Source organism: Polyodon spathula, unplaced genomic scaffold (assembly GCF_017654505.1).
Source record: "Polyodon spathula isolate WHYD16114869_AA unplaced genomic scaffold, ASM1765450v1 scaffolds_1585, whole genome shotgun sequence".
Classification (NCBI taxonomy): Eukaryota; Metazoa; Chordata; class Actinopteri; order Acipenseriformes; family Polyodontidae; genus Polyodon; species Polyodon spathula.
Window position 1 is genome coordinate 126200 of NW_024473062.1, and position 71673 is coordinate 197872.

At 42.0% G+C, this 71673-nt stretch overlaps 4 protein-coding genes and 1 pseudogene across 6 annotated transcripts; 2 read left to right on the plus strand and 3 right to left on the minus strand.

Annotated features, from left to right (window-relative positions):
• Positions 1 to 10300: 10300 nt before the first annotated feature.
• On the minus strand, positions 10301 to 17981 carry polr3glb (RNA polymerase III subunit GL b). Of its 2 annotated transcripts, XM_041243138.1 has the most exons (9): positions 17912 to 17981; positions 15934 to 15991; positions 15228 to 15381; positions 14710 to 14839; positions 14363 to 14431; positions 13066 to 13122; positions 12273 to 12346; positions 11775 to 11900; positions 10301 to 11348 (listed from the first exon to the last, which is right to left on the minus strand). In XM_041243138.1, exons 1-9 carry the CDS (start codon positions 17964 to 17966, stop codon positions 11262 to 11264), a joined length of 810 nt encoding a protein of 269 aa, XP_041099072.1. In that variant the 5' UTR covers positions 17967 to 17981; the 3' UTR covers positions 10301 to 11261. The 2 variants fall into 2 exon arrangements, with proteins under 2 accessions (XP_041099072.1, XP_041099074.1); XM_041243140.1 differs by lacking the exon at positions 15934 to 15991 and having other exon boundaries at positions 17912 to 17972.
• A 3734-nt stretch (positions 17982 to 21715) lies between these two features.
• On the plus strand, positions 21716 to 38560 carry LOC121309942 (ankyrin repeat domain-containing protein 34A). 2 transcript variants are annotated; one of them, XR_005948714.1, is made up of 2 exons: positions 21716 to 22172; positions 38215 to 38560. XR_005948714.1 is itself a non-coding variant. In XM_041243137.1 (2 exons), exon 2 carries the CDS (start codon positions 27437 to 27439, stop codon positions 29003 to 29005), a length of 1569 nt encoding a protein of 522 aa, XP_041099071.1. In that variant the 5' UTR covers positions 21782 to 22172; positions 27362 to 27436; the 3' UTR covers positions 29006 to 31331. The 2 variants fall into 2 exon arrangements, 1 of the variants encoding a protein (XP_041099071.1); XM_041243137.1 differs by lacking the exon at positions 38215 to 38560 and adding an exon at positions 27362 to 31331 and having other exon boundaries at positions 21782 to 22172.
• Positions 38561 to 42061: 3501 nt separating this feature from the next.
• On the plus strand, positions 42062 to 47832 carry LOC121309940 (membrane-spanning 4-domains subfamily A member 5-like). The gene is made up of 7 exons (XM_041243131.1): positions 42062 to 42209; positions 42555 to 42753; positions 43989 to 44087; positions 44937 to 44993; positions 45970 to 46146; positions 46802 to 46921; positions 47505 to 47832. The coding sequence occupies exons 2-7, from the start codon at positions 42577 to 42579 to the stop codon at positions 47580 to 47582; spliced, it is 708 nt and encodes a 235-aa protein (XP_041099065.1). The 5' UTR covers positions 42062 to 42209; positions 42555 to 42576; the 3' UTR covers positions 47583 to 47832.
• A 2950-nt stretch (positions 47833 to 50782) lies between these two features.
• On the minus strand, positions 50783 to 58630 carry si:dkey-266f7.9 (uncharacterized protein LOC100006223 homolog). Its single transcript, XM_041243129.1, has 4 exons — positions 58386 to 58630; positions 53597 to 53671; positions 52821 to 52932; positions 50783 to 52015 (listed from the first exon to the last, which is right to left on the minus strand). The coding sequence occupies exons 3-4, from the start codon at positions 52883 to 52885 to the stop codon at positions 51175 to 51177; spliced, it is 906 nt and encodes a 301-aa protein (XP_041099063.1). The 5' UTR covers positions 52886 to 52932; positions 53597 to 53671; positions 58386 to 58630; the 3' UTR covers positions 50783 to 51174.
• On the minus strand, positions 55900 to 57523 carry LOC121309935 (annotated as a pseudogene).
• Positions 58631 to 71673: the final 13043 nt, after the last annotated feature.

A 71673-nucleotide genomic window follows, 5' to 3' on the forward strand; every position in this document is an offset into this window, starting at 1 on the left:
TGGAGAAGAGAATTATCTGGGCTTGTCCACGGGCAGCTATCTCAGGCCTCTTGTAGATTAAAACTGCTCTCAACAAACTAATTACTGACACGCAGAGTGCGTGCAAGCTGTGGAAAAAGGGTTTGCTTTTCATCACACTTGCTATGGTCTACTAAATGTCATCTCTTAGCTGCCTGGCACTTCCATTCACTATATAGGGTTGAATGCATTTTCTTTTTAACATTATCTGGTGTTATACTGGGTTAAGACAGTTCCCATTCTTTGCTATCAAGAGTTCTCGTCCTCTCGGAAGTGTCTTGGGGGTCAAGGCAGGTTACTGGCTGCAGGGCAGGTCAGTCAAAAGGGGAGCTTGCTGTTTACTGACCTGTAGGGGAGGGGCAATTCCACTCTCTACAGGAAATGACCAAGACAGTTCAAGACAGTCTGAAAGCCAGGCTTGCAAACAGAGCTGTCTTCAACTAGTACCAAACACAGGGCCATATTTTCAAAGTGTCTACTCTTTTAGAATTTTTTAAATTTTTTTAAAAAAAAGAGAAAATTCCATTTCATTGGTTTGGTTCTAGTTTTGTAAAATTGGCACTCATTTTTTTTCTTATTTAAAAAAAAAAAAAAAACAGGAGTTAAATAAAGACGCTATAAAAGATACAGTCCATTGTGTTTAAAATGAAAATACATGTTTGCAAAGCTAGCAGTCCCAACAGGGTCAATGGAAGAACAGATCTGCCTCCATCATTAGTCCCTGACACAGAACTAAGACGAGATTTGCTTTCTACAGCAGAACAGACAGGAAGCTGAAACAATGCGTTGTGCTAACATTTTGCTGATCTGCGCCATAAACGAAAGTCTTGTGGGAGTCACAGGACACTGGGTCAGCGCTGTAAAAAACGCCTTGGCTTCAGACAGAGCCCACAATGTGTTCATTGCTTGTGTTTCCCACATTGCACTGCTGAAACTTCCCTATCAGTTAAACAGCCCAGTATGAAGAGGCGAGAGGTCATGTTTGCAAAGCGTTGACTCCAGTCTTTAACTAACGAGGTAAAACACTAGTTAATTTTACAAAACTAGAATCAAAGAACTAATTAATTAAACCTGTCACTGAACCTCCTTGCGCTGCGTCTTTGGGGTGAGACGTTGTTGTAAGTGACTCTGCAGCTGATGCATGGTTCACACGCCCTAGTCTCGTATCTTGTAAAGCGCTTTGTGATGGAGGTCCACTATGAAAGGCGCTATATAAAAATACAGATTATTATTCTCGTTCTGTAACCTTAACATATACGACACAGGTGGCATGTTACAGAAAGTGTCATCATAATGCCATTAGGTGAACTTGCTAAATTCATCAAATTGTGTAAAATGGAACCCAAAAGTGTTGCTATATTTACACTGAATGATAGAGTCATATACTAATCACTGGGCTTCACAACACGGTCACAGTGTTTCTAATGAAGTTTGAGAAGAATGCAGGGAGAAACAGTTGTCTTTGGAAGATGCTAGAGTCAAATTATGTAACAAATTATGTACATAAAAAGAAAACCTGAAGCTACCAACCTCCTTTGCTACATTTTAGACATCATTTTAGTTTCAATAACCCATTTACAGTTACAGTATTTTATTCAGTTGGTGTTTGTGATTCATTTTGTCCGTCAGCATGGTTAATTTAGCCTGACGTGTTGGGTCGCTCTGTATTGCAGAGCGTGCCGGCCTGCACAGAGCAGGAGGTCCAGGCCAGCAGTCGTGTATAGTGAGGCCCTTGACGAGATCTGCTGTTTGTGTGCTGGAGTGAGGAGGGGGCGGGGAGCAGGCAGGTCTGGCAGAACGTGCTGCTCGTGAGTTCCTGTTTACAGCCATGAAGAAAGGAACATGAAGGCAGAGCTACTGTTCATGCAAAGAGTCAGCTGTTCATGTCGTGCGGGAAATAATCATTATTTTTAATATCGCGCCTTTCACAACAAACATTTTCACAGGAATAAAAAAAAAAAAAACATCGACAAATATTAATAAGAGAAAGCAAAAAAAGAAAAATAACACACAGAACAGCAAAACAAGGCAGAGAATAAAAAGAGCATCATTGTAGCACACAAACATTATAACAGCGTGTTTTTAATCTTGTTTTAAAAGCAACGACACTTGGCGCTTCCCTTACAGCGCTAGGCTGATCATGCCACCGTTTTAGGGTCCTGTAACTGAATGCTCAGAGGGAGAGAAAGCGACCTGGTATTCTGTGATCTGAGTGGGCGTCTAGGATTAAAAGATCATTTAAATGCGATGGTGCAAGGCCATCTAATGCCTTGTAAGTTAAAAGCAACACCTTAAAAATCTATCCAGAATCGGACCGGAAGCCAGTGCAGAGATTCTAGCACAGGAGTAATGTGATCTCTGAGTCCCGGTTAAAATTCTAGCGGCAGCATTTTGTAGAAGTTGCAGTCGAGATAAAACATGGCTGCCAGAGAATAGGGCATTACAATAATCAATTCTAGAAGATGCAAAAGCATGCCTCAGTCTGTCAGTATCCGAGTGGGAAAGAATACTTCTCAATTTGTCAATATTTCTTAGACGTACAAATACATTTTAGCAATATTCCTGAGGTGTGTCTCAAAAGAAGGATTTGGGTCGAAGATCACTCCAAAATTTCTCCTTTCGTCTGCAAGTTCATAAGCGAAGCCTTCAAGGAGTAAATCAGATGTATTACTTTATTGCTTCCGAGATCTCAGAATCATCACTTCTGTTTTATGTGAGTTTAGCATTAAAAATTTTAGCAAGACAGGTGCTCAAAATTTTTACAGCCGAGGTGTCACCCTGTTTCAGGGATAAATATAGCTGAGTATCATCAGTGTAACAATGAAAATGAACCCCATAGCCACTGATAATACAACCCAATATTACTAAAATGCTTCCCTATGCTATACCAGACCTCTCTGTGCTTTACAATGCTTCCCTATGCTATACCATACCTCTCTCTGCTTTACAATGCTTTCCTATGCTTTACCAGACCTCTCTGTGCTTTACAATGCTTCCCTATGCTTTACCAGACCTCTCTGTGCTTTACAATGCTTCCCTATGCTTTACCAGACCTCTCTGTGCTTTACAATGCTTCCCTATGCTTTACCAGACCTCTCTGTGCTTTACAATGCTTCCCTATGCTTTACCAGACCTCTCTGTGCTTTACAATGCTTCCCTATGCTTTACCACACCTCTGTGCGCTTTATGCACTTCACTAGCACTGCAAAATCAACAAGCATGAGTTTTTTGAACAACAGTGTGCTACTCTGTGAACAGTGTCACTATCCAGATTTCCCCTGTTAAACTTGCATTAGAGTGAAATCAGCCCTTCCTCGAGAAACGAACGCAGGCTTAAAGAACTGTGTGCTTTTCCTAATGCTCTGCAATCTTGGACACAAAGGAGGAATCAAAATAAGACTGACACCCAGTGGACAGCAACAGGAAGTTCAGATTATAAAGTCTCTCTTTTCTGGTGCAGTTTGTTACAAACTCGTTTCCTGCAGTTCTTGAGCACGTGAAATGCAAAATGACTCAGTCTCTGTACATAGTGTTCCCATTAAAAAAAACAAAAACGCATCAGTTTATTTTTAGCTGCAATGTCCAGCAATCATCGGTTTTATACCAAACTATGACTTCTTGACTTTGTAAGCCAGCACGTTCTCTCATAGCTGTCCATTCTGCACACCCTTCAAATACTCAGAGCTCCAGCTGCAGGCAAAACATGCTCCCAGTCTGCCGATATCTCTTCACCTCTGATTGCAGCTGGGTGAGGAATATCACTCGCAAAACATCGACAAAGTTAAAAATGGTACGCCTTCATTACATTTGGAAAAAAAATCACAAATATCATTGAAACGTGCTCCAAACATGCTTCTCAGTGGCATGCTTGGAAAGTTCCACTTGCTGATGCTCCCGTCTGCTAGACAGAGAAGCCCGTGTATTTCAGAGCATGCTCTCAGCCAGTGTCGTAGACTCAGAAGACACTGCTGGGGTGAAGTGATCTACTGGGTGCCAGTGCAAACAGATAACCTAAGAATAATTTACAGAAACAGAGAGCTTCCTTTAACCTACAGTAATACCAAATGTGTTATAATGGAAATACACGTGTAGCCAATGGAAGCAAACGGCAAAGAATGAAGGATTTTCATCTGCAATTACTTTAAGGGACCCTAAACTGCACTGCTGTTTGAGTTGCATCTATTAGGAATTGCAACACCATTGGCACCCTGTTGCTTAGCTTTGAATGTGATAAACACGTATTTTTAGTGCAAAATAAAACCGTAATGCAATAATAATGATGATCAATGCATGAATCTTTCCAGTGGAGATCTAATTACCTAAAAATGAGAAGGCGGGTGTTTTGCTAGACCGTGCTGGTTTAGCAGCTCTGTGAGTTTTGTGGTTTGCAGAGAACTGTGTGTTCTCAGGCACTTCCTCTGCATATTCAGTTGCAACACCGGATCAGGTTTCTGTTCAAACTGGCTGAGGTCACTGAGACGCATATTTGGAACATTCCACTAGTAAATACGGAAGAACTGGTCTAAGACTTTGAATTAAGACCAGCGACTTTGTACAGTCATGAAGTGCCTTTATCAGGGACCCGCAGAAAAGTCACGATTTTGAGTTTCTTTTCCAAGCTACTTAAAGCCAATCTTTGGTAAATATAATCACATTGTGTTTGCTCTATATAGAACCTTTTAAAGAGAAAGAGGAAAGCAATACTGAGTTTGTCTAGCCTAACACGCTTTTTTATAACAAAAGGAAACTATGTGCTTATGACAGAAATACAGCGATTCCTGGTGGTAAATCTCCCTCCCGACCCATGACTAAGCAGCGAGAACAGAGTACCTTGGATGGGTTGGCCTGATAGTTCTTTCCCAGGGTTCAAGGGAAGTCGGCCAGCTAGAAAGAGGGAGGAATTCTGGTACATTAACTCATCGACCCGGAAGGGAAACGACGTGGCGGCCACGGATTGGAGGGCCAGCCGCATTTGTTTACAAAAGGGATGGAGAAATGCAATCTGTTCCTTCGCTTTGTTTAAAGAAAGAACCCAGAACTTTTGTCTCTAATAGTTTATTATTATTAGTAGATGGCTAACACGTTCCAGTGCTGTCGCCAGAGGCCAGCACAAACCCGGACAGAACTCCACCTGTGTCACAATAAATAATTGTAGTCGTGCCACAAGCACTACAGCACGAACCCAGGACTGGGGACTGTGTCAGTATATTGTGATTGTAATGTGTTTGTGTTTATTATTTGGGACTGCAAACCCTTTCTTTTGAACAGTGCAATACACATTGCTGTGTATTGCCTGGGATTACTGTTTTGATCACCAGACCTGGATTACAAATTAAATCTATTTTCTGATTGGATTATCAGTCTTGCCTCTTCATTGCACACAGCATCACTGCTACACCTGTACCCAAATGCATGCCATTCTGCTCTGCTGCTCTGTCCAGTCCTGAGCGCCTGGGGGAACCATGGCCTCCTCTATTCAGAACAGAAAATAGGAGGCACTTTTTTACACAGAGAATTGAGTCTGGAACCAACTCCCCAGTAATGCTGTTGAAGCCGACACCCTGGGATCCTTCAAGAAGCTGCTTGATGAGATTCTGGGATCAATAAGCTACTAACAACCAAACGAGCAAGATGGGACGAATGGCCTCCTGTCTTTTGTAAACTTTCTTATGTTCTTATAGCCCTGACAGAAGCAGCTTGTTTGATTGTAGCTAATAAAATAATTCCAAAAACCTTTACAGTTGTGCATTTCTATTCGTTATATGGGTCTGAAAAGCGCAGCTCTGAAAGCAAACATCTTCACGCTGTATCATGTTTTGGGTCCTGTTCAAATCCCTATTGAAATGAATGGTGTGACACTCTCTATAATCGAGAACCTGCCTATTCTGGAAACCGGCAAATTTGTAAATCATATAATTTTTTCTATTCTGATAAATAAGTATGTTTTGTAAATACATCTGTCCTGTTGGTATGGCACATCTACAATAAAAAATAAATTAAAAAAAATTCCATTATGGAAAGTAATTGATAAAAATCCTTGAACTATGTGCTCTGTATATACAGTACTAGATTTTACAGCACTTATGTAATCCACCACACTGTGTAATCCAGCACAATTTTCTGGTCCCAAGCAATGCCAGATTAAACAGGTTTTAATGCAATAACAAAACACTTCATAACAGTTGCCTTATGTAATCACACAGACGACAGTACTGAGCAGTTTTGTAATAATGCTATTCTATACCATCACTCTCTCTTGGGTCAGTTCAAACCACACTGAAATCTCCGGGCCAGAACATAATGGGAGTCACTTATTAGCACTTCCGTAAAAGATATGCATTAAAGTAACTGGAGCTTTCAAAATCTTTGCTCTGCCATGCACATTACAGTCCTCAAACGTGCATTTCTGAAAGAAACGCATGGTTTAGCAAACACGCATTTTCGTTATAAAACGTGCCATCTGGTAGCACACTAGGAGAGAAATCTGTTTGCAAGCCGTGCTTTTGACTGCACTTCAGGATCGTTCCCATTTCCCCTTGGTTACGCTATGCCCTTTGTTCCCATGCTTATAATGCCTCTCAGGGCTTCGCAGTGCTTCACTATGTCTCAGCATGCTTGCACTGTGCTTTATTACACCTTTCCAGGCTTCGTACTCTTATAAGAGCACTCCTGATAAAGTCAACTCCACTTGTTGTCACCATTAATGCTCAGTCTCTCTGGAGTGACGTTAAAAGGGTTTGACTTTGTATTGGTGGCTGGAAATCTGTGAGACAGCGATACCTTACGCTACTGGCGAGAAATGCACAGCGTTTGCTGAATGCAGGCTTGGCACGGAGCTAGCTGGGTGTAATGTAATCCTGTCTATAAAATGAAGGAGCTGCCCTCTTCTAGGCACAGCGCTTGCTGGGTGTAATGCAATCTTGTCTGTATAAAATTAAGGGGCTACCCTTTCCTGGTAACACAGAAAGCTCTAAAAGTCAACTAGAAGCCACGGTAAGGCTCCTCAGAGTTCTTCCCTGAATACATGCTGCTGAGGTGTTATATTAACAGGTCCACCCCAAGTGAAGAACAAACGCACTTAACGCTGTGTGTCAAAACTGATACTGTAACCGAGTGCACTAACCCATTCGCACCCCCTTAGAATAGCATTACACAGAACATGTTGCCACAGTACCATTCTACCATTGCGACTCCCCTTCTGCATGCAAGGCCATTGTAATTACAACTGCTTGAAATACGCTCAGTAGCAAAAACGGCATGCTTTTATACGAGTTCATATAACAGAATGAATAAACTGCCGCGTCAGGAAGACACCGCGCACAGAAAACCAACGCATAAAACCCGTTTAATAAGCAGCACACTCCACTGCACAGAAAAAGCATTACTCTCCGTAGACGTTAAACATTTTAAATGATCGTGGATCACTTCTCAGCATTCCCTAGGGAGCATCCGCCAGAAGAAATACAAATTTTCACTCTCCTGGCAAGTGTTCCCAAGCAAAAGTTGACTAAAAAAAAAAAAAAAAAAAAAAAACCCTGGGTTATTTTACCTTTGATTTGTGTGAATAACAAATATCAAAACAACTGGGAAAATGCTGAAAAAAAAAAAAAAAACAGGAAACGGCAAAGGTAACGTGTTTCTAAACACTGCAAAGTGTTCTGGGACACTTTGACTGTTCTGTTGTGTATGAAAGTCTGGCAATGAGCCACACCCAACTTGAGCAGGAGAGATTAGCACCAGGAGGGTGGAGAGGACCTGTTCCCTTGCTATACCAGCCCCACCCCTACATGGCTTTCAGCACGTACTGCAGATCGCTTCTGCGAACTGGAGAGAAAAACAACGGAGAGTGACAGGACAGGCCCCCGAGCAGCTGCTGGGGGAGGGGGGGGGGCGTTCCTTCACAGCTGTGTCTGGGTTTGTTTTTATATCCAGAACTATTCCGCACTCAATAACATTGGATTTAGAAATACTAAAACTTTAATTCAACCACAAAAGTTTCGACTAGAAGTCTATTTTTTTTGGACCATATTCCCTTCAGAAAAAAAAGTGCTGAATAAAAAAAACAAGCAGTAACTGCACCAAAAACAGCTTTCCACGTTTATACAGTGTATTTATCCAGTTTGGTTTTTGTCTTTCATCACCATGCTTTCAGTTCTTTTTTATTTATAGAATAAGAAAACAGTCACAAAGTGTTTGGAGACAAAAAGGGAACAGAGATGGCTGCCAGAAGGCAGGAGAAGATTTCTCAGGGGATCACCTCTCCTTTTGTACCTGTGAAATGTTATTGGTCAGGTGTGCTGTACACGTACAATGATGTTTTTAAAGTCAGTGTGTGAAGAACGCCCGAGGCTCGGCACAGCCGATGGTGTCAAGTTACCAGCGATTTGACCAGGTAACAAAAACGGTGCAAACGATCTGTGGAATATCCTGCAGAGCTAGTGGAATCACGCGCCAGTCCTCGGTTTGTGGAAAGAGCTACAACAGATTAAACATTGCAAAGCTGTCGGCAGCAGACTGAAGAACATTTTTAAAAAGCATTTGCCAATCAGCATCCGAGAATGCAACAGACACCCCAAAAGCACAGCACAACTGTCACTCTGCTTAAGAAAACCCAGACCTGGGTGGCAGGCAGGGCTGTTCAAGTCAGAGCTGAGGAGTGCTTGCTTGAAGAGCTGTGAGGGGAAGGTCCCGAGGCACCTTCTGTGCCATGCTACCTAATTTCACCTGAATTGAAAAATACAATGAAAAAGGATTTCAGTGTACAGCGATATTCTAATAAATATCACACTGGGGGGGAAAAAAAACACACTACTGGCTGGCTGTGAGAGTATGCTTGTGTTTAAAGTTTATGTACAGCAGCAAGCAATGCATTGAGAACACTTCAATTCTCAAAAGCAAAATGTAACAAAAGGTAACACAGGTAAGGTAACACAGTATATGCTTTGACAAGTGTATTATTACAAAGCAAGGGATGCCGAACAGAAGCGTTTTCGCAAAGCACCATGGGAGGTATGTGTTCCTGGGTGACATTGGTGATGTAATCGACTCGTCGCTCTTACCAACCACACAGTGCGGGGAAGCAATCAAAAAGCAAGCTGAACGCTGGGGTATCGCGAAAAGTGTAGAGCACAAATCCAAGGAGGTTGTGATGAGGTTGTGTAATGCACCGTGGGGACGGGTCTAATTCCAGACACCACAGCACAAAAGGGACACTGTGGCCCTGACGAGGGTACAAAGAATCAGCCGCTAGGAACCAGGCGAGCTTAGATGAGCCAAATGGCCTCCCCTCATTTGTACATCTTCTTACAGTGAAAATGATCCTGCTGCCAGCCAAACATTCCAAGCAGCTCCGCCCTCTCTACTGAACTAAACAGCTCTCTGTTTCATTTAACGCAGTCTTGGCATGCATGTTCTTTAATAGCACTTCAATAACACACTGCTTGAATCCATTTTAATGCAAATTCTGTTGTTTTTCACATACTCTATTTTGTCCTTGCTCCTCGTTGCAGATTCCTTGAATACACACACACACACACACACACACACACACACACACACACGATTCTGCAGTCTCAGCCCTCAACAACAGTTTCAGTGGCAGGCTGCCCGAGCGTTTGTTTGTGAAGAAACTGCAGCAGTTTCATTTAACGCAGTCTTGGCATGCATGTTCTTTAATAGCACTTCAATAACACACTGCTTGAAGCTCAGGGTCAGATTACGCCATCAATCATTCTGGAGTCATTTCGTGGAATTTCTCTTTCGCATCCTGCTGCCAGCCAAACATTCCAAGCAGCTCCGCCCTCTCTACTGAACTAAACAGCTCTCTGCTCCACACAGCTCTGCCCTCTCTACTGAACTAAACAGCTCTCTGCTCCACACAGCTCTGCCCTCTCTACTGAACTAAACAGCTCTCTGCTCCACACAGCTCTGCCCTCTCTACTGAGCTAAACAGCTCTCTGCTCCACACAGCTCTGCCCTCTCTACTGAACTAAACAGCTCTCTGCTCCACACAGGAAAGCGGTTTGGTCCCAGACAAGCTCAAAGACAGGAAAGGAAGATTTTGAGGTCCTAGTTAAGCGGCCAGACAAAACCATTTTTATTACAGCAATAGAGACAGTGGTGTGATTTTGTATCATGGCAGAATTGATCAAAAGACCCAGTAATTAACCCAGCGTCTGCCGGGTGTTTTAAAGCTGACCCGCTCCCTCCTGGACCCTAGAGTTGGTACTGGTCAGAAAAGCCATGACAAAGGGACTGCAAGTATTCACAGCAGACTGGGGCATTCAGTATCTTTTGTTTATTCTTCAAAAAAAGAAAAAACTGATAAGTCACAAAGTGTTATTCTTTACAAAATACTAAAACATGAAACTGTAAATCCAACAGTTTAAAACAATTCTTTAAATTCACATTTTACAGACAGCTGTTAGGTGGTGTTTAACAGCAGGGAACAGCTCCAGCAGATCTTGGAGCACAGATGTAAACAGATATTAACATACTGTATTTACAGACAAGACTGCGTATGAACACTTACACTGTAGCCCCCTCTGGTGGTGAATCATCATACTGAAAAATCCCTTTCTGTTCATTTTTTTTTTTTTTTTTTTTTTATATCTAGGTTAAGTTTCCAAACTCAGTAGACAGGTAGCACAGATACAAAAAAATGAAAACGGTGTATATTCTCTAAAACACCAGAGAGCTATTCGAAATTTCAGGGCATAATTAACAATTGGTACAGCGCAACATTTAATAAAATTGAAAGAAATCACAATGAAAGCAAACGCCAGATTGCAGAAGCTAATAAAGGAGAGCGGTGGCTCCAGTGAACCCAGGCGCTGCTGTGTGTTGACGGCTCTGTATCACAAACACGATGCCAAACCTCCGGCAGATGCTTTGGAGGGACATCCTGTTGAACCCCTGGCATTTTCATACAAGAGCAATGGGTGCTTACCCTGAAGTCCTGGCTAAAAGTCATGCACATAAAAAAGTCGATAAAAACACCATTAAAATCATAACAAACAAACGCAGCTGTGGTCGAGTTACAGCCAAGGTAAGGTCATGTGTCCTGGAACTCATTATAAAAGAGGAACATACCAACACAAGAACCAGGCTGTCCTCAGAGTTCTTTGGTCCCTAACGCCCCGTGTCCTTGGAGCTCTGCTGCGGACATGCCCAGCACTGCAGAGCAGGGGTAATGTCTGTGCTTTCTAATCGCAGGGCGGCAGCACTCCTGCAGGGATGGGGCTTCAGTAGATAGCCTCGTCCATGTTATCATCACTGTCTCCTCCAAACTCCTCCCCGTTATCGAAGTAGGACATGATGTAGTCCGTCTCCTGGAGACAAAGAAAGAGATTAAGATGCCACCTAGCCAGTCTCCAAAGGCCTCTAATTGGTTACTGTAAAAAGGGGGGAGCGACTTATACACTGGTGTGACCTATAGGCCTTTTCCCTGAAATTGTTGTTCCAAAAAGGGGGAGGCGACTTAAACACCAGTGTGACTTATACACGGGTTCTTACGGTACCTTATTATTTAAATATTATCACTGTTGAAAGAGATTTGTTTTTGTCGTGTTCAGGTAATAGCGATGATAGAGTTGAAGATTTGATGCTAGCACCACATCAGATCATCAGATCAGTTATTAGATATCCACGGGAATAACAAAGCTTTGGAATTCATACGCCACTATTTTCAAGAAACACGGTTTTAAAGCGAAAGCCTTTATAAGCGGGGCTTCTCCCCCCCCGGGGGGCCCCCTCACCTCCTCAAACTCCTCCTCGTCGTACTCCTCCTCGTTCTCCTGCTCTTCATCCTCCTGCTTCTTCTTCTTCGTCTTCTCCTCCTCGTCCTCTTCCTCTGAGCTCTCCTCCTCCTTCTTCTCCAGCGTCTGAGTCCGACCAAGAAAGAAAACGATAAAGACACGCAAAAGCCAGACACTTGTGAGAATTGGCATCTCGGCGCGTTGAATTTAATGGAAAGGTGCGAGTCCACCTTGGCACAGAGAGGTGCATCTGATGATTTAATAATACTGATGTCAGCGTTTTTAACTCAGCTAAGACAACGTGATTTTGTGTGGCCACAGCAGCCCCCTCAGGACCCCGTTCTTAATCACCCTTTACCTTTAGCTTGCATTCTGATCATCGTGGCGTGATAGATCCACTCCTGCGGTATAAATATTAATGTACGTGTGTCTGCTGGACTTGTATTAACGGTATCCTGTCATTTACAGCTTTCTGTAAGGAAGCAGAAAGGATCTCACCTCCAGTTTGCGGATGATCTCCTCCTTGTCAACGCGAGCCTGCTGCTTGCGTCTGGGGACATCAACTAGAGCCTCTGCAAAACACAGGAGGAATCCGTTAGCAAATCAACTAGAGCCTCTGCAAAACACAGGAGGAATCCGTTAGCAAATCGACTAGAGCCTCTGCAAAACACAGGAGGAATCCGTTAGCACACCAACTAGAGCCTCTGCAAAACACAGGAGGAATCCGTTAGCAAATCAACTAGAGCCTCTGCAAAACACAGGAGGAATCCGTTAGCAAATCGACTAGAGCCTCTGCAAAACACAGGAGGAATCCGTTAGCAAATCAACTAGAGCCTCTGCAAAACACAGGAGGAATCCGTTAGCACACCAACTAGAGCCTCTGCAAAACACAGGAGGAATCCGTTAGCACACCAACTAGAGCCTCTGCAAAACACAGGAGGAATCCGTTAGCAAATCAACTAGAGCCTCTGCAAAACACAGGAGGAATCCGTTAGCAAATCAACTAGAGCCTCTGCAAAACACAGGAGGAATCCGTTAGCAAATCGACTAGAGCCTCTGCAAAACACAGGAGGAATCCGTTAGCAAATCAACTAGAGCCTCTGCAAAACACAGGAGGAATCCGTTAGCAAATCAACTAGAGCCTCTGCAAAGACCGCTAACCTCTCAAAGGTGAATTTCTTCCCATCCAATCAGACAGCAAGCTCTGTCGTAGAGAGGCAAGTACGTGTCTTATGCTGGTGTCAGTATTATTAACTAGGGGGGCGCCGCATTACAGACCCTCAATACTTACTCTCCTTGAGGGGCTTTCTCACCCGAATTCTCAACTCCCTGGGCAGCCTTCTCCAATCTGAAATAACGAAAAACAAATCTTTCATTTAAACAGGTATGACCAACTGAGAACAGATTCAATCAATCAATCAATCAATCAATCCCTTTATTTACCAGACAAAACAGACGCTCCAACTGCAGGAAAGGTAACAGCCAAAGAACTGCAGTCAATGTTGTGTAACAACACAGTGCAAACCTACAATAATTCAATCAGATCCCTCAAACAAGTAAAAACCAAAAAAGTCTAGTCACTATAGAGTTGGCAATTCTAAAATGAAGAATGTTAGCAGAAACTAATGTTGCAAAATAAAGGTGTTCAGGGTTCTCCCCAGGAATTCTGTACAGCCGGGTGGCAGAGCATTACAGCGTGAGCACTTGCAACGCAAAAACAGAACTGCCTTACCTTAAATATACAATAAGAGAAAGAATGATAATCATAGTAATGAATAACAAGCCACCCTAATTCATACCCAGGGTGCACTGCTCCATTCACCCCCTGATCCACAGCGATCTTGTTTGTGTTTCTTGCTTGCACGTCACACAACCCAATTCCTTGCTGCAAAAAAAGCCATTTCTACTGTTTTCCCCAGAAAAGTTGCTCTTGGCTATAACCAGGCTGCCCTTTTCCATTTTCTACTTTTTCATTTTCCTCGTCCATTTCGGTTCTCTAATTTCCACGTTCGTTCTCACTGTTTTTGCTTAGAGAATAATATTTTTTTCAGCTTAAAAAAAAAAAACAGAACCTGCTTAAAAAAAGAGACAGCAACACAGCTGTCACGTGGGTCCAAGCTGTTGTTTTTTTTTTCAGCCAGCCCGTACAAGTGATCTAGCCTGCTAGCAGCGCAATCAATCCTTACGGTTAAAGGCACAGTAGCATCTGCGAGACGGGCGGATCGGGGCTGCTCAGCTGGGTGGCGGCTGTCACTCAGCCAGGCAGCCCGCCCAGCTGAAACAGCCTGGGGAGAACCCTGGTGTTGCTGCTATGCGCCGTCCTTGTATTTGTCCTTGTAAAGAAACTGAACAGTACGGGAATATCATCAAATTGTCTAATAATAAAGGAAACGCTGTAAAAACCGTGTACCCCTGGCTCTTAGTGCTTCTGCACTATTTAGTACTGGGTTGTTTTATTTGGCATGGATTCATAAACCTCTTGTACTATTAAGCACTGTGTTCTGTTCCAGATCACATGTATAACAGCATTGCCCGTTTCCTAATAAAGTGACCACACTTGCTTTACAAATGAAATTATTCAAACGTACCTGGATTCCATTCAATGGTATTGTCGGTGGGCTCTGAACTCTGGTACTTGTCTGAATAACGTTCCACATCTGAAGTTCAAACAAAGAGGTTTAAACATTTCAACAGTAAACAAACACGGAATGCTTGAAATAATGAAATAAATGCAAACGTAGACTATAAAGCCGGCTGCTTTTTCATTACACAAAAGGTTGATAATCTGTTAGATTTACAGCCTCAGTTATCACAGAGATTAAAGAGGGAAGCAGATCATTGCATTTAAGTGTTAGCGCTAATAAGAGGCTGGGTTTAAAAACCTTGGCTAGCATTGAATCGTTCCGCCCCAGGCCTGTCATTATACTGTATTGACCTTTCTTTGGGGCTGCAGGTTTGACAAAGTAGGGCAGGTTCTTCATGGCTCCGCGCAGCTCCTGCTTCAGTGCCAGCATGTACTCAGCCTCCTCTCCTGGCTGCAGCGGCACTGGCTTGAACTCTATGGGCTGCAGAGAAGGACACAGACAGTTATTAACGCTCTCTGCACATCACAGCCTGCTGAGCAAAAGCTGCAGTATTCCACGATCAAGACACAGTAAAAAATAGAGGGCGGCCCGTATCAGACATCACAGGGATAACTGCTAAATGTCTCTCTATTGATCTATAACGATCTGCCCTCTTGTTCTCCTCTCTCTCTGCTGAATTTCTAGTAATTTCTTGGGTTAACTTTATCTAGACCATTTGCGATTGTAAAGACCGATCAAGTTGAGAGCGGTCTGGCGCATCGGGACTATGCCTCTTAGTGTGTGAGCATTCCATCGCTCCATTGCCTTGCACGCCTCTTGGTGTGGCTGAACCCTCGCTCCACAAACAGAACACAAACAAGTCACTTACTGGGAACAGTGGGGTGGGTTGCAGGGTGGGTGGAGGAAGGACATCCCCCTTTCCAATCCCTAGAGCCTCGATGTTGAAGGTCACCTGACCCCTGCCTCTGCCTCTTCCTCTCCCAGCCATTGCTCCTCTAGGCGAGTGCCAACATAGCAGAGATCTGGAGAAGGAATCGACAGCTTGGCAAGTTTTTGTGCAAGGTTATAGTTTGACAAGGCACTGTCACCAACCAGCTTTCTAACGGAAGACAAACTAGATGACAATAACGAATGCATTCAGCCCACTTTCAAAAGCAATACATGTGAGCTCTCTACAAACGCTCTAAATACAAGTAAAACGCGCATGTGCATAATACAATACTGTGCATTGAGATTGTAATGGGGCTCCCCTAGTGCAACAGGGCATTTAACTGAGCAATGAATGTTTCACTGAAGCGTGTGTAATAAAAGCAGTGGCGATCAATATAAACTGCAGCTCTAAAAGTTTGCCTGTTAAATCAGCATCCACGCAAACTTCTCTATTTTATCACACAGCCCATGATTACTCTGAACGGCGCTCCAGTACACTGCAGCCTCACACCTCGCGTACGCTATACACCACGAGCACAGGCGTGTCTGCAGTTGTACAGAAAGCGTTGGAGAAGAGTCTACACGTTTCTCTTCATGCTTCTGAATAAGGTACTGTCACTGCATCAACATTCGTCCATTATTACCTGTTCCATTGGGAAACTGGTTGCTGTGTGGACCTCCAGAATGTGGACTGGCATTCTTCTGCAGTGATTAGAAGGCGTTTGTGTGTGTGTGAGTTAAACAGCTTGATATTTAAATTAGCCATGTGCTGACACTTGTAAGTAATGAAATGGCTGATTTTCCTATTACAGTACTGGTACTTTATTAGTAGAGAAAGAAGTGTAATAGCTTTGCCTACTAATACATGTGGATTGAGGGATGATTTGATCTATTTATGTATTTATTTATATAGCGCTTTTCATACAAAAGCACTGTACAGTACATTAAAAAAAAGCATTAGCATTTACACAATACCTTTGTATAAAGGTCCCCATGCATTTCACACTCATATTAAATTGCATATTTAAAAAACAGTATGTATATATATATATATATATATATATATATATATATATTATATATATATATATATATATATATATTAAAAAGCAGAAATTTACAAATAGGTACATTAAAACCCTCCAAGATAAGAAAGCCGTTTTATAAGAGTATGTTTTCAGTCGACTTACAAACTGTAACGTTCCCAGCCTCCCTGACGAAAGAAGGGAGGGCGTTTCATAATTTAGGGGCTCTGCATGTAAAAAAGCCCTCCCTCCTCCCGTGTTGCTTTTGCTGACCCTCGGAATAACCAGCAGCCCTGCATCCTGTGATCTCAGAGTGCGGTTTGGAAGATACGGGGTCAGTAACTCCTGCAAATAACGGTTCTACTTTTTTAGGGCTCTGTAGGTTAAAATCTTAAACTCTATTCTGCACAGTGAGCCAGTGTAAGGAGGTTAAAAGAGGGGTAATAGGAGGACTGTAAAGATTTTGAATAAATTCAGCCCCTCCTAGTTAGTCAAGCTACATCCCACTGTGATAAACCACGCCCACCTTCATCAGAGCATTCTACAGCCCCAGGGATTACCCTGAATTGCACCAACAGCCTGATTCTCTGGTAATGCTGCAGTAACCATGGATACATGGCTGGTGTAATCCAGGAGAGGTCCCCACTGTGTAAAATGAAATCTGTTTCTGATCCTGGAAAGAAATGCATTCGTTTGCAGCAGTGCTTCCCAACCCTGATGCTGGGGGACCCCCTGTGTGTCTGCTGGTTTTCATTCCAACTGACCGCTCAGTTACTTAACTAGACCCTTAACTCAACTGATAATTTGCTTAATTAGCTCTGTTTTAATTGTTTTCAGCTCTTAAACAGCTGCAGAGTTCAAGTAACTTATAAAATGCTACAGCTAACTTGAAATCTGCAACTGTATTGCAGACTACAAAAAGGAGTAAATCGAATAAAAAATGCTTCATTTCTCAGTACATCCATACAAAGGCAATCAGCCAGTAGTTTATTTCACTTCGATACACTTTATTTCCTATCGAGCGTGTAAATGATGTTATTGAAGTTTTGGAGGACCTCCTGAAAGGATTCGACAGCAATTCTGCACATTTTCAATGTTATAACACAGCACTACTTTTAAATTGTATTACTGTAAAACGATCTAACTAAATTACAAATTTTAATCGAATAATTTACTGCAAAATAGGGAGATGAAATCGATGCTTTGTTCAACCACTTGTTTCAAAATGTTTGCAGAATACTTCAAAACGTCACTGTTTCACATGCATGTTTTTTTGGAACACCGAGGATGCATTTGGACTTTCATAAATAACATTAGGTGGTCCAAGATTAGTGATAATCGCGGTCTGTGAAACCATCCCAACACATTCAGACTCTGCAAATGCGATTGTGGTCAGCAAGCGCCGAATCAGAAACGTGTCGTGAAGACACAAACGAGGGTGCCTATTTCCTTGCAACTCCTGTTTAAAATAGCAGCCGAGACTTCCCTTTATTTGACTGCATGAAACTCGGAATATTAACTTTAGTAAAGCTGCAGTGGTCTGCGTTTGTTTTACTGGCAAAGAAAACCTTCAGGTTCGTGTTCGTATTTCGTTTACCTTTCCTCCGGGTCACTACAGGGCAACGCTGTGACGGTGTTCTGTTGATAGTCATCCTGCCTGAAACAAACCTTCCGCCGCAGTCTGTTCCAGGTTCAGGCTGAGAATAACTGAGGTGGCACCGCTGTTTCAAATTCTGAGTAATATGAACAAAGGGAAGCAATATTTACACGAGCTATTATGCATAAGAACATAAGAAAGTTTACAAACGAGAGGAGGCCATTGGGCCCGTCTTGCTCGTTTGCTTGTCAGTAGCTTATTGATCCCAGAATCTCATCAAGCAGCTTCTTGAAGGATCCCAGGGTGCCAGCTTCAACAACATTACTGGATATTACATTACTGATACTGTATCAGTTATTCAACTATGGCACTTCGTGAAGAGGTGCGGTGTGAAGCTGAACCATTTATAAAACAGCGACATCAGTAGAGAATCTGTTTGGTAGAATGGTTTTTTTTTTGTTTGTTTGTTTGTTTTTTTTTTTTTTTTTTAAGTGTAAGACCTTTTGGAGACTTCGTGTGGGTTTAAAAAATCGAGATCATTCCAGATACAACAAGATGGCTTTAATCAGAGTCCAACGCAACATTAATGTGAGCACACACTGCAAGACCCGCTTTCCTACCGAAGGCAGAACTGCGCTACTGCTAGAACATTACCTCCAGGAAACACTTGATCACAAACCCTTCCTGTTATCCAACTTTTTCCTTAAAATGTACAAACAAATTAGGCGTTATGATCAGGAGGTGATCGCGTAATCAGGAACAAAAAAAGGGTTTCCATTAGAATCCATTAGGAGGCTGTGTGGTCCAGTGGTTAAAGAAACAGGCTTGTAACCAGGAGGTTCAAATCCCAGCTCAACCACTGACTCGCTGTGTGACCCCGAGCAAGTCACTGAACCTCCTTGTGCTGCGTCTTTGGGGTGAGACGTTGTTGTAAGTGACTCCGCAGCTGATGCATGGTTCACACACCCTAGTCTCGTATCTTGTAAAGCGCTTTGTGATGGTGGTCCACTATGGAAGGCGCTATATAAAGATTTTGTTTTATTCCATTTCTAATGAGAAAGCTGTCGGACGTGCAGCATAAGGAGAAAGAGCCCGAGGCTGTGGTTGCTGTACTATGAATGACACATAGACAACCCTGCCTTGAGTATACATGCAATTAGCTGTGATTACTCTGGATTGACTAATGTGGACCACCCAGGGGAGCCTGGTTCATTTAGTGGAGTTGACTAATGTTTTAGTGTCAGACTAGATATCTACTAAACTATCTTAATCCTTTACCAGGTGAAGCTGCCTCTATTGTTTCTGAGATAAAACGACTAGAGACCTGTGCTTGACGTCTTCTGATGTTGTCGGACAGGGTCGGACTGGAATGGGAAAATTGGACCTGGTCCGACATAGGACCGCAAAGGGTTAATACAATATTTGTGTAATGGAAATATGACCCACTTAGAATGATAATGTCTTTAAACAAATGAAAATCACACAATACTGTACATTAAAAATACATTTCACTGTAATAATTCCAAACTATGAAAAGACCTAGTTTAGCATATTTTATGCCATGGATTGTTATGGCAGTCTGCTGCACCTCACATTCCTCACAATGTTCACGCAACATGACCTTCGACAATACAAAACCCATTTGCAATCTCTGGATTGAAAGCTGTTTATTAAAATCTCATAACCCTCTCTTGAAAGGTGCAATTTGCCTTGTTAGGCTTCAAAATGCGTGGGCTTTCATTGCAGCAGCATGCTAGTGTCACCGTGGGAACGCTACTGCTGGAATCCAGCTATGCTGTTTCTATAGAAACTGACATTCACTGTTCCATTAGAGCCTGCAGTTACTAAATTGGTATTTATGCCAGCTGAGAATTGATTTTTTTTTTCTTCTTTTGTACAAAAATATACATCCAGACGGTCTCTCACTTTCTGTGCCCGTTACAGCAAAGTGAAATAGTGTTTAGATGCACAGTCCATTTTATAATTAACAGCTTATTTTGAAATTAAGGAGCCTGATTTGAAATGAAATATCGTTTATATACATTTGACGTTTATCCAGTCAAAATGCCTTAACAATCTTAGGCAACTGGTCTGAGCCTACTTAAAGAAAAAAACAGGCTAAATAGTTACAATTTGATGGTCAAAATTTGACACCTTTTATTAAATTCAACATCATTTCTGATAATTCACTGTGATACTAGCCCCTACTCTGAGATATAGCTCAGGCAATATCTGGAGAACCGCCTGTCTGATTGTAATGACAGTCTCAGAGCTTGTCAGGGAAGCTGGGACCATTACAGTTTTCAAGTCAAGACTAAAAACACATTTTTATAAAATAGTTTTCTTATCTTAGTAGGTTTTAATGTAATTTTAAAATTGCTGCTTTTGTATTGTGTACGCTGTTATTTAAATCTGTTATTTAAATGGTCTGATTGTGGCAGTTGTATGTGTGACACGCTATACAAATGCATTGTGGTTTTCTGCTATGTACTGAACAGTGCTTTGCGATACGTTTGTATAAAAAGCGCTATATAAATGCAATAAAGAAATTAACGCAACAAAACTCCTAGTCAGCAATCTCCCTCCTGACCTGTGGGGGCGCTGTGTAACAGGAACAGTGCGCCTCCTACTGGATGGTCTGGCATTCCAGGATCAGTCGGAAGCCAGCCATCCAAGAAAGGGGCAGAGTCTCATCGCCTTAATGCGCTACGCGATGTGTCAGTCATGGATTGGAGGAGATGTGATTGAACTAGCTATCGCAGGGGGCGTGACTAAGGGTATAACGGGGGGGGGGGGGGGGGGGGGGGGGGGGGGGGGGGTGACGATGTAATCTGTTCCTTCGTTATGGTTACTGAAAGGACCATAGCTGTAGCAAAACCGCCAGCAATTAAACCCAGACTCCACTTCACCATTGTACACGAATAACCCTGTAAACCACCACTTTCACGAAGAGCACTCACTCTGGGCTTGTGACTGTGTTGTCTTTGAGTGGGTCTTGTTTAGTGTGTTATTATTGGGGACTGAACCCCGTGGTTTGCCTGAGCGATACACATCATTGTGAGGAGCCATTAGTTATTATTTGCCAGCAAATAAACAGCTGCTTTGTGTCTATCATTCCTGAGCACCGAATCACCACTGCACCTGTGCACCACAAACCACTTTGCCACATGTGGAGACAGCAACGGGACTATGGAAGCACTGGATCAGAGAAGAGAGGAGGCGGAGAGCAAGAGAGAGGAGAGGTGCGTGGCGCTGATCGACAAACGCACCCCAACTACCAACAGGACCCGTGACGGTTCCCCCTAAAAAGCGGGCGCATAAGATGACAACGGAGGATGACCCGGAGGGATACCTGGTCACCTTTGAACGGCCGGCTACCGCCGCGTCATAAAACATAAATAATTGACCTTGTTATTTCTGTTTCAGATTCTATGCTGTAGACTTCAATTTACTGTATGAAACCAGTCTGTAAAACCAGCTTATCCTGCAGTCAACACTCTGCTATGCAGCCCAAGCAATCTGCAGATGTATCTTGCGCAAAAGTCAAAGATCACCAGCGCGATTCTTTTTTTGTATAATCGCAGTTTGCTTTTACAAGATCTTGTGCAAACTCTGTGGATCTGACCAAGTGCCTGAATACTATCTTGCACCTGTATACACAAGACTAAAAGCCTTTCTCCAGTCTTCAATTAACTTTTTTTTTTAAAAGAAGAAAATAAAAATAAATGAAGACAAGTTGTTTTTCTTATTTTGTTAGATTTAAAAAGTGTTTGCCTTTCAAGGGAGTTATATATACTGGGGGGACAAAAATGCCCTCCAATCTGTGAGAAATGACGCTTTGAGCCAATGCTGGTGTTGGCTACAGTGTCGTTTTGCAGCCCCGGTGAACGATGTGAGGCTCCTGCTCCAGGCTGGCTCGCAGGGGAATGGGTTAAGCCAAGTTAGATTAGCTGTAACTCCCAATCGAGCAAACACATTGCTTCACAGCTACAAACGAACTGCATCAACTCCAACGCTACCACCAGCTACCCACCTCCCTCCCTCCCCCGCAGACACGAACTCCAGCCCGCTTGCCTGCTTCACTAGCCAGGGATGGGGAGAAAACTCCGCATATGTAGCATAGTCATCGAGCAAAAATTGCCACGGAGTGGTATCTGATTAAACCCGATCCCAGATCTGGGCATTGCAGCTGCAGATAAAACCAGCACGGCCAATGAAAACGAGAAGAAAAAAAAAACCCCGCAATCAACAAACGTGTACGGTAAGGCATTTTCTAAATAGAATTGAACACAAATACATGTATTTAAAAACAACAAAAAAAGAACGTGCAATACATTTATATAATTAAACAGAAATACATATATTTAAAAAAAAAAAAACAACGCACATTTCATTACTAGAATTAAACCCAATTTCTAAACGGACGGGCATTGCATATCTGAAACGGTATGCTGCACTGCTGTGAAGCGGATCAATGCAGTTATTCTGCCGGGATTGATCGTTTTTGCATTCCTGTACTGCTACTTCTAAAAGACCCGAGAAGAAATACATTGATTTATTTAAGGATTATCCAACTTTCAATTAACAGACACTCATATTACAATTCTGTTTACAAACTCTACATTTATGAACTTGGAAAACGTAATAGAAAAGCTTTATTGCATCGTTGTGTATATTTACATTTTGTTTTTTTTTTTAAATAAAAGTTGGTCTTGTCTTAGTCATTCTATACATATTACTGTTTTTTAAAAAAATATATTTTAATATATACAACAATGGGTATTTATTTGCAATATGAATACTACTGCATTAGTAGATGCTACCGGCATTTGATGTTATCTTAAACCGAATGGTTTATTCAACTGAAATAGCCAAATACAGAATAGTATCTATCTATCTATCTATCTATCTATCTATCTATCTATCTATCTATCTATCTATCTATCTATCTATAATTATGGATTCGATTTATGGAACTAAATGTAATCAATTTGATACCTTCCTCCTAAAACGCAGGCTTTCTCATGTGGTGTTATTAAGACTCCGCGTTTCCTTTGTGTCTGTTGTGTGAGAACAATATGTGTGTTTTACAGTGCACGTATAAAACACAACGATATGCTGCTAGAGTTAATAGTTTCACGCATTCCATACATGGGTTCAATGCAGAATAATATATACCTGCGTATTAGGCTGTAGAAAACATTTTTTTGTGTGATTTTTTTTGTATTAGTAAGCATTTACTTTTGAGGAGATCATTTAAATAGGCAAAGCTAAACGATCACACCAGAGAGATACCTTACAGCTTTATATATTGTATTCTTATACTGACTTATCTACAGCCATTGACCTAACACACCTGTGATATGAAGCACACGCGTTTGTGGAAGCAAGCGACTGCTTGTGTAAATTTGCATTCCTGCATCAAACGCGTTTATATCACCACAGCTAAGCAGAGCATCTGATAGACTCGGTCGCACGTCCTTCCTGGTATCTCATGTCTCAAAAGTGATTTTAGAGAACAGACTTAGCTGTAGATATAGTATATCATGTGTTATGCATTTCTCTGTATTTAAAATATTATGGATTTTCTTGTTAATCTTGTGATGGTGGTCCACTATGAAAGGCGCTATAGAAAATAAAGCTTGATTGATTGATACCCGATCACAGATTTCCTCATAGGCCAGCTAGTCACCTATCCTTCCACACACCTTGCAGACTACCACATTGAACGAGTTCCATTCCAGGCGCCAATGGCTTTGCAACTCCCTATTGACAGTGCTTTGGCAGGTGTTTTTTTTTTTTAAAACACTGTGTAGCTTCTAGTTATCCGTTATATATTATATATGTGAATTGTTTTCATAGAGAAGTGTGGTGGCATCAATAATTATTCAAATGAGAATTGCCTTTCTGAAAATAGCCTTTTTATCTACATCTCTATTACCTAGCAATGAATCTATATATGTTTCTAGAACCCCCTTTGAATGACTAAGCCGTGAATCCGCTAGATATATTTTAGCTCGCTGTAATTTCAGCTTTACTCATTTATTTACCTCCCACTCAACAGTGACACAGGCACAATTTTTAAGGTGGGGGTGCTGAAAGCCATTGAACAAAACTGTAACCCCTGTCTTTGCATGAGGTGGGGGTTATGAGTGAATTTATAATGGACAGCTATCACCCTCACCTCTCGGATTGTGAGCCAGTTCAGCGGGAAGAATTCAGGGAGCTTCAGTTGCTGTTTGCAGCATCCCAGAATGAAGCACACTCCACTCGCGTCATCTTTTGTTATACAGAGTGGCAGATTCTTCACTTGTGGCATGCTGTATACAGAACGCAACATATTGACATATTAATATTAATAGCAGCTTCAAATGTTATTTTTTATTTATAAATTGCTCCCATGTTGAGCTAGCATTTTTCTTCTCCCTGCGTGTATATTTTCACAGATAAACGCTATTAGTGCTTCTGACGCATCACAGCAAAAAACAACATCAGGTGGGGTTATGGTAATAGAGATGCATTTTGCTGCTTTTGACGGATCACATTCTCAGTTTAAGAAGTTTGTAGTTATCTTTCACTGCAAACATTTTAAGCCTGATTGCTACAACACGAACAGAACCCGTCAAAATGAGTAGCTGTCAATTTGTGTTTCATGCTTCACCTTCCGCGTTATTGTCGTATTTTTCTTTTCAAAATGTATGTATGCATGTATGGCATTACACTTAGCAATTTTACACAGCTGCAAGGTTTGCAAATGTGCAGTTTTGAAAGAAACACAGATTTATGCCTGCTTTGAAATTAAATACGTTTGCCTCTTTCAAAACGGAACATTTGAGATCTATGTAATGAGTGAACTGTAATGAAATATGATATTACCTGAAATTACTTTAAGAATGCAGCTTCCAAACCACACAGATCCCACACTAACAATTTATAAAGCATGCTGAGGGATAGATTTTACAAACTGTCACTGTTTCAACCCAATAATTTGACACTGTAAACACCCACTCAGAAAGATGAGTTGTATTGTATTTAGCTGATTGCAAATATGGTTGGGTAATCATTGCTTTTTACTTTTAATAGCAAGAAGAACAGTTTGCATGGAATGCTGCTCAATTCAGCATGCAGGATTCTCCAGGCAAGTCCAAAGCCAGATTTATAGAAGATCTCAATACTGGAGCACCACTCAGCATGATTGCAAACACCACACGATATTAAAGCTATTTTCTCTTCAAAATAACTGGCACATCTCAAATCCAGCAATCTATTAAGTATGTCAGGTAGTGACTGAAGACGTGGGCAATATTCTTCTAAGTGGCATCAACCAGCCGCCCACATATCATTGCAGGCTGTGTGTATAAGAAAGGAAACCTCTTCAGTGGATTGTTTCTGTGCTGCTTTAATTGCAGGGGGTGGCGTGGCTCCAAAAGCAATACAAATGATAATAAAAATGATAGATTATAACGCAGGGAGGATTAGACTGCCTTCAAAGCCGGGCGATTTGCTTGTAACATGATTAACAAGGACTATAAAAAAAAAAATGTTTTTATTAATAAAGGGCATCAGGTCTGATTTATTTTTTAATTTTCATCCTTGGGTTTGCAGACCCTCGTAAGAGCCTCCCCTCACAGCTCTGCAGGAAAGAGAGAATCCTCACTTGAACACGCCCTGCCATTCACAGTCTGTCAATTTATTTTCACACGCGCTGTTTATTTTACACGCGCTGTTTAAAATATTTTCTGAGTAAAACAGGTTTAAAAGGCGCTGAATCGCAAAAGGACACTCAGTACTGCATCTCCAGCCAAGCCCCACCCCTTGCTTGCTGTATTTTTCACATACCTCTTTATAGACGTGCATACTGATAAATCCTCTCCTGATCACTCGTTTTATCACCAAACTCCTCAATAATGCGATCCGAGTCGTTATTTTATTACTATAACATCTCATAAAGCTCTGCAAATGTCTGTGATGTTCTTTGAGCGCTGGATGCAGAAGCAGCTACCTCCTTTGTTATGGCCGTGTTATCTCTGTGGTGCATGGGGCTATCAGATACGCCCTTTTTTTCGGCTTCATTCTGCTCCTATCGGTCTCACTCGGCCATTGAAAGGTTTTCTTGGCTTTTTCCTGAGAAAAACTAACTAGAGACCTGTGTTTGACGTCTTTTTGATGACGTCGGACTGGGTCCGACATCGGACTGGAAAGGGAAAATTGTAATGTCGGTCCTGGTCCGACATTGGACCGCAAAGGGTCAATCATAATCAATACTTTAAGCACAGTACAGAAACCAGGACCAGAGAACACACAGTTGGAACTCAAGTGGAGACAGACTTAGGACAAGACCTCACAGCGAGAGTGGTGAGGGCAAGGATTGGGTTACACGGTCATGTTTGTTGAGGCAGAATCGCTTTGATCCAAAAGGTTTTTGAGATCAATCAGCTAGTAGGAACTGGATGAGTTTAGGCGTTTGTAAGTTTTCTTCTGCTCTTATGTAACTGCATGGAATTATGCTGATGTTTTGTGGTCCAATGCTGAGACAGTCAAACTCGTTTTACTTTGACCTGCAGGACAAATGCGTTTCTGAAAGAAGACTTGGCGCCCGGACCACACAGATTTAAAATGGGTTTAATTATGGATTTAAGGGATGGTTGCTCAACTATATCTTATCACTACCGTATTTCTATTACAAGATTTAGTGCAAAATATTAGAACAATATTTTCATAACTTAATGTGAGGAAATGACTATTCACTTGAGATGTTTTGTGGGTTTTTAGATCTCACTTAAAGCACATACAAAGTATGGGAAATTCGATTGACAATTTATGATATTAGTTTAGAAAATGTATCAGTCGCTCCTTGCAGATTCTTCAGTGCTACGCTTTGGGTTAGAGATGACCTGAAGGAAGCAGCCTGCATTGATATGTTTTAACACAGTGGTGCCCAGTGAGGGCGACTGTAGCTCAGATATTTGTTACCATACCCTTTATTGCATAATTGAACCGATAACACTTCTCTTCAGATTTGAATCTGTTAATTGTTTCATTGATGTCCTTTAAAACCTGATGTGGAATGGCCCTTGAGGACTGAAGTTGATTACAGTGAAATACGAGGCCAACAGGGAATTTAAAAGAAAGGAATACAATTAAAATGTTTTTTTTTAAAGATATTTTTCTTCACTTTTTACATTAATTCAGAATAAGCCCCCTTTTGTCACCAATTACAGCTCGAAAACTGGTGTGAGTTTGAACCGTAACCCATAGCGACAAGGTACCAGGAAACATTGTGTTGTCTTTCAAACATCTGCACATTTCAAACTGAAGCGCAAAATACCAGCAAAGAACCAACCTATTAACAGGAAAGGAAGGGGAGCCAGAGATTGTTTTGCTTGATATGATAAGCTCTATTATCTCTCCTTTAAGATTTTGAAGGCTATTGACCTGTTTGTGTTCCAGGATCACCACTTCTCCGCTGACGAATGTGCTTTCCTCTGCGATGAAGCCCAGGAAGAAGTGAGGGCTTGACTTGCCATGGGAGACGGTGGAGTCCTCCAGACGGAGGGGAACGCCCTCCTGAAGGCCGTGTTCCAGGGCAAGCTGAGGCTAACCAGGTTGCTACTGGAAGGAGGGGCCTACATCAATGAGGGCAATGAACGAGGACAGACCCCAATCGTGGCCGCTTGCCTGGCAGGCTACGAGGACCCCCAAAGCCGGCAGAAGATGATAAAGTACCTGCTTGAGAAGGGGGCAGACCCCAACATCCCAGACAAATCCGGGCAGACAGCTTTGATGCACGCCTGTGCGGAACAATGTGGCAAGGATGTGGTGGCCATGTTGCTTGAGTATGGTGCCGACCCCAGCATGAAAGACTACTCTGGGTCTTCAGCACTGGTGTATGCTATTAATAAGGGAGATCGAGACACTCTGCAAGTGCTCCTGGATGCCTGCAAGGCTAAAGGCAAAGAGGTGATCATCATAACGACAGACACTTCGCCCTCGGGCACCAAAAAGACCAAGCAGTACCTCAACTCTCCGCCTTCTCCTGGAGTTGAAGACAAGCTCTCTCCCACCTCCTGTATGTCCCCCTCTGACGTGGAAATCCGAACTTATGCGTCCTCAGGAAGTGAGAAGGAGGAGAAGGAAGATATCTTCAGCTTTGCTCTTACCTCCGCCCTCCCCTTGCCGTCTGCTCGCCCTCCAGGGGAGAAAAGAGCCGTGCCTCCAAGGAAGCACCTCAAAAGGCTCAACTCAGAGCCCTGGGGTCTAGTAGCTCCTTCCGTGCTGAGCAAGGCAACCCAGGAGCAGCAGGAGAACGTTATCTCGGAGCTAAACGGCTTGAGCATCTCCAGCCGACCCACCCTTTCCAGGAGGCACAGCATCGAAACCCACGACCCTTCCTCGCCAAAACTCATAGATCGCTCTTGTTCCGAAGATTCTGCCGTCCTTCACGGATCCTCGTGGGCAGATAAGGTCCAGCAGCACCAGCTGCTCTACCGGAGAAACACGGCGCCAGAATCTCAGGAGACCAGCTCCACCACGTGTGGTGTCGTACCAGCCAACGTCCGCACGCTGGCACACCCCAGACTCACCCGGATGGATCACTACGAGTCGGATACGCACCTGTGTCCAGAATCCATCCCCGGGTCACCCGATTCGGGACGGGTTTCCGCGGAACGCCGGAAGTACAACACATCCCCCCTCTCCCTGCTCACAAGTTCCTCCCGGGAATCCCTAGAGAACATTCCCAATTCTGTATCTCCCATCACCGTACGACGCAGACCCCCGGGGCTCCTGGAACGAAGGGGGTCCGGCACACTGCTGCTGGACCGCATTTCTCACACCCGTCCGGGATTCCTGCCCCCTCTCAATGTCAACCCTCACCGCCCCATCCCTGACATCCGAGAAAATGGAAACCCCCCCTCCCCGGTCCACTCTAGTCATAAAATCCTGGTGCCGGTGGCCCCCAGCTCCCCGAAACAAGAGCCCAGGCACAAGAAGAAGCTGCTGAGGCGTCACTCTATGCAGACGGAGCAGATGAAGCAGCTCTCCAACTTCCAGGACATCCTGGCCAAGAAGATGATCGAGTTCACCGGGGACTGAGGGTGAAGACGGGAAAGATATCCAGATTACGCGACAGAAGACGGGCCAAATTTAACAAAAGCAAAAAAAGAATATAGTACAATGATTTCAATATATTGAAGCTGTGCGTCCTTTTCTTTGTGTCTCATTTTCCATCAGTATCCTGGTCACTGTCACTGTCATTTCCGTGGTGTTTTTCAAGTTCTGAACTCCACTCAATAATTCACATTTTGATTGATTTAAAAGCAACGATCGGGCATGGTCTAAAACGCTGGATCTTTGTTACATTCGATTTTGCTTCCTTCTGTGATGGCTGTTGATTTGCTCGTCACCTTGCTTTGTTGCATTCCATTCAGATTAGATTCAGTAAATACATTCCTCGTCTTTCATCTTGAGGCATAGTCCCCCCACGTGCTTTAAAATGGCAAACAGGGGATCCCTTTTTCTTTCATTTACATTGTTGTTTTGCTTCCCAAAGTGTAGCTTTCCAATTGTGCTTAACCATAGCACAGATGCCGCTTCTGGTACAGGAAGGAGAAATTGAGCAGTTTATATCCAAGCTTAATTTAGGAATGGAGAATAACACTAAAATGGTCAAGGTGATTGAAGCCCCATATAGTTTTGTGTTTGACTCAAGCTTTGACATAGTTGAAAGCAGACTTCAAGAAGGGAGACAGCTTTGAAATAAAACACACACAAAAAACAAACCAAAGTTAAGTGCTACTGCACCTTCTGTACTGGGTGATTAGGAGTAGGACATCAGTTGACCGATCTGACCCCTTCGTTTCCCCTTCGTTGCCACTTAACTGTCATTTCTTGCAAGCTCAGCTTAAACAGGATGATGGTAGTTTCTCAGCTGGTATTTTAAAAAGGGTTAAACTAAGAACTGAGCTGATTAAGGTGTTGGTCGCTGGTACCAAATAACAACACTTTATTCTAGTCAAAGATCAGTTTTCAATTATTCGTTGTGGTATTTATTTGTATTTTGCAGTTTTTTTGATGAAGTGACAGTCAAATATGTTATTCATTTTTAAGTGGCATTAATGATGCTTTATACACATGTTGCTGTGCAATTACAGAAAGGGTGCCTTTTCAGTAGGGATGTGCAAGACATCAAAAATAAACAGCATTGGCTACTTAATTGATTGTAATAAGATATAAATTTGTAATTATTATACAGGATCTCTAATTCAAAACTATTATAGAGCTCAGCTGGGCAGTGTGAGGGACGGTCTTGAAGTGCCACCGAAGGTTGGGTGGCATTTCTGGGGTTTGCAACACATGCACTGACTCGATTAGGGTTAACTTGTGATGTGTAACAGTAATTTGGTTGCAGGGTAATGCTTCTATTTTGATTAGTCGCTACTAGCAGACTATTCACAGATGTATACAGACGTTAGTTTGCATAGGCTTAATTTAGAGTAGGATGCCTGATATGTGTGTACAATAGCTGTCACCCACTTTTAAATAATCGCTTCCAGTTCTGCGTTATCTTTTTTGTTTTGTTCAATTACAGTGTGTTTTGAATAAAGCAGAATAAAGGAGAAATATCTTTCCCAACAAGCCTGCTTCTGATCCTGCCAGAGACTATGACATGGCTGCACCAGCCAATGCATGAAAAAGTGTTAACAAATCAAATAACTCATACCTTCAAAAGGGTTAATCAAGTAGGCAATTTGGCTTGTATAATGAAGAAAGCGTTATCCAAAACATTTGCATAACACAAATCAACCAACACAAGATCTAACAAAGATCGTTTTTCCTATGAAGTGCAAACGCAAAAAATAAATATCATTTTGATGTTGACAGCAAAGCCAAGAGGCACATTGAAAACAGGAAAGTAAATGTACTTTTTTTTGCCAACCTAACAATGCAGTTGTGCCCTACTGTATAAGGAAAGCCCAGCCTGTGAGGCTCTCCGGGTCCAGCAGCACGTTAAACGGTCACTCAGAAACTCATTCGAAGGAAGCCGCTTACTCGCAGGACGCAAAGTTCAGTGCCAGGGCTCTCTGCGGGTGCTTGCCTGTTCACAGCCATGTGATTTTAGGAATTGGACAAGGCAGGCAGATCTGATGTTTTTGCTGCTGATCATAACATTGTGGGGTGGGTGTGCTAAGATGGGCCAGTCGCAGCGCAAGTCTACCGCAATTGAATTTTTTGTTGTGACACTTAGCAATGCCGTGTGTACTAAGAGACAACGTTAACGAAGACAGCCACGCTAATTTAAATATTACTTCTTCTTAGCGAGATCTCATCAGATTCCATAGTGGGGACCCCCACCTTCACCCCCAAAAAGCTTTTCATAATCATACAGCAGCCCCTCCCTAAACCGACATAAAAACAATAATTATTAAAAACAATACAATAAAATCGCACACACACACACACACACATTTATAGTGCTCAATGCATCTTAAATGTAAATTGTTGCACTGAAATAACACTAATGTGTTTTAAGTATGCTGGGTAGGTTTTGGATAGGCTGTGGCTGGGGTTAGAATGAGCTGGAGGGGTTGGCGGCACACGTGTGCAGTCTCTTGCCCCCAACGCGTTGAGGAAACCAGAAATGTCATCGAAATTTGTTTTCAATTTGTTCACCTCAAAAATGCATTGAGCAGAACTGGCAACGCACGAGAAAAGGCGGACTGGGAAATGCCAGCAGCAATTGCGACTGTTAAAAACGTGCTTTCAAAAGTTCTTAAGAAACTGATGCGATTGTGAATGCCGGGAGCTTTCGTACAGCTCATTAGAATATTTGAGAACCCTCATCTGCATTATCTCCGCCCCCTTTTTTGCTAATTTATGCAGGCCCCCAAATGCATATTCATCGACGCTTAAATCGCAAAGTAAAATTGCTGCCACATAGCGTTCCCTAAAAAAGTCGAAAATAGCATTGGGCTTGTTTAGAACATTTCACCCAAGACTTCCGACTGTGGTCGAGTGGATAAAGTAACCAGCAGGTCTCCGGTTCAAATCCCTCCTCTGCCACTGACTGACTCACTGTGTGACCCTGAGCGAGTCACTTCACCTCCTTGTGCTCCGTCCTGCGGGTGAGATGCTAAATCAATGTCCTATTGGAAGTGACTCTGCATATAATGCACAGCCCACAGCCTGCCTCTGTAAAGCGCTTCGTGATGATGGTCCACTATGAAAGGCGCTGTATAAAACTAAATATATTATTAGTACCCCTTTAGTACTCTTAAATATTGAAATATATTTTCTTATAGTTTTTTTTTTTTGTATTATCTAATTGGTGGATTAAAGCAGAAATTATGCACATTATTGTTACTATGACAACTGGAGTGCTAAAGAGATTCATTAAATTCAAATGCAAATTACGAATTTAGTAAGACCTAAACACATTGTAAGTTTTTGCGAGGAGAGTGAAAATGTCTTGCATGAATTAATGAACAGCTGTAATCCATTTAAAGTGCTTTATTTCTCTGATGTGGGCGAGCTGTTTAACTCTGATAGCATTCTCTGATTTGAATGTCCCCTAGGATTGTATTATGGACTTAGGACCATTACAACAGGAAGAAAGAAAAAAAGGTAGTTTTGCAGATTTGCGTTGTGAGACATTGTGAACCGTACAGATACCAGATTGCAAATCTGCCTGCTATAGATTTGCTTTAAATAATAGTTCCTTAATAACACTCTACATGGATCAAAGATCCTTCTAATTTATTAAATATTAATGAACTCTTATTACAGAGGTGCTAATGTTCCACACGAAAAGTAGGAACAGATTTATTTATGTATTTATGTATTTATTAAATATATTTTATAAACACTAGTCTCCATCCTTTTGGCAGGATAACGAGGGCCTGAATGAAACCAAAATGTATTTCTCTGCCTATTCCACAATGAAATCATTTTTATGGCAGCAAACGCACGTTTGATTTAATCACGGTCCGGGTAATTTTCCCTGTAAATACTTCTATCAGAAGTATTCAAGTGTGCCGTTTGACACGTTTTAAAAAACTAACAAACCACAAAGTAACTTAAATGTCATTTTAATTGTCTTTTTACATTTGCATTTGTATGATCCATTCAAGTCATGTGACAGCGGGCCCACTCTGCTGTAATGATAAGGTATGTCCTGTTTAATTTAATAAGGTGAAACACATCGTGTTATTATCAGACTTGATGAAATTAGTTTCCTAGTTTCATAATTTACATTTATATTCATGTTACATAGCTATCCGACTGGATTTAAACACAACTTAATAGGGGAAGTAGATCTGTGGTGTCTTTTGCTCAGGCATTGCAGAACAGATCCAAGCATTCCCATAGGAAAAGGGGCTCTGTTCATAGGTCCCATTGTCACATGATTTGAGTCGAGCAAGGATGTCTTTGCAGTGTCATCTGGGAAGCCAGGTTGCACAGTGAATATCTTCACATGTCACTTGAACTGCTTTCTTACTCACCCCCCTTTTACCATTGTACAGTGTTTGCAATCATCCTGTGTGCTCCAGGGTTATGTTGCTCCAATACTGATTAAAATCTGCCTTTACCAGGCTTTGAACCTGTCTGGATAACCCTAAAGCTGAACAGCCATCCTTAGTCAATTCAAATCATGTGACATCACCGTTCAACTCTGCCAGCCCGGCCTTCTCTCTCTGTGACATCACCTGTCAGCTCTGCCAGCCCCGCCCCCTCTCTCTGTGACATCACCTGTCAGCTCTGCCAGCCCCGCCCCCTCTCTCTGTGACATCACTTGTCAGCTCTGCCAGCCCCGCCCCCTCTCTCTGACATCACCTGTCAGCTCTGCCAGCCCCGCCCCCTCTCTCTGTCACATCACCTGTCAGCTCTGCCAACCCCGCCCCCTCTCTCTGTGACATCACCTGTCAGCTCTGCCGGTCCTGCTTGCTCCCTGTGACATCACCATTCAACTCGGCCAGCCCACCTGCTCCCTCTTGTCTACAATGAATGTAGAGTCGGCGGGGCTGGCAGTTGAAAGGTCACATTATCCCTTGATCTGTATGGATTGAGGAAGGCTTTTCAGACCCAGCACTCAGTCAGATGAGAGCAGATAATAAAGATAACATCTCAATACGGGAGAAACACTACCCTGAACCAAACTCCATACATAACAAGGGAATGCGCTTACTTCGACAGATAAAGAGAACAGAACTGGAGCAAGAGAACCCAGAGTAATGGAGATTTACCATAAAAATGACATTTAGAAATACTGTTTAACTATTGAAATGTACTGTATATGTTGTATTTAGAATTGCTGCTGTTAAATACAATCTTCTATAAAGTACTACAAGGTAAAATACATTATTACTGTGTCCAAAGCAAATGGGATTTTTATAATGTTAGGAAATTGTGGTGTGATTTTTTTAAACGCATAAATTGATTTAGATTCTGATATAATCATGCTAAAATAAAATAACACTGTACTGATTTATATAGCTTATTCCACATATAAGCATGTGACTTTAAAGAATATATATATATATATATATATATATATATATATATATATATATATATATATATATATATATATATATATAATTTTAAAGCAATTTGTTAAAATAACGTGCTTTCCTGTAATTATGTTTGTCTTACATGCGTTGTAAAAACCAGAAGGTATAATATGATCAAAAGGATGTCATTTAATAACATTCATTTAGATAATGCATTTACAAAACAAATTATATTGTGAAAGTAACGAATGCCTGCCTGTCTCAGGTCGCGCAAAATATTTTCAGTCCTTTGCAAATTTCAATGCCTCTGCCTACCTTTCAAGTGCGTACTTCATTGCATCCTGAAAGCAATGCCAGCACAACTGGATTTTTTCTATCACATTGTTTCCATTCTCTTAGAAGGATGGCTTGAATTTTTCCGTGTTTATTTCCCTTTTAACAATTTGCCTTTACGCCTTAAGCCGCTACACCCTAATTATGAGAACATTCTGTGAAATTCTGTTAGTAAGAACACAACACGAAATGAACGCATTGGAAGCTGTCTAGTTCCCAGGCAAGTGTGAGAATGAAATGCAAGTCAAAGCAGCATCTGGGGGAAGTGATTAACGTCAATGCTTGCGCTTGTGTTTGAATAATAAAGAAGGGTAAACTGAATCCGCAAGTCGATATGGACATCAAGGTAAAATAAGCGACTTTGTTCAGTGATTAACAGTTTAATTAAGAGACCCAATCGACTCAAAACATGGTCGCGTGAACACAAACAAAAACCGAAAACTTGGAGCCCTGGTTCTTTCCGTTTCACAATGCTATTTTGCTTCTCCGCGTACATACGATACGAAGAGGCGCGTAATATATATATATATATATATATATATATATATATATATATATATATATATATATTACACACAAAATAATTGCTGATGAATAAATACGCTGCCTGGCCAAAGAATTCTAGAATGGCATTAAAAGGCTCACAGCACATTGTTTGTGTGGAAACAGGGTTTTATCCATTGTTTGGGGTTAGGGTTAGGGTTAGGGTTAGGGTTAGGGTTAGTTAGGGTTACTGTACAACCTCTTATTCTTAGTGTCCTCAAAATAGCACCAATGTTATTTCACTCAAACATACAACAAAATAAACGTTCCAAATGCCAAGGACCTGACTGTAATGTTCAAAACCCAGGCAATGCTCAGCCCGCTACAATGTAATTTAACATAGCCACTCTGAATATCCGCACACAATGCAGAACAATCAACACTGGTGTATTTTCATTCCATTTGCGTGAACTCTACTGACTCCAAATCTACAGACTATTCAGAATTCAGCATGCCAGTGAGAATTAATACAGAACATCTTATTTTATCTGCTTTTGATTTGTCCTACCTTTTTCTATTTGATGCAAAATATTTTTGATTTCACTTCTAGATTCAATTTTTTTCTCGTTTCCATAGAAATGCATCACCTCTACAGTGAATTGTGGGAATGTAGTCCTGGGCAAGATTTAACCTCTGATTAAACCTGGAAAGCAATTACACCTTCCAGCACAACATCTTCTCCAGGCAGTATGCCATTAAAAATGCCAGCATCCGAGGTGAAAGCACAATTCCTTCCAAACAGCTTTTAAATCACTGATCACGGAAATCAATTGCTATTGATTGGTACTCGCTTGTATGGATTAGGGCAAACGAGAGAAAAGCAGCTTTTCTTGTGACATTAACCATTTTAAAAGGTTTATTTAAAACCTACTGACATAAACATGCAGAAGTCATCATAATGTCTGCAGAGCCCTACTAAATTGTACACAGCTTATAGCTGCGTCCTTTTCTACTAATTTTACTTACATTCTGTAATTTGCTGGCCGGTGTATTTTAAAAATGCTGTTGAGTTTTTCTATTGAAGTCCAAAAGGTTTATATAATATTTTGTGCTGTGATGGATATGAGCACATCTGTTCACATTAACTTTTTGTCTCTTGGCGATGTTGCTTAGCAACCGTGCTTCGCTTTGGAGAGTGAAGGCTTTTAACTTTTGAAGAAATGGAACACAAAGAGCAGAGGCCTTGAAAATACAAAGGCAGGTTTTCTGCGTGGCCAAAACAATTGCAACCATATAAAACCGGCAAGAAATCACCATTAGTGTTCATAGTGGTTGATTGCTAGTTTTTATAACATTTGGCCTTGAAACAAAATAAGGACAACAGATTCATGAAATATGTTTAAGATAACAGCTTTTGTTTTATAACAGTAACTTTTGTCTATTTTAAGTAGTAGAATATACAATCCACATACAATCCATTGTGTGCAGTTGTTTGCATTTGAAATCCGTAAAGGCTATGGTTTGTGTTTGACAAAAAAAAAAAAATTAAATGTTTTATTAACCTGACCTTTGACTCCTGTGTTTATTCATGTTTCTTTAGCAGTCCTGTCCTAGTCTGGTCGCTCATTGGACTGTCTGAAGTGTAGTTTTTGCATTGTAGAGGACAGAATTGAACAGGAGACATCCACCAATAGAAGGAAATGAACAATTTATTGAATTGACAGACAAGCATTCCCATAAATGACTACGTTGCTATTTGAATTTGTTCCCATGGTCTTGCCCATTGGAGCTAGTTAGCTGCCCCTGTGCTGGCAAAACTATGATGAATGCATTAGATAATGACTAATACCAGCGGGCAGGACAAGTGGCACCTAGGGCTATCTTCCCACGAAAAGGACAATGCCTCCGCCACATTGCAGAATTAAACTGCCTGGCGCTCAGGTATGGAAAAACCCTCTGCTTATCCACAAGGTGAAGGGAAGAAACCTTAGGGAATCCATGGCTAAGGGTTGCCCTTCCTCCAGGCTCCAAAAATAAACCTCTTAATTATTTTTTAAGCTAACACCTAATGTTTTTGCGCTGCTAATGTCTCATTGACATTTTCCGATGCACTGTTTGTAAGCTCCTGGGGTGTACTGATTAAATGTTTCTGGAAGCTGCAGAAGACGCAGAGTCGAGTCTGAATGAATTTCCTCTAGTTGCCGGGAGCAATCCAGCACAGAGAAGAGACAGGCGAAGATAATTAATGAATCAAATCCTGGAGATCCTTGTTCCCTCCGGGGTGAGGAAATGGTTCATGGACTGGCAAGCAGGGCACAGCGACAGGTAGCTAGAAAGAGTAGGGAAGGACGAATAATATGATTAGTAGGATATAAATAAACAGAGCCCCCTTTTTTAAATGTAAAAAATGCATGACCTGGGATTGAAGGTCATGCAAGGATGGATCAACTGTCTGTTTTAAGGCTGTCTTCACTCCCAACTGTGCTGCACTTTCTGTCCAGGGTTAACAGATTTCAGTCAAGCCTCACTTCCGTTAACATATCTTTGAGTTCCAGAGGTCCTTTGACTATGAGTTCAGTTGCATGCCATAGACATATATCATGCAGGCTTGATTAGCCAGTCTTTACATTAGCAAGAGCCAGCAGCATCTAGTTACTGCACAGGAGTGGATTACCAGCCAAACACAAGCTTGATCTAAAGTGGCAGATCTTCTGTAAGACACTGGCTGATTTTGTAATGTCTGCGTATTCCGAATTGAAGAATAGAATACAAGAGCTGAAGGATCTTCAACAGAAGAGAAATTAACCAGCTATAGCATTGCTAGTGTGAAGTGTCCATGTAAGACTGGTAATAGAGCCTGTCACACTCACCCCCTGTAATCTCTGAGTACCAGCGCCTCTGTACAGGCTGAGTGCACACACAACCAGCGCTATCAACAGTGGCTCAAAAGCAAATTCATTTTCTTTTTTTTTCTTTCAGTTGAACGGTTTATTGCAGAGAAGATAGCATCTCTTGATCCTGAAACACCCCTCATTCCAAACTCTATCGGAGAGGAATGAGACAGCGCCAGCACAAATGCCATTGCTAATCTCCCCCGAGCCCAACCACAACAGCTTCTGCATACTAAAGCATTCATCTGTCAAGGCTTGGGCTCAGCTGTGAATGACAACACTGGGATTTCAGCAAAGAACGTGCCAGACATTTTCATAGAAACAGAACTGGTTTAATTTCACTAATTTCTTTATATCTGAACCTGTTCCATCTGTCCTCACCCATACGGTGTGTGTGACCCTGTATACAGTTCAGCGTCTATTCAGTCAATAAACCTGCCAGTGATAACACAACATACTTTAGTGAATTCGTTTTTAATTTATTGGTCTTTGAACATCGCAATAATTTGTGTTACTGTTCTTATTCAACAAAATTCCACAATTACAAATAAATAGTTGGCTTAGTGTTCTGTCTAGTTATTAGTAAACACATAACCCCCCTGCAGAAAATTGAGTGTTCAAATGCTGGGCTCGAGAAAAAAGAAATACTGATATATTACATTTTCAAAATAAAACCACTGCTGACTACAAGGTTTCAACTTCCTGAGCCGATCAGAGAGAAACGCTTTTAAGGAGCCCCATTTTTGTGTAAGTTGCACGCTGACTTTTATGTTTAACAATATATAAATGATGAGTTCTCTTTTAATTGGCACTGATAGATTAAGAGGGCAGAGAAAACCAGCTAAGACTGGCATGGTATTCTGAATAGTTTCCTTATTAACTAGGTTTGATTGAAGCACACGCATACTAGAAGAAATATTTTTAATAGAACTTGGCTGGCTCCATGTCTCTCACCACTAAACCACTGCCCAGACTGTAAAAGGAAGACAAACGACTAACCTGTCACCTGATACGTTTCTGTTCATTGTAATTACAAATATGCATTATTCACAATGTGCCTTGAGCTCCTTAATGGCTTCAACCGCTATAAATACATTTAACAGTTAATTGGCAGAGAGGAAAATGGAAATTGGCTTAGTGGAGCCGGCAAGTCTCTTGCCATCACTGTATAATTAATCCCACATTTATTTGTTGCAACTTTTGCTAGATTACACAGCCCTCGATAAGAAGGCTTCAGATCAGCAGTGGACCTTTGCAATGAATTTGGGACCCTGTTGATTGGTTGGTGGAACGTGATGTTGTGACACTCGATTGATTGATTGGTGGAGTGTGATGTTGGGAACCCTGTCGATTGATTGATTGGTGGAGCGTGATGCTGGAACCCTGTCGATTGATTGGTTGGTGGAGCGTGATGCTGGAACCCTGTCGATTGATTGATTGGTGGAACGTGATGTTGGGATCCTCGATTGGTCGATTGATTGATTGATGGAGCGTGATGCTGGGACCCTCGATTAATTGATGGAGCATGATGCTGGAACCCTGTCGATTGATTGATTGATGGAGCGTGATGCTGGGACCCTCGATTGATTGATTGATGGAGCGTGATGCTGGGACCCCTTCTCGATTGATTGATTGATGGAGCGTGATGCTGGGACCCTCGATTGATTGATTGATGGAGCGTGATGCTGGGACCCTCGATTGATTGATTGATGGAGCGTGATGCTGGGACCCTCGATTGATTGATTGATGGAGCGTGATGCTGGGACCCTCGATTGATTGATTGATGGAGCGTGATGCTGGGACCCTCGATTGATTGATTGATGGAGCGTGATGCTGGGACCCTCGATTGATTGATTGATGGAGCGTGATGCTGGGACCCTCGATTGATTGATTGATGGAGCGTGATGCTGGGACCCTCGATTGATTGATTGATGGAGCGTGATGCTGGGACCCTCGATTGATTGATTGATGGAGCGTGATGCTGGGACCCTCGATTGATTGATTGATGGAGCGTGATGCTGGGACCCTCGATTGATTGATTGATGGAGCGTGATGCTGGGACCCTCGATTGATTGATTGATGGAGCGTGATGCTGGGACCCTCGATTGATTGATTGATGGAGCGTGATGCTGGGACCCTCGATTGATTGATTGATGGAGCGTGATGCTGGGACCCTCGATTGATTGATTGATGGAGCGTGATGCTGGGACCCTCGATTGATTGATTGATGGAGCGTGATGCTGGGACCCTCGATTGATTGATTGATGGAGCGTGATGCTGGGACCCTCGATTGATTGATTGATGGAGCGTGATGCTGGGACCCTCGATTGATTGATTGATGGAGCGTGATGCTGGGACCCTCGATTGATTGATTGATGGAGCGTGATGCTGGGACCCTCGATTGATTGATTGATGGAGCGTGATGCTGGGACCCTCGATTGATTGATTGATGGAGCGTGATGCTGGGACCCTCGATTGATTGATTGATGGAGCGTGATGCTGGGACCCTCGATTGATTGATTGATGGAGCGTGATGCTGGGACCCTCGATTGATTGATTGATGGAGCGTGATGCTGGGACCCTCGATTGATTGATTGATGGAGCGTGATGCTGGGACCCTCGATTGATTGATTGATGGAGCGTGATGCTGGGACCCTCGATTGATTGATTGATGGAGCGTGATGCTGGGACCCTCGATTGATTGATTGATGGAGCGTGATGCTGGGACCCTCGATTGATTGATTGATGGAGCGTGATGCTGGGACCCTCGATTGATTGATTGATGGAGCGTGATGCTGGGACCCTCGATTGATTGATTGATGGAGCGTGATGCTGGGACCCTCGATTGATTGATTGATGGAGCGTGATGCTGGGACCCTCGATTGATTGATTGATGGAGCGTGATGCTGGGACCCTCGATTGATTGGTGGAGCGTGATGCTGGGACCCTCGATTGATTGATTGGTGGAGCGTGATGCTGGGACGTGATGCTGTCGATTGATTGATTGGTGGAGCGTGATGCTGGGACACTGTCGATTGATTGATGGAGCGTGATGCTGGGACCCTCGATTGATTGGTGGAGCGTGATGCTGGGACCCTCGATTGATTGATTGATGGAGCGTGATGCTGGGACCCTCGATTGATTGATTGATGGAGCGTGATGCTGGGACACTGTCGATTGATTGGTGGAGCGTGATGCTGGGACACTGTCGATTGATTGGTGGAGTTCTTCCAGTGGTGTGAGGATGAGGGCCACTGTTCTGCTGCTGGGGTGCTTATCTCATCTGGGAATAGTCTGGCTGAAGCTGATTTTCCAAGGTAAATGTTTATTGTTCGCATGCTATTACTGTATTGTTGTTAATGATCATGATAGTTATCTCTTTTTGCTCTTTTTCAATTTTCAATCTGTCACTGTGCGCTTAACTGCACCCGGACTAAAAGAGCACAAAAGAGTCAAACCTTTGCAAATAAAAACAGTTAATCAATTTAAGGCTGTTTAAATTAGTTTGAAATTGCACAGCAATCAAAACCTAACAGATGCACCTAAATTCTGAACATAACAGGAGAGTTAACAGGTTTCAAACCGTCATAAACAGGAACAAGAACTTGAACTCTGGAATGTCAACAACCGCTTGTGACCAGTGACTGTTCATCCGCAGTCAAATTAAAGGCAAGGAAGAGCGAACGCGGGACAAGGGAAATGTGGGGAAAATGAAGCATTGCCCTGGTCCTGGGTGTGTACACTGCTGAACTCAGACATGGAGACCAAAATAATGTGCTTTATCTCTTAGCTGCATTTCATTAAAATATAGAAAATGCCACTATTACCCATTACAGCAAAATAAAAAACAACATACATTGTGTGTGCTCCCGCCTATGTTTCCATGAAAGGATCGTAAAGGGACACTGCAGCTTTAACAGAAATTAGGTCTGTATATCAAACTCCACTTGGACTGGGTTGTGGGCAGAGACACAGCACTGAGACTTTGGACTTGTGTTTTATTGCTTGGCAATAATAATTCACTGAGCTTGGTAGTTAATGGCGTTTTGCTAAAAATATAAGACCAACGTTTCCATAAGAAAGGCAAGTATACTATACAGCGCTCATTTGCTAGTCACGATAATGTTTAGAGTATAACATTAGCCAAAAGCTTCAGCCTAAACATATAAACCGTGTCGGAATACGCAGGTCTAATCTAGGCGTTAGCCTCTAACACAGTTATGCGTACAGTGCAAACCAGTTTATTTCATATTCAAATCATTATTTACAGTCTTTTTTCCCCATAGACAATTAGATGGTGTAGCCCGACCTACACACACGCACGCTGCAGTCCCACTTTTTATTTTTTGATTTGGTTACATTTTGGAATTTAAACAGGATGTAATGCTAGTGTAACACATTTGCGGGTATTTTCTCCTTTCTTTCCAGAGCGGTTGAAGCGCTGAAGGACATGTCTCTGTCCGTTGTCAAAGCCCACGGAGTTGTAGCTTACACCCTCACCACGCCGGAGACTGACGGCTCAGTACCTCTGGTCTGCCACTTGTTCAAGATACTGTGCTGCAGCTCTTTTTGCAAAGTGACACACAAACTGAAAAACCTTTTTAATGGAAACCAGGGAGCCCTTGGGGTGAGAATCAATGTCCTACATGTCTACACTCTCTCGCCCAGTGTGGCGAGGGGTAACATTATTGCAATCTGATTACACTAACTGATTCACTAACTTGTAACTGTAACGGTGGCTTTTTCAGAGCAGGAATGGGAAAGTGCTAACGGATTGCATTTTAAGTGAACAAAAAAACATAGTTACGTTTTGTTAATAATAATATAAACAGAACAGGACTACAGCTACTGCGTGACGTGGAAATCAGAAAGTGCTTCAACTGTGCAAGTCAGACCTTACATGATACATAACTGGGCTTTGTTTTTTAGTTTATCTGGTAAACCACGTACTGTGATGAAACTTGACACTAACTAAATTATTTTAGCATAATTTAATGGAGTATCCAGGTGTGTTAAGTTCATATATATATACAGAGTAAACAAATACACACATCCTTTTAATTCACAAACCCTCAGTCACACACAGTAACCAACATGTAACGGTTTAGCAAATGTATTTATTTTTTAAAAAGCTACTTAAATCTGGTGGGCGGCAGTAGGTTTGTAAAGCTGTAGATGGACTTTATTATTTTTAATTCAACTTTGAAATCGCTCTCCTCTCAATCGCCCACGGATACTCCCAACGTAATAAACAAGCGTCGTTGAAGTTCTTCTGGGTAATGTAGTTTAGAAAATGTAGTTTTTTTTAAAATAATCTTTTTAGTTTAATTATTATTATTATTATTATTTTTTTACCATGTCTCCTGGGCAAAAGTTAGCTGGTTTGAGTTTTGGACTGAATTACGTTTTCTTTATTTGACTGCAAAGCTAAACTTATTATTAATCGCTAATTGCTTGTGTTCATAATAAAAGCAACATTCTGTTCTGTTTGTTTGTGGGACGGGGGGGGGGACGGGGGGGTCCAATCCAAGTAGATTTTTGTAGAACTGTTATTTCCTGTTTTGTACGCATGGGTGAGAGGTGGCACCCCATCGCTCATCACAGTGATGGCTCTGATGTTGAATTCACAGCCGGCTACAGCAACCCGCTATGCGGTAAAGCATGTTTACAGAGCATGCGTTCTGATAATGCCAGCTCTGGAAAACATTCAGATTGTCTGGTTGCATTTTTATAAGGCTCAGATTACACTGCAAAAAAAAAAAAAAAAAAAAAAAAAAAAAAAAAAAATAAAAAAAACTTTGACTTGCTTGAATTTGTTTCTTCAATCTGTGCACTTGTGTTTGACTCTCTTCTCTTTTCCAGACTGTCCAGATAATGATTGGGTTGGTGGCCTTCTCATTTGGTACAGTCCTGTCTCAGACTTCATACACAGAACGAACCCAGTACTGGATCGGTGTAACGGTAAGACTTTAATGGGTTATATTTTTTTTTTTAGCAAATTGCTTAATATAAGGTGGCTCTAGTTCTAGTGGCTCCCTCTGCTGGGTGACAGCGGATAGTGTAACAGAGAAGAGGCTGTGGGCAGACAAGGGGGTGGTGGATCAGGGAGCAGGCTGGACACAGACAAGGGGGTAGTGGATTAGGGAGCAGGCTGGGCACAGACAAGGGGGTGGTGGATCAGGGAGCAGGCTGGACACAGACAAGGGGGTAGTGGATCAGGGAGCAGGTTGGGCACAGACAAAGGGGTAGTGTAACAGAGAAGAGGCTGTGGGCAGACAAGGGGGTGGTGGATCAGGGAGGAGTCTGGGTGCACTCCGCAAGCAGTCATCTTAACAAGTGATTGTATCTACAGAACAGTTTCATACTTTATCTCTGCCATGCACATCTGTTCACTAACCAGGTCTCAAATGTGCAGTTCACTTTTAAGTACTCTAGGTTAAAGTAATCTCTGTTTGCAAGCCATGCACACTCTTACACTTGCTGGGTTGCCTGGAGAGTGAAATTGTCCTCACCCCTTAACTGGCTTTTTTTCCTGTCATTAACCAATCAGCTGCTTCGCCCGTGGACTGATATTCTCTCAGCCAGAATTGGACACAGTATTTCAAGTGCTACAAGTATTTCAGTATTTAAAGTTAGAAGTGTAAAAAGTTGTCAGGATGTTAGCAATGAAAAGAAAATGACAGGGGCGTTACTTTCTTCAGAGAAGTCCAACTGTATACAAAGTTCACACGGAGAGGCAGGGTTCCCCAGGGAGGCATGTTTCTGTGGAATACCGACCCTAATATAGAAATCCTTGTTGTTTCCTGGCAGTGTATTGTCTCTGGAATTCTCTGTGTCATTGCAGACAAGTTCCCCAGCCCATGCTTGGTAAGTACAGCACATGTACTTCCCTTTCAGGAATATTATCCCTTTGGTAACTTTGGTTTTGACGGTAACAGTCTGAATCTGGTCAATTAGGTTTTACTGAATAAGATGGTAAGTGTCTGAAATGATGAAGAAATAGCTTTTCAGACATTTACACGTTAATCTTATGATTACAGAAGTATATTAATAAATGCAGGCGTATCATCGAAGAATGTAGTTATTCTTGCAAATAATAATCTTAATTTTATATAGCGCCTTTCATAGTGGACCCCCATCACAAAGCGCTTTACAAGATCCAAGACTAGGGTGTGTGAACGATGCATCAGCTGCAGAGTCACTTACAACAACGTCTCACCCCAAAGACGCAGCGCAAGGAGGTTCAATGACTTGCTCAGGGTCACACAGCGAGTCAGTGGCTGAGCTGGGATTTGAACCTCCTGGTTACAAGCCTGTTTCTTTAATCACTGGACCACACAGCCTCCTATAAAATTGTCAACTAACAAAATTATCATTAATGTCAAAGAATATATTTATTTCTGCATATGCATTTTCCATTAACAAAATACTCATTAATGAGCTTTAATCTAGTTAGTACTATCAGCATAGTACCGGACAATATTGTGATCCACTTATGCAGAACAACCAGCATTCTGGTAAGTTTGCGTATAAAACAATTTACAATGGGGTTGAAAGAGATTGTACTCCAAATATGTAGCAGTTCGACGAAAAATAACATTCTGTTAAATGCAAATTAAATAATTCAAGACCTGGTACATGGTGCTAACAAAATCATTCCTAGAAATCTTCCATTCCCCCCCCCCCCCCTTGATGGGGGTAGCCCACACGACCCCGTGTGCATTTCGTATGGTTTGGTTCATGTAATAAAGGACAGAGCAATCTCTGTCGTGAGGGAGTTCTTGCAGCCTGTGTTGGTAGCTCAGATGTAGTTGTTTTTTGAGGTGGCTTTTCTCCTTTGCAGGTTTTGCTAACCATACTGATGAACACTGCGAGCGCCATTATTGCTGGCACGGCAGTCGTCTTCCTCGCGATAGATTTGCCTTGGGCTGCTTGGTGGCACGCCTGCTCTGAGGAGAAAGGATACCATTCTAGCAAAACGTACATCGAGGAATGTCTGAAAAACAAACAGATCTTGTCTGTAAGTACCCTGCATTAAATAAACATTAATTTTCTTAAATAATAAAGTAATCTCAATGCCTAAATTATATTATCAGGTATGTTTTCAGTATGATGAAATACATCCTTCACTTTGAGCTATTAAATAACAGTCTTAATCTTTATATAGCGCCTTTCATAGTGGAGCACCATCACAAAGCACTTTACAAGATACGAGACTAGGGTGTGTGAACCATGCATCAGCTGCAGAGTCACTTACAACAACGCCTCACCCCAAAGACGCAGCGCAAGGAGGTTCAATGACTTGCTCAGGGTCACACAGCGAGTCAGTGGCTGAGCTGGGATTTGAACCTCCTGGTTACAAGCCTGTTTCTTTAGCCACGGGACCTCATGTGACTTTATGGTTCACAGATGAGAAATGGTGCTTACACAACTGTATTCTGTGATTCCAATATTTAAAGTTTGATTGTGGGTTTGTACAGGAAAAATGAAACTAAATGAAACCAGTGAATCCCTGTAGATGAAACTCCTCTTCTGCTTCACAGCGCTGTGTCAATGGAACAGCGTGATTCACCCCGTCTTTCTTTTGCGGGCTAGATCTCTCAACGGTCCGACGAGAATTATGCCGCGTTTGTAATTTCTCAATCACGGTATGTTCGTTATTCTTGTCGTCACAGATGATCTCAACTAGTTTGAAGAGTTCGTTGTTGATCTTTGGAGTGCTTCAGCTCTGCATCAGCATTGCTATGGCTGTGCTGGGATCCAAGACTCTTTGCAAGTACAAAGGCACCCAGCAGGTAAGGACATCCCGTCTCTTATGGAATCAAGTGTCGCCCTGACCCAAATCAACCCAATTCACTTCACCAGCTCAGATAAAACACTCGTGTTTTGCAGCCTGAATTTCCGGTTTGGACCTGTTTTATGAATTTTATTTTATTTATTTCATTGTGTTGCCGAGATGAGGCAACAGAAACTTTATTGGTACGGCCGGGAAGGGAAACTCAGGTTTGAGCTCTAATGCACACATTTAATAAAAAAAAACAGACAGGACACTAAACAAGCAAACACTGAACAGAACACATGAACAAAATAAAAGGCATAAGGGCCAAAACAAAAGGTTATACTAAACTCGCAAACGTAAACAGACAGACAGACAGCCAGACAGCACATTTCCTGAAACTGCTGAAGGTAGGCACACCTAGGAAACAGAAACTTCATTAACAACACCAAAATCAAAAGGAAATAAATAAACGCTGCGGGTGGCTCCGACCGAAACGGCGCCGTGGAAGTACTTTCTTATGTTCAACCACACAAGCAGATGATTTTATCGTTGAATCGTTAGCCCTTTAAGAAGTGAATCTGAATGATTTTTTTTTTCAGCTTCTTCCAGAACATGAACAGCTCCTGGGTGTAACCAACGAAGACTGCCATGTTCAGACTGTGCCTAACCCTACATAACAGGTGCCACGGTGATGATGTGGTTTTGATTTACCCATGTCTTTTTGATCTTAGAGAAAGAGGAGCGTGCACTACACATAATTGTATCTTTATTACTTGGGATGAAAGGAGTCCTGATCAAGGTTTCTGACCTCTTATTAGCAGCATGGTCCGCCATGAGTTAAGATCTTTCCCTTTGGTTGCTTGTTGTTGTACTTCAAGACTTTTCAAACACAATGCTATAGCTACACTGCTTGGCCTCTTTACAAGTTGGATTTGGTCTCACCCTGGTGTGGGGCGTATTCTCCTTGTATATCCTCTGTCCCTTGTCAGAATAGTGAGGGAATGGTTTGAGGAGCATGACGGAGAAATCTTCCGTGGCTACCACAATCCCCAGACCTCCATCCTGGTGAGCAGGTTTGGGATCATCACAGTCCTCTTGCTGCCTCTCTGCACCATTTATCAATCAATCAATCAATCTTTGTTTTATATAGCGCCTTTCATAGTGGACCACCATCACAAAGCGCTTTACAAGATACAAGAAAATCCATAAAACTTCAAATACAGAGAAATGCATAATACATGATATACAGTAAAAAAAAACACAATGCCTAATCCATTTTATATAGAATGGTACTGGTTGAATGGATCCCTGAATCACCTTGTGGAGTCTGTGAGCAGGGCAAACTGTGGCCCAACCTGATGCTGGCTATAGGTCCTATTAAAGTGGCCAAGACATATGTAGAAAGTAGTTGTTACTACTAATAAGAGGTAAGAAGACTGACTAATGTTAAACCCATCTAAATCAATATTGCACCACAATTACCTTTGCTTGAATGTCTTTTCCCCCAGGTGTGCGGGGCGCTAGATTAGTGTGTTCTTGTGCTGTGCCAAGTTTCTGATTTAGCAATACACTTTGTTGGAGTTTATATGTGCCTTTGTTAAATACATTTCCTACTTTTCCAATAAATGATGAAAGCAGAGTGTGTTGAGTTGACAGTCTTTGAGAGAATCTTTCAAAACCCAGGGAATCACTTTGCCCTGCCGGTCCTCCTGTACGTTGTCTCTAGTTCAAACTACAGTATAAATCGCTTCGCAGAAAAATTACAAGAACAGCCTGCTAAACCAGAAGACAGGACTCATTGACTGCTTGTTTAATTCCAGTATTTAAGGACAAACCCCCAGAATCTGTAATGAATGGTATTGGGACAAGCCTGAACTAAACATTTGCTTCAAATGTGTAGAGAGTGTTATCCTGCCTTCCCATGTCACGTTCCAATTGCAGTGCGTCAGGAAACAGGACGGGGAAGCTTGGACACTTGTCTCAAGAATCACATCACCAGCATCTGTAATGAGATGCAGTTTGTCATATGAAGGGATTGCTAAATCATCCTTAAACACAAACTCTTGAGAGTATCGGAATATGTGGGTATATGAAGGTTGTCATAGTTATTTATGTATTTAAAAAAATGGTGCGCCGGCACACCCCGGGGGCTGCCCATCGCCGTGCGCCGGCACACCCCGGGGGCTGCCCATCGCCGTGCGCCGGCACACCCCGGGGGCTGCCCATCGCCGTGCGCCGGCACACCCCGGGGGCTGCCCATCGCCGTGCGCCGGCACACCCCGGGGGCTGCCCATCGCCGTGCGCAGGCACACCCCGGGGGCTGCCCATCGCCGTGCGCCGGCACACCCCGGGGGCTGCCCATCGCCGTGCGCCGGCACACCCCGGGGGCTGCCCATCGCCGTGCGCCGGCACACCCCGGGGGCTGCCCATCGCCGTGCGCCGGCACACCCCGGGGGCTGCCCATCGCCGTGCGCAGGCACACCCCGGGGGCTGCCCATCGCCGTGCGCCGGCACACCCCGGGGGCTGCCCATCGCCGTGCGCCGGCACACCCCGGGGGCTGCCCATCGCCGTGCGCCGGCACACCCCGGGGGCTGCCCATCGCCGTGCGCCGGCACACCCCGGGGGCTGCCCATCGCCGTGCGCCGGCACACCCCGGGGGCTGCCCATCGCTGTGCATTTCCTCAGCAGTTAACCTTGACAATCACAGCACTATTTCACCTAGTTTTAAAAGGATATTAAAGTTATACCCAGCTATGTCAGTAAGTCTCCAGTGTTCTCAAGTTTGCTGATGACTACAGGCCCATGTATTTACATTGCAAACTAGAGGGAATTTTCCCATTGCAACCTGTTCTGGGAAGTAATGTAATAATAATAAAAACACACACTCAACTCAAAGAAAGATGCCAGCGACTTCTTTTCTAGCTGATGCCTGATTAACCTGTCTGAAGAAATGTTTTGCAAATAAAGGTGAAAGTACTGCATTTCTCATATGCTTCTTAGTGTAGTACAGACTCTCACTAGTCAGACCCCAGCGGAATTGAACTATTATCTAAACACTGTACAAACAATATCAGTATGAGAAGCACGCCCATTACATCAGCCCTTATAACATGCAAAACGCCTCACACTGATACGCTAAAACCGAGGGGTACCCTTATAAAAGTTTACCACGGAGAATTTGCCCTGTAATTTTGCAGGTTTCCCAAATGCTTCTTCAATGGACATACAATGCATTCGTCACAGCTTACTGTGTTTAATTTTAATGTGCTTTAGCATACTTCTCTCATGCCTCACAATGCTTACCTATGCTAAGTGATAGGCATCTTGGTTGTCTTTTAGGATGTTAGCAATGGAAAGAGGTGCGTTTTTTTAAACAGCTGTATCAACACGTGGGGACGGGTAACGCTATATTTTTTGGAACTCCCCTTACTTACTTTTTAATGTTATAATCACGAGTGATTGTTGACTGGGCGTAGTTAAAAAGACTAATGATCACACACTTAGAATCTTAAGCACACCACTAGTATTGAACATTCAAAAGGAAATATTTTTGTCCCAAAAGTATTTTTTATTAGGGGTGTGCCCAGTTATAAATACAAACAAGTATCCGTAACGGTTGACATTTTTCCACAGTATGAAAAAAAAAAAAAAAACCCAGAAGTATAAAGTGCTCAACTGCGGCAGGTAAAATGACACGTTAGACTTTAAAATCATCAGTGTTTTATTTTTCGTTTAAGACATTTAAATCTTTGGAAACAATGCAGAAATTTAAAAGGAAAAAGATATATATATATATATATATATATATATATATATATATATATATATATATATATATATATATATATATATATATGAAAATAAATGATATTTAATTGAATCAAAATGTAAAATGTCTCTGCTTAACGCAGGAATTAATATTTCATGCTATAAGTTAATTGAGTCCAATTTGCTCACTTTGCTAATAACTTTAAACTCTCAGGATATAGTGTATACAGCAGTACAAGAGACATTACCAAATACTTCTCATTCAAACCCATCTCCCCAGACTGTATGACTCGACCTGTACACCCCACAGCCTTGCATTTAAGTGAGCCATTTGAGTACCTAATCAATTGTTTATATATTTATTTCTGTCCCAGGTCTATTAAATAAATCAATGTACATTTTGTAAGTGTAATGATATTCACCAGATTGCATTCGGAGCTTTCTTAGAACCAGATTTATAGCTTCTCTGCTAAAACTGCACGTTTTTTCATCTCAAAGACTCAGTTGAAGTCAATGATCATTTTTATTAACCAAGCAGAAGGAAAATCTATGGCTATCATTGCAAAACGCCTCTTCTGCCCTCTGAGATTGTTCAGGTATTCATAAAGCCTGGCGTTGATGCGCTTGGCGACATCGTCGGGATACGCCAGGACACCAGCGCCGCTGCTGTACGTCAAAAAAAGAGTGCTATTGTTTCCGCCCTCGGCAGCGTCCAAGTGATTTTTAACGCTGTCCCACTTTTGGTTGATGTGAAGCAAGGTAGGCACTTTCCAGTCGTCTCCTATGTCCAGGGAGCTGTATTTCATCCCAATGGCGTTCCCGGAAAAATCCTGAAGGACAATCAGTTTCCCTCGGGCCTGTCCCATTGTAGGAATGGCCCTACTGTTCCAACACGCTTCCCAGTCTCCATGATCTTTTAAATAGCGTACTACGGCGTCATATATGTTGTGTGTGGTACTGAATTCCTCTTTCACTCTCATAAGTATGGTCTCCGTTGGGTGATCTTTTAAGAACTGTATTGTTTCTTGAACAACTAGGTCGAAATTGGCCCTCTGATAGATAGGCCCGTGATGTAGCATCAGAGTTTCGCCTGTGTAGCGGACGCGGATGTCGAGGAATCGCACGCCGGCTTCCAGCTGCAGGCGTAGAGGCCAGGCCTGGCACTGCACAAGTCTACCCCCATAGAAGGCCATTGTGTTGTGAGTCCCGGCGAGGGAGACTTCTGAAAGAGAGGTGGAGTCAGGGACCTGAGCCATCCAATCAGGGTGCAGGAACTCAGGGGCAGGTGTGTCGTCAAAGCCAGGCCGCTGATTAGCCCCCTGAATGCCTATTGATAGGAATCTGGAACACAGTCAGTGTAGCATGTCACCATTCTTCACTTTATAGTAGGGCTAGCACAGAACGGTTGACTAGTCAGATAGAAAAGGGGAAGCTGACCTCAGAAACTGGTAGATCACTTATGGTAGGTCACTTACGTTAAAAGGTAATTACAGATTTACTGAAAACCCAGCACTCATTCTGTTTGCATCACAAGAAATAGATCACAACTTAATGTTTAATGCAAAAAGCAGTTACCGTGGTAATGCTTTTGTTTGCTAGATTAGTAGTGAACTAGCAAGGGCAGTGTTTTAATTGAGTTCAGCTACTTCAATTAAAACAGAAATTGTGAAGCGGTTTCAGACGGACAGAAGTGCAGGTGAGGTTGCAATCCGTTAACATATACATGACATTTCAGAACATGAATAAATTAATTTTGCAGGTAGATATAATTTGCAACCAATTGTCTACAGCCCCCGTGACTTTTTAACCCTTTTGCGGTCCATTTATTCAGCGCTCGTCAGCCGCGTCTGGTCGAATTCCTTTTCACGCGCGCTGTTTATTTTACACGCACTGTTTTAAAAATGTTCAGAGTAAAACAGGTTTAAAAGGCATTGTATAGCAAAGGACACTCAGTACTGCATCTCCAGCCAAGCCCCACCCCTTGCTCGCTGTATTTTTCACACACCTCTTTGTCGGAAACGCTTTAGCAGCTCTGCGTTTCTCAGGTCTTGTCTGAATCGTGTTTCCTTGGTTTCTATCAATACTGGGACACCAGGAGGGGTTGCATGCTATTTCATTTGGCAGTGAAAAGGTTAAGCATACTTACACAATGCATATGCCTATCTTGAAAGTGAGTTTCTTAGTGTTCCACAATACCCCACTGGAGTCCATAGCCGAGTCTTCAGGGTCCGTGTTGACTCAGTAGAGCTACACTGAAACTGAGGCACAGGGAAACAGACAAGCATCCAAAACGTCTTCTTTTACAGTCCCGTATGAACAAAACCAACACACTAGGAATACTAGGAATCGTGTTTTTACTTGCACTAAATACCAGGTGTGAATGTTACTTATAATTACAACAACGTGTATTAAATTGCCAGGTCTTTTAATTTTATCTCAGCTGGTAATATATAAGCTGTGACGTCAAGTAAAGGAATTTACCAACATTACCAAGAAATACTTCAATCTCAAATGGCTTAAATCTCCTGTAGTGAAAATGACTATTGATTGCTTATTGTTAAAAATACTAATTATAACTTTGCGTGCCATTGCTACTAAACTGTCAGTTTTTAACTGTATTTTAAATGTATTCATAAGTAGCTTTCAATATATTTAAATTTGTTTTTAAATTGAAATAAAGTAGAAAACATGTTTTTGCCAGTTTTGGCATGATATACCATTGTCTTTATCACACACATATTATTTTGAACTGCTGTAATAAGGAAATATGTATCTACTGATAAACTGTACTGGTCAAAGGTTTTTCTGCACTACTTGAAGTGAAAAAATATAAAACTGTGCATAACTGAATTTAAACGTCTTTAATATAAGAGGCTCGCTTGTATCGCTTTGCTAAACACAAATATATAAAGACGGTATTACCTGACTGCAAGCTAGCGTCCTCACAGGAAATCCCTTTGGGAGATGCAGGAACTTATCAGCTTATATAATGAGGAGCTGTGGGAGAGAGATATTGTTTGGTTAGCTGTCCACCTAAGCACACTTAAAAAAAATCAGTCTGTGGCAGAGCACAGCTCTGCTCTTTAGAAATTGGCAGGGATGGGGTTAAATTCCCCTACCTGCCTTGGTTCATTGTGTTCAGGTGGCTGGGGTTGATTAGATGATTAGTTTAATTAACGATCAATCAGTGCCCAGCCACCTGACATAAAAGGAGGCCTTTGCTTTTCATTTGGGAGGAGGGAGCTGAGGAAGCAGGTTGGTGTTTTGGTGTTTGTGATTTTTGAGTGTTTTGAATCCAGTGAAGGCATTGCCCAGCCTGGAAACCTTTATTTTTGTGAGTGTATTTTTGCTTTATTTTGTTTATTTTGTGTTTAAATTGCTTTGTTTTGGCCCTTGTGCCCTTTCATTTTTGTGTTTATAATAAAATAGTTATTTTTTTGAACTCCAGACTGTCTCTGGGCCTCTATCCACTCACCAGCCTGCCACATTTGGTGTCAGAGAAGTGGGATAGCGCCACCTAGAGGCTCAGAGCAGTATTTTGTTTTATTATTTATTTATTTATTTTTTTTTTTTAACATGGGAATGAAAAGCAAAGGCCTCCTTTTATGTCAGGTGGCTGGGCTCTGATTGATTGTTAATTAAACTAATCATCTAATCAACCCCAGCCACCTGAACACAATGAACCAAGGCAGGTAGGGGAATTTAACCCCATCCCTGCCAATTTCTAAAGAGCAAAGCTGTGCTCTGCCACACAGTCAAACACATATCTACTTGTGATTGGGCAGAGCTCTGTCATTTTTACACCAGATTCAGCCTTCGACTCCTTTGATTGGACAACGCCAGCGTGTGATGAGATGTCAAAGTCGAAGATTCATATAGAGATTATGGCCTGAGCTAAAACTAACATTACAGGAGAGGGAGAAAAAGAACTAAAAAATCGTATACGATCTACAGCTTTCTGTCTTTTTCTGTCAGCTTTCTGCCAGAGAGAACCTTATTCCAGTTACACAGTCCGCTCTGGTGGGAATGAGCCATATTGAAACATTGACCGAAACACTCACCAATCAGTCTGAATGCTGTGTGCCATGTGCTGGGACTGGGAGCCTTAACACCTGTGCATTAAACATACAATCTAATCAACACCAGCCAAGGCCATTGATATCCTTTGTAGCTAAGTAAAGGCAATGTTAAACAGAGTCAGGCTGACTTATCAAGGGGGTGCAGGTCCTGTTCTTTTCAGTCATTAATGAGACAGAATAGAAAGGCATATGCTCAGTTTCATAAGAGCATTCACCTTTGGACAAAATGGTGCGATACTTGTGTTGTTTTTATCTTAAAGTCAAAGAAAACCCCAACGTGCATATTAACCCTTTGCAGTTCGTTTATTCAGTGCTCGTCTGGCTCGTCGGGTCCAATTTATTTTCACACACTGTTTAATTTTTTATTTTTTTTCTGAGCAAAACAGGTTTAAAAGGCAGTGCATTCGCTGTATTTTTCACATACCTCTTTATAGACGTGCATACTGATAAATCCTCTCCTGATCACTCGTTTTATCACCAAACACCTCAGTAATGCGATCCAAGTCATTATTTTATCACTATAACATCTCAAAAAGCTCTGCAAATGTCTGTGATGTTCTTTGAGGGCTGGGTGCAGAAGCAGCTACCTCCTTTGTTTTGTGTCCGTGTTATCTCTGTGGTGCATGGGGCTGTGTGTTGCTCAGATATACCCCTTTTTTTGCTGCTTCATTCAGCTCCTATCGGTCTCACTTGGCCATTGAAAAGTTTTCTCAACTTTTTCCAGAGAAAAAACGACTAGAGGCCTGTGCTTGACGTCTTTTTGATGACGTCGGACAGGGTCTGACAACACACTGGAAAGGGAAAATCATAACGTCAGACCTGGTCTGCAAAGGGTTAAGAGCAAACAATCAAACATGATCTCGTAGGTCTCACGCACACGACATCTTGAACGCATATTTGATTTTCGAATGGTGCCTTTTCATAACATTTCTTTAAAAAGAAGGTGGAGTTTTTCATGCTGCAGGAAAAGGAAGGCAGCTCACAGTTTCAGTTCTTCTTGGAAACACTAGAATGGTGTTGCTTTAGAGAATTACACTGTTGGCTATATATATATATATATATATATATATATATATATATATATATATATATATATATATATATATATTCTCCCCAAAAACATTTTAAAAAACCATTCTAAATGTTTTCCATTAATTTTCTTTAAAATAATTCAACCCCCCTGAAGCTAGATGCATTGGTTCACCTTTGAGTACCAATCACTGCTTTTCCTGTCAAGCTTAGATTGGTATAATGGCCTCCTCTCATTCATACATGTTCTTATGTTCATAGACAGCAAAGTGTTACAAAACAGTACTTTCTCAGTAACACACATCACCAGACACAAGATTTATTAGGACATTTTGACCTAGTAGACAGTTTGACAAATTAATAGTCGTTCTACCCCTAGGAAGTAATATATATTGTAAGGCTTTTATGGCTGCTGAACTAGTGACATTCATCAGTGAAGCTCTTTGATTTGGACACCTCTCTGTAATGACTGACAGCATGCACAACGCATAAAGGCATTTGTCTTCCTCAGCTACCTCCTTCACGTTCTCTTCTTTAGTCTTTCCATCAACTGCTGAATTTGCACTTTATCTACAGGTTCTGGTCTGACACTGTAGGACACGACAACATCGGTGAAAAGTAGCTTTCTCCACTGACACCATGGACTTTACCAGCTCTCCAGTTATGAAAGAAATTTCCAGAATGGTTGTACACCCGTACCGACCATTTCAACCAATCATATTTCTTCACTAAGAAACTGAATATGTACTGCGGGAATTCCTGGTTGGTTCTGTCGTTCTTTTCTTTACGACGCTTGCCCTACGAAATCTTTGCAGTCCTCTATGACTGATTTCATTTCGGTCTCAACGGCCTCCATCTTCTCCCTCCACTGCCTTCCTAATTCCTCTGTGTCTTCGTCAAGAAGGGCTGAGTGACTGATCAGCGCAATCAAGCCGATACAGAAGAGCTGTTTAAGGCGAGCGCAGAAATCTTCCATGACACGACGGTTCTTCTCCTCGTAATTCAGGGCTATTTCAAGAATGGGTTCTGTAAACAGTCCTGTGCCCATCACGGCACTGTAGAGAATTTCAAGATTTTGCTCCTTACCCGTCCTGTTGAAGAAGTCCAGGAACAGCCTTTTCTTGACCTCCTTGAACTTTGGTTTAGCGTTTAGGATGTCCATAAACTTCCGAAACTGGTTTGTCAGGTTTTCTTCAACTCCGAAGTATTGCTGGTCCCTCCCGCTTTTCTTAATCTCGTTGTTGATGCTGGTGATCTCTTCAAAAACTACGTCTAACTTGTCCCTAACTTTCTGGAACTGCTCCTTCATGTACTCTGCTTCGGTGCTTTCAACATTGTCATGGGCGAGTTTCACAATCGGAGCAGCGATCTGGAAGATTGGGAATAACTCTCCCACTACGCTAGCAACGATTTCAGCTCCCTGCTCAAATATTTCCGTAACTGTTTCAATTGTTTCTTTATTGCCAGCTACCCATTCTTTTAGTTGGCATTTCTGAAATCAAAGACGGGAGTCTTGGGTAGGATGAGGGGTTCTCGTAGAGGCTGAAAAAGATTTCATTTGCACAGTTGAGAAATACTAAAAGATGATTCAATGAGAAAGGTTTTTGTCAATGTGTTAAATTGATTTATTTTTATTTTATTCTTTTCTTGTCTCCATGACTTCTGCTAAGTTGTCATTCACACCTCGGACAGGTCCCATTCATGAATAATTAACCCCACCCACTTCACTTACTGTGACCATTAAGAGACTATTCACACTTTATCAATCAGGCATGGGAAGCCAAACTCCTTCCAACATAGAAGAGTTCCAGTCAACGCTCTGCATTGGATTTATTAAGTTTCTTTTAGTATTTGTAAAGTCATCCCTATTGAGTTTTTAATAGTTATGGATGATTTCCACTGTTATGTTAAATGTGTTTTTGTGTTTACTGCATAAATGTCCATTATCTTGTATTATTTCTGTTTCATAGGACCAAAAGTGACCACATGGGGGCGCCACAGAAAAGGAAAACAAGTGTTTCAATGTTAACAACACATTTTGACTTATAGAGCCTTGTAGAAGACCCAGAGCACTGTGTATATTGAACATAAAGCCCAAACAAGGCCAAATGAAGATAGTAATACACTAATAAATGTTCTTATACATTCTGTACTGCTGTAAACACTAGACCACTTTCAAATTACACTACAGCCTCAGAGTTATGAATGGGAATGGGGGTTGTTTGGAAGTCTGAAATGCTTGTAACTCTAATGAGTTTTCAATGATTTTAATAAATGTGTGCACTTGCTCTCTACAGTAATGCACAGTAATGCAACACTCACATTGTTACCCTTCTAAAGTCTTTAAAACAGGGCCGTGAATGGAAAAAGGCTCAATTCAAGTTACCATTGAAATCCTAACTGCAGCAAAAAACACAGATTTAAACGTGCAGGAAAACCTGGGGTAACGTTGTGCTCAACGGTTTTGAACAATATGCATCCATGCAGCAGATCTGAAACCTGCAAAAGACCCAGCGTGATATGATGATACTGACCGGACAACAAGAAGGTGAAAGAAATGCATTTCTTAAATTCAAAAGCCTTTTCTTATCAATAGAGCCTACCTCAGTTGAACGGCAGCCTTGCAGTCAATCTCTTTCTAGTATTCTTTACACTAGTATAGTAGAGTGTTCATTGCCGGGGCCTTGTTTGAAATGTTCCGGTTTCTATTACAGTCTAATCTCAGTCTTTTCCGGCTGCTGCAAGCGGTGTTTCTTTATTTCCTGAAGTTGCCAGTTGCCTGATGTGTGTTAAAGTGTCTGGTTCACAGAGGAAGTATAATGGTTTCAACATTACTGTGACACAGAACTGGAATTATGAGTAGGTGGGAGCTAGGAAGTGATACGTGACTGTCATCACAGCCAATCAGTGTTGTCCTCTCCTCCTTCACAAGCATATACGAGCTGCAGTGTGTAAATCGCACTATTCCAGGACACACAAGAAGGCTGTTAACAGAAAATCAACATTCTTGTCATGTTTCTTTGATAGATTTATTATTTACCCATGAATAGGTAAACTATTTAGCTGTATTAAATTGCAAAAAAACAACAGCGACGTAGCCGACTCTACGTGTCAGAGGTCCTCCACCTGTGGTGTCAGGCTTTCTCTGTAAAACCGAGATCTCTTTGTAACTGGTGGGACTATGGATAACAATTGAGCTGGGTGTATTCAGCCTGTTTGCATGTTGCAAATGTAAGCAAGTCGAATACAGAAAGCAAGTTAGACTTGCGGTAACACTTTATATTAATGTGCTGCTTATTACTGTGTTATAAATGTATAATAGCCGTGTAATAACTATATTATAGAGTATTAATAAAGCATTGCGTATGGTTTATAACCATGCAATAGCCATAGATGGAATTACGTTTAAACATCCCAAAGTACAATAGGGTGTCTAAAAACTGTCCCCTTTATAAAACTGTAATTCCGTCTATGGCTGTTATATGGTTATAAACCCTCTATAATGCTTTATTAACACATTTAAGGAGGCAGTTCAAATCCAGTTCAGATCCCTCCAGTGCCACTGACTGACTCACTGTGTGACCCTGAGCAAGTCACTTCACCTCCTTGTGCTCCGTCCTGCGGGTGAGATGCTAAATCAATGTCCTATTGGAAGTGACTCTGCATATAATGCACAGTTCACAGCCTGCCTCTGTAAAGCGCTTCGTGATGGTGGTCCACTATGAAAGGCGCTATATAAAAATAAAGATATTATTATTATTATATTATTCTTTTTATAACACAGGTATTATGCATATATTATATATTTAGAAATCATTGATAAAACATTAATAATTAATAATAATCAAGCTGCAGTGCTTGTCTCTGTCAGCTTCCTGGTCTGGGGGCATCACCACTCTGCTGTCTGTCACATGATCCTTAAATGCATTTCACTGATTCAGTCAGCTTATATAAAAGTCAGGAATCTATTAAAATGAACACATGAGATGATGAAGAGAGAGTCCATTATTTACCCAGAGTAAAAAGTATAATAAAGCAAAGGATGGCAAAGCATTGCAAAGCCCAGAGAGGCATGGTTAAGCATACTAGAAAACAAACCATGGTATTATCATAATGGGAAAAAAACATTGCAAAATTACCATGCACAGTTACCATGATAAACAGTTCTAGGGGACCATATAGGACTGTAGAATGAGTGCGGTCCTGGCTGGCTGCCCTGTGCTATAACAGCACAACAGGAAAAGGTGTCTCACAGCACTTCCTGCGTGGTTTCACTTTTCTGCTTAGAAACCGCATCGTGTAATATTTAAGCAAGCGGATAATGTTAAGATCTGCTTTTCCTCAAACTCGCTCCACGCCTACACCTGCAGTGTTACAGAAACCTCAGCAGTGTTTACAAGAAACACACGACCGTGCCCAGTCGAAATAGAGACTGGCTTATTCATATTACCGCTCAGTTTCAATGGCAACAAGTTAATAAGAGCCCACGCTCGCCGTTCGTTTTTCAATACTGTACAGCCCGGCACGACCATTAAACTCAAAATTCGGTGTTGCAGGGTTTGTCCTGAATGACTGAATTGGTATTTTTTAAATGCTGGTATTTTTAGAGAACATGTCATGATTTGAAATCAGGTGGCTTTCATTCAACAAGCCTATTTAATTAGGTCAAGCATGAGAATGGTGTGAGCAATAAAGACTTATATAGAGGATTCAAATTTTGGCGTTGTTCTCTTCCCTGCAGCATCACAGGAAGATTCACTCCAGAACATCTCTCACAGTGCAAGTGTAACAAGTGCAGGTGTGAGGAGAGAGGCAGAGACAATGCTACAGTTCAAGTGTTGTGCACGTAGTTATTTTCAGCACTCAGAAAAAGAATACGACAAAACAAAACTAATCTAATCAAAATTAAGATGATGCCTGGAGCGGATCCACTCTCCTATGCTCAACCTCTCCTTTCACTACTTGACCTTAACCTAATTATACTGGATAAGCTATCTCTCCCTCTCTCTTGTCAAGACACACTGTATGTCGCGTTGTGTTTTTTTTTTTATGTTTTAATAAATAATACACCTCTTTTTAAAACAAAATGTAAATGGAATCTACACATAATTTTCGCAAACAAAAACCAAAAAAATGCCAAGTTATCAAAAGTGGAGGAGAGGAGATATCAAAAACACAAGGCAACTTTCAAGAAAACATTGGGGCAACCTTGTCCCTTATTGTCCAGGCTGGGCATCTCCTTCACTGGAACCCCTCCAAGCTCTCCTCGCTCTCTCCTTGGGATTTGACTCCCTTTGTATCACCTGTGGCTGGGGTTTGATTGATCATTCAATCAAAGCCCTGTCACATTTCTCATGGATGGAATTAACCCCACCCCTGAAAAAAAAAACTTCTAAATAATACATCTTAATACATCAATAACTCCATCGCAATGATATCATATCAAACTGCTATTTAAATCAAGCTTGAAAGAAGTTATTGTACAATAGGGGTTTATCAGTGCTTGTATTTCTTGTCAAACGGGATGCGTTCTTGCAGAGCTCCGCACTCTGGTCAGGACAGAACACACTCTGCTCAGAGAAAAAAAAAAAACTTTAATAAAGAAAACTGAAGTGTTTGGATGCAAGGGAGATATATAATGCTTTTAATATTCAAACAGCAAGTAGGAGACTAAACATTACATCTGAGAAAAAGTGAAACAGAACAAAGATATGCACAAGAAAAGTCAACTTTCATACCTACCAATATTTACTTTAAGTGACTCACTGCTCTCTCCCTTAGAAAAGTTTGAAACACAGTGAAAGCATAGCAATGTGTAATGAAGCATAGCTTACATACATAGTTAAAAACACTTAAAAGTAGAAAGTGGCTATTTCACAGTGCTGTGCAGAAATAAACTATAATAGCATTGCTACAGCACCAACTAAAAAACCCTGAGGGGGTAACCTATCCCCAGGCTAGCCTGAATGCTTATTTAGTGAACCTGTTATACTGAAAGAAGAGGACTGATCGGTAAACACTGCTTTTTTGTACTGGATAGAAAATCGTTTAAGAAATGTAGGTGCACCTGTTTCACTGGTTCCTTTCCAGGCAGCTGGTTCGGTATAAACACATATTTTCACAGGGACTGTGATGCTGTGATCAATGAAAGGCAGACAACAAGAATCCAAAGTGGAAGGAGGTTTCTTTATAGCCCTGGTCTGGTGATAACAATCCCAGGTAATACACAGCAATGTGCATTGCATTGTTCTTAAATAAAGGGCTTGCAGTCCCAAATAATAAACACAGTTCATTTACACACAAAGTATACAAACCCGGTCACCAGTCCTGGGTGTGTGCTGCAGTGCTCATGGTGCAATACAATATATATCATGACACAGGCGTAGTGATGTCCTGGGTTTGTGCTGGCCTCCAGCGACAACTTCGAATCGTGTTAGCCATCTATTAATAATAACAAGTAACAGACGAGACAAAACAAACCAAACGCTCATGTACGATATACAAACACAGTTCCTTCCTGGTTGTCTCCTTAACCACAAACGAAGGAACAGATCACGTCGCTCTGTCCCCTATTTGTACCGTCACTCGTGACCCCTCCTCCAATCCGCGGCTGCCACATCGTTTCCCTTCCGGGTCGGTGAGTTAGTGCACCGGAGCTCCGCCCCCTTTCTGGATGACCGACTTCCTTTCAACCCTGGGAATTAACTGTCAGGCCACCCGGTCCAGGGTACTCTGTTCCCTTTACTTAGCGCCCTCACAGGAGATTTACCACCAAGAATCAATTTCTGTCACAGTCCCGAATGTCCAATTTTGATAGAAACACTTAAAGTAAACATGTATTTGTATTTTAAAACATGATATATGGTATTACACATCAAATAATTAACAAACAATTGCTCCTCATCCTTCATGATGTTGAATCCACTCGATACCTTAAATTACATGAGAAACTGACAACGGTTGTCCCATTGGACTGTGCAAGTCTTTGGATTAAAACAGGTTTTGGTCAAATAAGATTCACCACCTGCTTTTCTTGAGTTTTCTTCCGCTCTGTTGCCCTCCATCGTTAAATGAACTGCACTGCTCAGCAATAGCTTCCCCCAGCACAGCTCTCCGGGCCACTTCTGGAGGGCTTGATAAAAACATCCTTCACACACGGCGATCGGAAAGAGGGCGAAGCTGCTGGAGTACTTACTAACGCGTTTTATTAGTAGGGTTTTCAATACAGACACTAAAACTGCAGACCACTGCTTTGTTTTGCATGCAGTCTCACATTTAACTTATAAAAAGTATTGCTGTGTACCGATTCAGGGGTCACAGGTATATCTACAGCATCTGTAAGAAGATACCTACAGCTTTGGCCAAAGGTTTTGCTTCACCTAGAATTTTAGGATAGAGGCATAATTAAAAAATGATGCATCATATTAGCCTAATTTAGATCTTTTATTTAACATCGTGCAATAAAAGAAACTACAAAATGATATTGCAAAAGTCTACTAGAAGCCCTAATAGTAGTACAGTATTTCACGTTGGATTTCACAAGGAATGCCACATTTTTCAATTTTTGTCAGTTTTTCGTTAAGTCTATGGAAAACTACAAAGCGATATGTAATTCAATATGTTTGTATAACACTATTCACCAGGTTTCTGAGGCACAGTGAGTTCATTCTATAGGGCAATGCAAACCTTTTTGGCCATAGCTGTACAATACATCTCACACAATGCTTTCCTTTCTCTCTGCCACGAATACAAAGTTATTCCAAAGGGCTTACAGACCAAAAGGAAACCACAGGTACCAGAAGACTCCTGTATTAAAACCAATAATACAAATATATAGACAACTGTAGGCATTGAAAAGACTTTCAAAGTGTTTAAACAGCACGGTAACTCAGGCACCCAGAGGCAAAAAGCAGACAGGCGAGTGAATCAGGCAACTACATCATCTGGTACCCTATGTATGTTTTTTTAATACCCCTGTGTCTATTTCATGCAATCAAAGCAGTACAGACCTGCAGAATGTATGCATCCACAATGCCTATTCATTCAAATCTTCATATTGTGCATATCACAAAATAAGAACACAAGAACAGGATCTTTTGATAAGCTCTGACTATGGCTTTCCTGCAGTTTTAATTCTCCTAGATCTGAGACCCCATTCACACTTGCGATTTAAGGAGTCCCAGGGCTGTTTCAGGGCCACCTCTTCTCATATATGAACGCGCCGAAAAAGAAAAGGCAGCCCAGGGCTGGCCTAGATTTAGGCCCCTGTTTCAATGTTGAAATTTTATTGTTAACTTACAAGGCCCTGAATGGATTAGCACTGAGTTATTTGCAGGAGTTACTGACCCTGCATCTTCCAAACCGCACTCTGAGATCACAGGATGCGGGGCTGCTGGTTATTCCGAGGGTCAACAAAAGCAACACAGGAGGAGGGAGGGCTTTTTCTTGTAGAGCTCCGAAATTATGGAACAATCTGCCTGCATGTCCCTTGTTAAACTTACAGCCAGGTGCACCTCCTGGCTCACTCCCAGGGCATTCTGGGAAATGTAGTTTTCCCAATGAATCTCCTCCCCCCTAATCTGCCACGATATATATATATATATATATATATATATATATATATATATATATATATATATATATATATATATATATATATATATATAAAATGAACGCAAGCCATTTGGTCCATCTATGCTCTCTCTGATTCCTAGTAGCTGATTGATCTCAGAACTGTGTCAAGCTGGGGCTAATGTATCCAAGTGATTCCACCTGAACAGCATGACTAGGAAGCCCACTCCACCCCCCCCCAGCACTCTCTGTGTGATGAAGAGTCTCCTTCCCTCTGTCCTACGTCTGTCACCACTTAATTTCCAACTGTGCTCTCTGGTCCTGGTATCTGTTCTGTAACTAAAATACTGATTAGGGTAAATGCCAGCTCTTTAAAACATTTTTAATCATTTCAATCATGTCTCCTCCCTAATTCTTATTTGCACCAGGCTGAATAGATTCAGTTCTGAATGAACACACCAGTCTAGCAATAAGAAACCCTGACTAGGCAGTTATATTGTTCTGTAGCGGAATGATAGTTGTACCTTTAAAAAGGCAGCTGAGTTGTTTTTGAAAGTTTGCAAACAAAGGGAATGCATTGTGAGGTCAATAGAGCTCAGTGAACATTAATCAATCAGCTCACCTCCATCCTCACCACAGCTATGCAAGGGTGGAGGTAAAGACTGTGGGAAAACACATCACAGGGTACCCACCTGACACTGTACAAACAAAGCTGAGCACTAGATTATAAAACCTGTTCTGTCATATCGTGCCCTGTGGGGAAAGGAGAAAACATTCCCACACGTTTTGAAACATGAAAGGAACAAGCTCAAGAAACACCTTAGCAACAAAGGTTTGCTCAGAAGTAACCAAAGCACTCTGTGAACAGCTCTGTGCACCAATGACCTGGACCCTGATTCACTGGTGCTTTGCTAGAACATGCAGTTTGCAGGGTGAAGTCATCTTCCTGAAATGTGCAGACCTTACTTTAATAAGATAATAACAGATCATTGCGTTGGGAGTTGGTTATTCTTTCCCATTATTATTTGGAGAGGAACCCCTCCCCAGGCGCCTGTTTGCGCAATTAAAAGGCTTTCAAAGGCTTCCAAATCAGTAATACCCTGTAATACCCTTCAGGATGTTCGTGCTTCATATTGGCATAACATGTCTTCTTAATAATGTATCCACTCCTTCAAGATTTGGAGAAGCTCCATTGCGCGTAACGCTTTGCGCACGGCTTGGCACAGCTCACTCACACCTACGTTTGAGTTACAAGCGCTGTAGAAATTCCCAGAGAAGAAGCAAAGCTTTGCTATTCTTTTCAGACTAAAACTTATAATAAGGACAGGCCAGTCAATCAGCCCCAAACACATGTTTAATAGCAGGCAAGTGGAACAAGAGCATCTGCAGTAGTCCTGTATAACTCAACAGTCTATAGTGCAGATAGACCATGTGGAACAGGCAGTAGCAAATGAGTGTGTGCAGGCTTATTCCCAGCAGCTGGACAGAGTCAAGCCACCTACTTAATACCATCAGAAAGGGTAAGGACCTTTCCTGGGGCTCGTTCCCCAAAACATATTGAGTGAGACCAGCCATGCCCGTTACAGCACATTGATTGATTATACCCGACTTTGATCCATCATTCGGATGGGAAGCCCCCATGCATGTTATAAAAGGTATTTTTGAATCTGCAGTGCTTCATAGTGTGTTGGTTCATATTGAGAACATGTTTCTTCCTAATAAAGCACCCACACCCTCCAGAACTGATGAAACTCCACTGTGCGTAATTCTTTGCGCACAGCTTGACACAACTTGCTCACTGCTTCACTGCAAACAAACAGAGATTGAACAGACATACAAATCACTCAAGACAGGTCTAAACAGAAATAAAACAACAAAAGAAAGCTCCAGTTATTTTCAGGATCTTTTTTTTCAGTAATGAGTTAAACTGTTAAGTAAGGAGGATGTTAAAGTTTTTGGAGTCAAAAAAGCTTTTTCAGCGAACCCAGCTGTGGAACAACAACGCTTTCTAACAAGGTGTGCTTGGACAATCAGAATGGAGCTAGATCGGTCTATACCACACGGTACAGACCAGGAGTAGTCAACGGGCGAGCTACGGTCCGAATCCATTCCATTTTAGAACATATAGTTTGAAAAATGTTCAACCAGTTTTAAAGCAATTTCAAAACCGTACGTACAAAACTAAGAACCAGACATTATCAAATACATCATTTATTAATATTTTTTTTTAAGGTGGCAGGCAGTTAGCTATTTCTACCCGAAGGATTTGACCCTGGCAAATAAGTAGTCTTTCTACCCCTAGTGGTGGATACGCCACAGGCACAATTAATTAATGACACAAACAACAGTGAATGCAGCAGAAAGGACGTGACACTGCTGTAGTGTGCCAGGGGCGAATCTCACCCTTATCTACGGTTATTAAAACAATTTTAGTAAGTTATTTGCAAATGCAGAATTCCAATCTTAACCGCGCTCACTCCTAACTCAAGACCCTCTTCCAATCGCTGCCATTTTTTGCAATGATCTAATTTGCCGAATGTGTCATTCCATTACGCTTTATTACATGCAAGGGGGTTTTATGTACACTATGAATCACTTTTCAATTCATTTTCTTTTCTTGTGCTTCAGTCTGGTTTGCTGCTCTTAGTTTTTTTTTTTTGCAAAGGTGGACCACAATGTTTGGATCTGTTATAGAAGCATTTTTACTTATTGAGTGCATTTTTTTTTATACAAAAGTATCGCAAAGCATTACATAGCAGAAAAAAAAGATGGATTTGTATAGCGTGTCACGCATACAACTGCCTCAATCAGACCATTTAAATAACAGTATGCACATAATAACACAAAAGCAGCAATTTTAAAGTTACATTAAAACCCATTAAGATCAGAAAACTATTTGAATAGTTGTAAGGCGATGGAATTTATGCAGCATCAAGACAGTTAGTTAACTCAGACTCAATGAACACAATGAAATGTGATTGGACACCAACAGACCCCACCGTCGAGCTTCTTCACTGACCCGTCGTTCAGCAGCCAATTGCTGTTCTGGGTCTTATGTACTGTAGCACAGAACCATGTGGCACGTCACATGGAATGAGCTCTTTTTGGACCAATTCGTTTGTTTCAGTGCATATTTCAATTCAGTGAAATGAAATACCTGGCGTGCAAAAAACTTCTTGATCTCACTACAAAAGAAAGCTTACACACCCGTGAGAAACATGCACGTCTTATCAAGATGACAAAGGAGCAAAAGCATGTTTATAGTCTCGCTCAAGCACAGTGATACAGCTTTAGAGATTTCACACAAGGTCATCTTTCATATGCATGTACTGCATTTTGAAGTAAAACTATCTCCCCTTGTACAGGTTTCCCCATAGTAAAAGCATAACAAAAGTGTAAGCAGAGTGAAAGTGTGAGTAAACATCGTAGCCCAGAGAGGTGTGGTAAAGTATATTTAAAAGCCTTACAAACCACGGTAAATAATATATATTTTTTTTATATAGCGCCTTTCATAGTGGACCCCCATCACAAAGCGCTTTACAAGATACGAGATTAGGGTGTGTGAACCATGCATCAGCTGCAGAGTCACTTACAACAACGTCTCACCCCAAAGATGCAGCACAAGGAGGTTCAGTGACTTGCTCGGGGTGACACAGCGAGTCAGCGGCTGAGCTGGGATTTGAACCACCTGATTACAAGCCCGTTTCTTCAACCACTGGACCACACAGCCTCCTAATGCATAATATAGCAATGGGAGAAGCACGGTAAAACTGCAAAGTTACTGTGCAAATACTGTGGTAAACTTTCCCACGAGTTTGTTTGTTACGAGGTCTTTTGATCCCCACATGTTTCCAGCACTCTGTACTTTGAACCTTACCACTCCGTCGTCTATCCAGGTTGTAACACTAGCGAGAGAGATATGAGAAGGAGTGCTGTTGATTTAATGTTACAGGGTTTGCTCAAGTTGTTGACTCTTATTGAAAACAAACCGGGACAATTTTTGCCTGACAGGTTATCACAATATTTTCGGAATATTTCGTTTCTTATCTGTGTAGCGTTCTGTTACAGGTATGTATGTGTCTTTTGTATTGCTAATTGTTGCGGTTTCTGCTTAGATTATTATCAGACTTATATAAAGTCGTGTTTTCAACCGTGGGGCTGTGTGACAAGGAGAGATGGAATCTGAGCGGCTGGTCTAGCTCTATAACAGAAAGGGCGCTTTGTAAGGTTGGTGGTAAGCTTTCACAGAGATGGCCCGACTCTATGGTAATTGCAAGACTGCTAATGTGATCAGCTGAAGGGCACTGATTGGATAGAGCGTGGCAAAGCACATCACAACACTGCACAACAGCACAGCACATCGCAGCACTGCACAGCACAGCACAGCAGCACAGCACAGCACAGCACAGCACAGCACAGCACAACACACACAGCACAGCACACAGCACAGCACATCGCACAGCACAGCACAGCACAGCACAGCACAGCACTGCACAGCACAGCACAGCACAGCACAGCACAGCACAGCACACAGCACAGCACAGCACAGCACTGCACAGCACAACACAGCACAGCACATCGCAGCACTGCACAGCACACAGCACAGCACATCACACAGCACAGCACAGCACAGCACAGCAGCACAGCACAGCACAGCACAGCACAGCACAGCACAGCACAGCACTGCACAGCACAGCACAGCACAGCACAGCACTGCACAACACAGCGCTGCACAGCACCACCTGTCCTGGAGCACTTTCCCGTGCACAGAGGGGGACGTCTGGAATTACTGTATCGTTGTTTGGAACTGAAAACCCGCCATATTTACCCCATCATACCATTGCTGGAAGAGGGGCTGGATTACCATTGTTTTTTTTTTAATAAATACATATTTAAGTGTTTGGACGTTCTCTTCTTCCCCACACTACTCACAGCTGTGCCTTTGCTTGGCTTTGCTGTGTTCTCAGGGTGTATTCTGTGGTTCTGCAACGTGAAAAGAACAGAAAACAGCAACACAGTAACTCTATACTGTTGAACTTCACTGAACAAAAGTTGAAATACAAGTGCTCTTTGTGTTGTGGCACCTTCAATGTTCTCAATGCTTGTTTTTGGGAAATTTACAAAAGAAATTTACAAAAGAATAAGAAATTCAAGAATGAGAAAAGGCCATTCGGACCACCTGTGCTCACTCACTTTGGTACCTGCGTGGTCTGTTAGAATAAAAATCCCCTCAGGTCAGTAGGGGAAATGAAACCTCTGGGAATCTGTGGCTGGACGGCGAGCCCTTCCTCAAAGAGGCTAGCTGAAGGTTGTATTGTGGACACAGAGGATTATACAGTATTGTTCAGGACAACATCCAATCTATTCGTGAAGGATCCAATAGTCTCTGCTTCAACAGCTCTGTCCGACAGCCTGTTCTAGTGGTTCAGCACCCTTTCTGTGAAAAAGCTCCTTCACCCCTCGATTCTGAAAATGCCCTTCTTCAGCTTCCACCCGGGGCCCCTGGTCCTGTTCTCCGTGTCCTGTGGAAAATCATTCCCAGCAGTTACTTTGTTAAACCCCTTGACAATTTTAAATAACTCTATTGAGTCGCCTCTGGCTCTCCTTCTTTCTAGGCTGTGCAGATTCAGCTCTTTCAGTCTACCTTTGTATGACATGCCCTTTAACCCTAGAAGTAATCGTATTGCTCTCCTCTATACTCTGCAATTTAATTTGTGTCACCCCAAGCTTGACTATTGTCTCTTTGTATTATCGAGTTGCTGATTGGGAGTTGGCTCCCCCTTCCAGTTTTGTATTGTCTGCAAATTTGCAAGTCTTGTGATCCTAGATGCTCTTTTTCCACCAGAAGACTTCAGGTGTTAGACGAGTGGTTCACGGACAATAATGTCGAGCTTTTGCAGTGGCTGGCACAGAGTGACAACTTCAGCGCCATCAAACCACAGTGGGATGTTTTCAAATCCACCTTGGGCTGAAACGTCAAACGCTCTGAAGGAGAATTGGCATAATATTGCACCAGATGTCTATCAAAATGCAGTGTTAGTGACAGGGCCTGAGCTGTCCTACACTCTCTTAGATAATGGCTCCCCTGGCGCCAACAAGGACCCACTTTCTCCAGATGACCTCGGATTGTTTTATTAAAGATATTTTGTCATTTCAAATTGCATTTTCCAAACACAATCGTATCCCTGATTGAAAATACAGTGTTTCCAAAGTAGTTTGTATTAAATACATTGGCCCTAGCCTGCTTGCCATTCAATTAAAGAGCAATCTCTCTAGTCAAGATGTAAAATAAACACCAAAGCAAAGAGCCCTGTAGACTCTCACAGACCTCAGACTGCAGGTATAATCCATCATTTCGTTTCAGAGTGTTCTTTTTTGTTATTATTGTTTTTGTATGCTTGTACAATAAAATATTTCCTTACAATGTTTTTCGGGAACAAAGGTATAGAACGCCTACCTTTGTTGGTTATTATTAGACTGAAACAGATTTTGAAATGCCTCCAGTTAATGTCCCTGAATTCGCCCCAAGCATTCATGTGTCACTCTTATGACTTGCTTAAAGGCATTCGTAATCAAGTCCTTCCCTCACACTTGCATAGCAACATTCTCCTTAGAGTCAAAGTAAAAATAATCTCCAGAAAACAAAAGATTTACTTTTTTTATTTATTTTTGTCATAAATCTTCAAAGAGTGTTTTATGTGGGTCCCCGGGGGGTCTCATCTGGTGAAGGCAGAGCCTCAGGGGAGCGAATTCCCTACATTCCCCTAGATCCGAAGCTTCAGTGGGCGTTCTCTGATCCCATGACCAAGCCAGCTTACTCGTTAACACCCAGAAGCTCGAGAGGGGGTGCCAGCGAGCTACCGGCCCCTGGAGAACAAAGCCCAGCCTTGCAGGCGTCCGCTTTGAGCTCACTGGGTGCCTGGCCAGCAGGATTCGCTGCGGCAAGATGAGGAGAAACAGTCCCTGTTGGTTTTGCCTCCTGAACCCATGAGAGCGGCACAGCCAATGCTACACTCCCTTCGGAATCACCAGCAAAGACCAGCGAATCCGCACAGCCAGGCTGCGAACCTGTGCTGTGTGACTCACCCTGCGCACCTTGTATTTTCACAGGGCGGGCCACCGGAGAACCTTTTAAAGACCATGTTCATTAATTAAAATCTAGTTTTCAGTTCATAAAGCCTTGTCCAAGTGTCTAAGAGAGAATGTAATAGTTTATTTTCATTTTTCAAAGCACCGTTTAACAAAACTGAAAAGGCAGTGCTCAAAAGCAGTCTGTAAATTTCTCTAAAATAATGACTCCAGTCTTGTTGATGTGATTTT

Bases quoted from the DNA above. Each gene is read 5' to 3' on its own strand.
- si:dkey-266f7.9 (XM_041243129.1), bottom strand. From the start codon at position 52,885: ATGGACTCCAGTGGGGTATTGTGGAACACTAAGAAACTCACTTTCAAG. The intron at 52,016-52,820 runs GTAAGTATGCTT...ACTGTGTTCCAG, and splicing joins AAGATAGGCATATGCATTGT to ATTCCTATCAATAGGCATTC.
- LOC121309942 (XM_041243137.1), top strand. From the start codon at position 27,437: ATGGGAGACGGTGGAGTCCTCCAGACGGAGGGGAACGCCCTCCTGAAG.
- polr3glb (XM_041243138.1), bottom strand. From the start codon at position 17,966: ATGACTATCAACAGAACACCGTCACAGCGTTGCCCTGTAGTGACCCGG. The intron at 15,382-15,933 runs GTAATAATGGAC...TTCCTTCTCCAG, and splicing joins CCAGTTTCCCAATGGAACAG to ATCTCTGCTATGTTGGCACT. The intron at 14,432-14,709 runs GTCAATACAGTA...TTTGAACTTCAG, and splicing joins ACCTGCAGCCCCAAAGAAAG to ATGTGGAACGTTATTCAGAC.
- LOC121309940 (XM_041243131.1), top strand. From the start codon at position 42,577: ATGTCTCTGTCCGTTGTCAAAGCCCACGGAGTTGTAGCTTACACCCTC. The intron at 42,754-43,988 runs GTGAGAATCAAT...TCTCTTTTCCAG, and splicing joins GAAACCAGGGAGCCCTTGGG to ACTGTCCAGATAATGATTGG. The intron at 44,088-44,936 runs GTAAGACTTTAA...GTTTCCTGGCAG, and splicing joins AGTACTGGATCGGTGTAACG to TGTATTGTCTCTGGAATTCT.